This window comes from Macaca fascicularis, chromosome 11, assembly GCF_037993035.2.
Source record: "Macaca fascicularis isolate 582-1 chromosome 11, T2T-MFA8v1.1".
NCBI classification, from domain to species: Eukaryota; Metazoa; Chordata; class Mammalia; order Primates; family Cercopithecidae; genus Macaca; species Macaca fascicularis.
The window spans coordinates 10,705,912-10,767,193 of record NC_088385.1 but is presented as its reverse complement, the minus strand read 5'-3'; the positions used below and the strand labels follow the sequence as shown (position 1 = coordinate 10,767,193).

At 41.0% G+C, this 61,282-nt stretch overlaps 2 protein-coding genes and 1 long non-coding RNA gene across 9 annotated transcripts; 2 read left to right on the top strand and 1 right to left on the bottom strand.

Annotated features, from left to right (window-relative positions):
- Window positions 1–17,005: 17,005 nt before the first annotated feature.
- On the bottom strand, window positions 17,006–31,097 carry OLR1 (oxidized low density lipoprotein receptor 1). 5 transcript variants are annotated; one of them, XM_015430372.4, is made up of 6 exons: window positions 30,967–31,097; window positions 28,027–28,128; window positions 25,687–25,932; window positions 19,500–19,639; window positions 19,061–19,229; window positions 17,006–18,703 (listed from the first exon to the last, which is right to left on the bottom strand). In XM_015430372.4, the coding sequence occupies exons 1-5, from the start codon at window positions 31,040–31,042 to the stop codon at window positions 19,071–19,073; spliced, it is 723 nt and encodes a 240-aa protein (XP_015285858.3). In that variant the 5' UTR covers window positions 31,043–31,097; the 3' UTR covers window positions 17,006–18,703; window positions 19,061–19,070. The 5 variants fall into 5 exon arrangements, with proteins under 5 accessions (XP_015285858.3, XP_015285857.3, XP_073862341.1 ...); XM_015430371.3 differs by having other exon boundaries at window positions 19,061–19,176; XM_074006240.1 differs by lacking the exon at window positions 30,967–31,097 and adding an exon at window positions 30,509–30,631 and having other exon boundaries at window positions 19,061–19,176.
- On the top strand, window positions 29,418–34,684 carry LOC102117458 (uncharacterized). The gene is made up of 2 exons (XR_010579271.2): window positions 29,418–29,818; window positions 34,458–34,684. It is a non-coding gene; the product is annotated as an uncharacterized lncRNA (long non-coding RNA).
- Window positions 34,685–37,908: 3,224 nt separating this feature from the next.
- Window positions 37,909–50,457, top strand: TMEM52B (transmembrane protein 52B). 3 transcript variants are annotated; one of them, XM_015430373.4, is made up of 5 exons: window positions 37,909–38,508; window positions 41,501–41,544; window positions 44,282–44,320; window positions 45,369–45,538; window positions 48,428–50,457. In XM_015430373.4, exons 1-5 carry the CDS (start codon window positions 38,410–38,412, stop codon window positions 48,649–48,651), a joined length of 576 nt encoding a protein of 191 aa, XP_015285859.3. In that variant the 5' UTR covers window positions 37,909–38,409; the 3' UTR covers window positions 48,652–50,457. The 3 variants fall into 3 exon arrangements, with proteins under 3 accessions (XP_015285859.3, XP_005596073.4, XP_073862340.1); XM_005596016.5 differs by lacking the exon at window positions 41,501–41,544; XM_074006239.1 differs by lacking the exon at window positions 45,369–45,538.
- Window positions 50,458–61,282: the final 10,825 nt, after the last annotated feature.

Below are 61,282 nucleotides of genomic sequence, written 5' to 3'. Positions count from 1 at the left end.
TGTAATCCCAGCTACTCAGGAGGCTGAGACGGGAGAATTGCTTGAACCCAGGAGATGGTGGTTGCAGTGAGCCAAGATCATGCCACTGCACTCCAGCCTGGATGGCTGAGTGAGACTCTGTCTCAAAAAAAAAAAAAAAAAAAAAAATCCAACTAAACAAAAAAACCTTAAACAATAAATTCAGGAAAGTTTACGCATTCTGCTAAACCAGTATAGCCTAAAGTTGACTGTATGAAATACTCTAAGGTAATTGGATATTTGAAATTATATTCACTTATATACCTTCTAGTCCCATACCAACTCAAGTTTTCTTTCAGAGTCCCAGTGAACCTCAGCAAAATCTCCACAATTAAAAAACAAACAAACAAACAAAAAAAAAAAAACAAAAAAAAACCCTGCAGAAATGCTGGACGCTACTTTTTATGGTTAGTAAAAGAAGCGCCAAGTCAGGATCTGTTCCACGGCATGCTATTTTAACAACAACAGCAACAAAGAATCCAAAGTAATGTTCACCAGTGCAATTAAACCTAATTAACAGGTCCTTTAGATCATTTCTTAGATTATGCTCTAAGAACTTAAGAATCGACAATCAAAACCAGAAATATTTATAGGGCCTTTAGAAGATAAAAAAAAAATTAAATATATGAATAGCTAACATTTCTTGGACTCTTAACCAAATTCTAGGCACATTGCGAAGGACTTTATAAACATCATTCCATTAAATCCTCAAATATCTCTGAGGTAGCTATTAGCAGTATTCTTCTTTTAACTGAGAACTTTGAGGCATTAAGAGGGTACATAACTTGCCTTAGACAACAGAAATGTTCAGTAATTAACTGGGATTTGAACTCAGTTCAACTTCAGAGCCCTTGTGCTAAACTATCATATTTATTTCTCGTTAAAGAAATACATGCACGAACAACAGTTTATTTACATCAGGAGTCAGTAAATATCTTCTGAAAAGGGAGCGAGGGAACTGTTTTAGATTTTGTCTTTCAGTCTTTGCCGCATATATTTGTAATAACCCTTTTAAAATGTAAAAATTAGTCTTAGATCACAGCATGCACGTAACAGGCTTCAGGCCCAGAGCTGAAGTGTTAGCTCTGATTTAAATGATACAGTTGGGATCAGCAGTATATGAACTAATAGAAAGAGTTATCCCCAGGATAGATCAGATCATGGCAATTGCCTCTGAATCTAAGGTTTAAGAAAATAATGCACCAGTGTCTATAAAGATTGAAGACAGAAATAGTAAGGGCGAATGGACAATGACTCACAGGCACTGTCAGCTTGGCTAAAGAAGATAGCCCTGTCATCAACTTTAAAATAGAAACTACCAGACACAAAGTCAAGAATCCATCTTTCAGTCTTGAACTACAATGTTTTCCCCAGGGATACTCTCAGTTCAACATATCTTTGTTCAGTGATATCAGTAGCTCTAACAGAAAGAGAAACTTAAGTACCTAATTACAAAACACTTATCTTGAACTCTTTCTTATAGCCAAATAGAGTAACAAGGACTCAGTTCACCCTCCAAATTAAAACAAACCAAAGGATATACATATATAAAGCAACAGTTTTTAAAACACTGGCTATCAAGTAATCAAGGACAGTGATTCCCGAGAGATGGAAAACAAGCAAGGTGAGCTCTATAGTTGCCCCAGCTTACCATGTTTAGAATGTTTCAGGCCACACACACGGAAGGGGAACTGAGGATGAGGCTGGTAAATTCCATGGATTAAAGAAATGTGAAGTTGAATGTCAGAGAAGAAAAAGGTAAACAGAGTTCAGAGGATAGCACAAGAGAACAGTAGGCTGCATCAAGAAAGAACCTCAGAGATCTACAGAGGATCTTGCTTGAGGACTCAGCAGAGTCCAGATCAAAGCACAAGTATGAGGAGCTACCAGAGGGTCCAAGAAAAGAAACATCCAAAGTGATTAGAGGAAGCACTTCCCAGTGGTGCTTCCCACACACACAGCAAGGAACAGTGCCCTTTCCCAACATTAAGGCTGGAAAAGATCATAGTTCAGTGAGGCTTTGAGTAGGATACTCAGAAAATCTTGCCTTCACAGTGGGAAATAATTAAGCCCCAGAATGACAAATTCTTTAATATTGCCCATCATAAAAGCAATAACAGAAACATCACACTGTTTCTGTGAAACTTAAACATATCTCACAATAAAACTCAAAGGAACACAAACCTATCTAGTATTGACCAAGGTAAAATGAACAATGTCTGGCTTTTAATCAAAGATCAGCAGACATGCAAAGAGTTAGAAAAATATGACCCATAATGGAGAGAATAATAATCAAAACGAGCTCAGTGGTTAGAATTAGAAGATGCAGACATTAAGATAATTAACATGTTCAGAACACATTTATGTATTTTAAAAGTTACATAGAGATGTAGAAGACTAAAAAAAAAAAAAAAACCAAAGTGCACTTTTAGAAATGTAAATTACAAAAGATAAAATTAAAAATACACTGTAAAGTATGGATGGCAGATTGGACACCCAGAAGGAAAGATTAGTGAACCTGGAGATATAACAAGAGACACTATTAAAAATGAAGCCCTGAGAGAATATAATTTTAAAAGGAAAGGAAAGAAAGGGAAGAAGAAAGAAAAGTAAAATAAAAGAAGAAGGCAAGCAAGAAAGAAGGAAAAGAGGCCAGGCGTGGTGGCTCACGCCTGTAATCCCAGCACTTTGGGAGGCCAAGGCGGGCAGATCACAAGGTCAGGAGATTGAGACCATCTTGGCTATCAAGGTGAAACTCATCTCTACTAAAAAACACAAAAATTTAGCCGGGCGTGGTGGCGGGGCCTGTAGTCCCAGGAGGCGCAGCTTGCAGTGAGCGGAGATCGCAGCACTGCACTCCAGCCTGGGCGACAGAGTGGGACTCCGTCTCAAAAAAAAAAAAAAAAAAAGAAAGAAAGAAAGAGAAGGGGGAGAAAGAACAGAAAGGAATAGAAAGGAAAGAAGGCGGCTGAGGAAGGGAAGGGGAAAGCAAGAGAGGGGAGGGGAGGGGAGGGGAGGGAAAGGGCAGAGCAGAGAATTAGGTTACTGGGGGATAATTTTAGCACCTAATACATGTGTATTAAATCCCTTAATAGCGTGTGGGAGTCGGGTAGAGGTTGGAGCAGAAAGAATATTTGAAAAAATAATGCTTAAAATTTTCAAAGCTAATGAAAAATATTAAACAATAGATTCAAAAGCTAAAGAACACTGAATACAAGAAATAAACAAAAACAATTCACCAAGGCACTTCATAATAAAAAATGCATCAACTCTGTGACAAAACGAAAATAAAACATCTAACTAAAGCATAGATAATTATGTATAGAGAAAGAAAGAATGATAGAATATTTGTCATAAAAAATAATGTAAGTAAGAAGACTGTGGAGCAACATTTTTGAAGTATACAAAAAAATCTGTCAGCCTAGGATTCTATACCCAGTGAAAACAGCATTTAAAAGTACAGATGAAATAATAATGTTTTCAGACATCTTAAATCAGAACTAATCACAAACAGACTTTCAGCACAGAAGACATTTTAAAAATTCTGCAGGAGGCTGGGCGCGGTGGCTCATGCCTGTAATCCCAGCACTTTGGGAGGCCGAGGCGGGCAGATCACAAGGTCAGGAGATCGAGACCATCCTGGCTAAAACGGTGAAACCCCGACTCTACTAAAAACACAAAAAAGTAGCGGGGCGTGGTGGCAGGCACCTGTAGTCCCAGCTACTCGGGAGGCTGAGGCAGGAGAATGGCGTGAACCCGGGAGGCGGAGCTTGTAGTGAGCAGAGATGGCACCACTGCACTCCAGCTTGGGCGACAGAGACTCAGTCTCAAAAAAAAAAAAATTCTTCAGGAAAAATGACAATGTCAAATGATGATAAAGCAGGACTAGAAAAACAAATGATTATCTTTGGAAATAGTAACTACATAGGTAAATACATATGATTTTGTTCTTATTATTTAAATGCCTTTAAACAATTTACTACTTAAAAATAATAAAAAGAGTTTTGGTGTTTATAACACACATAAAAATAAATTATATAACAACATTAGCATGAAGACTGGAAGAAGAGAAATAGAAGTCTACCAATGTGAGATTCTTATCCTAAACATAAAGTTGTATGATACCACTTTAATGTAGAGTGCAGTAAGTTTGATATTTTATAAATCATAATGCAACGAAAAATAAAACAGAGTAATAGGTAGTAAGCCAACAGGGGATAAATAGGATAGTAAACAAAATTCAATTAATCTAAAAGAATGCGGAGGAAAAAAAAAACAGGAAAAAGATCAAAGGAGAGTTGAGACAAATTGAAAACAAATATCAAGATGACAGACTTAAGTATAATTATATCAAAATTGCATTAAATGTAAATGTTTTACACACCCAAAAGAAATTGTTAAATGATGAAAATAACAAGCCCAAATGTATGTCAGCTAAAAGAAATATACTCTGTTTAAAGACAAAAAAATAGGTTAAAAGTAAAAGGATAAAAAAAATCATGCCAATATTAATCAAAGAAAAGCAGGAGTTGCTGTACTAATTTCAGACTAATAAATTTCAGAACAAACATTACTAACAGGAATAAAAAAGATTACTTGATTAGAGGTCAATTCATCAAGAGAGAATGAAAATCCATAGTATTTATGCCTTGATTATCAGAGCTTTAAAATATACAAAGCAAAAACTGATAGAACTACAGGAGAAGCAGACAAAATCATAATTATCATCAAAGGTTAGATACTCCTTTTTCAATCATTGATATGATAATAAACAAAAAATATCAGCAAGGATATAACAGACTTGAACCAGACCGGGGGTGGTGACTCACGTCTGTCATCCGAGCACTTTGGGAGGCGAGTCGGGTGGATCACCAGAGGTCTGGAGTTCATGGCCAGCTTGGCCAACTTGACGAAACCAAGAATACAAAAATTAGAGGGGTGTGGTGTTGCATGCCTGTACTGTAATCCCAGCTACTGGGGAGGCTGAGGCAGGAGAATCACTTGAACCCAGGAGGCGGAGGTTGCAGTGAACCAAGATCGTGCCATTGCACTCCAGCCTAGGGGACAAAAGCAAAACTCTGTCTCAAAAAACTATACACACACACATATACACACACACACACACACATATATATATACATATATATATACACACACACACATATATGTAGCCAGGCATGGTGGCACACGCCTGTAATCCCAGCTTCGCAGGAGGCTGAGACAGGAGAATCGCTTGAACCCGGGAGGTGGAGGTTGCACCCCGGCCACTGTACTCCAGCCTGGCCGACAGACACCAAGACTCTTTCTCAAAAAAAAAAAAAAAAAGTAAAGAAAAGAAAAAAGACTTGGATCAAATTATTGTCTGCATTTATTTGATGTACATTTTAACAACATTCCATCCAACAACAACAGATTACATATTCTCCGTTAATGTACATGGAAAATTTGCCAAGATAGATCATATTTTTGGCCATAAAATGTCTCAATAAATTTAAGGATTTAAGTCATAAAAATATGTTTCTTCTCACATGGAAACTAATAGTATAATGATTTCTGGAAAATTGCCAAGTATTTGGAAATTAACACATTCTAAATAATCAATGAATCAAAGAGGAAATTTGAAGGGAAATTATAAAGTGTTTTGAAATGGATAAATATGAAAAATCACCATATCAGAATTTGTTGTATACCACCAAAGCAATATTTAAAGGAAAGTTTAAAGCACTGCATGACTATATGAAAAAGAAGAAATGCCTCAAATCAATGAACTCAGCTTCCATATTAAGAAACAAGAAAAAGAAGAGGAAATTAAAACCCAACTAAGTAGAAAAAAGAAACAATAGCAATCAAAGTAGAAATTAATGAAATAGGAAACAAAAATGTATAGACAAAGTCAATGAAACAAAGAGCTTTTTAAAAAAGCAATTTCAACTTTTATTCTAGATTCAGTGGGTACCTGTGCAGGTTTGTTACATGGGTAAATTTCATGATGCTAAGGTTTGGAGTTCAGAGGATCCTGTCACCTAGGAAGTGAGCACAGTACCCAATAGGTAGTTTTTCAGCTGATGTTTCCCTTCCTCCCTCCTTCCCCCTTCTAGTAGTCCCCAGTATCTATTGTTCTCATTATTATGTCCATGCATACTCAACGCTTAGCTCCCACTTATAAGTGAATACATGCAGTATTTGGTTCACTGTTCCTATGATAATTCACTTGGGATAATGGCCACCAACTGCCTCCATGTTGTTACAAATGACATGATTTCATTCTTTTTTATGGCTGTGTAGTATTCCATTGTGTATATGTACCACATTTTCCTTATACAATCCACTGTCAATGGACACCTAGGTTGATTCCATGTCTTTGCTATTGTGAATAGTGGTGTGATGAGCATATGAGTGCATGTGCTTTTTGGTAGAATGATTTATTTTCCTTTGGATATATACCCAGTAATGAGATTGCTGGATTGAATCATAGTTCTAAGTTCTTTCAGAAATCTCCAAACTGCTTTTTATAGTGGCTGAACTAATTTACATTCCCACCAACAGGGTATAAGCATTCTCTTTTCTCTGCAGCCTTGCCACCATCTGTTGTTTTATGACTATTTAATAATACCCATTCTGACTGTTGAGAGATGGTGTCTCATTGTGGTTTTAATTTGCATTTCTCTAATGATTAGTGATGATGATCATTTTTTCATATGTTTAAAGGCCGCTTTGTATGCCCTCTTTCATGAAGTGTCTGTTCATGTCCTTTGCTTCTTTTTAATGGGATTATTTGTTTCTTGCTTGCTGATTTTTTTTAACTTTTTTTTTTTTTTTTTTTTTGAAATGGAGTTTCGCTCTTGTTGCCCAGGCTGGAGTGCAATGGTGTATAATCTCGGCTCACTGCAGTCTCTACCTCCCAGGTTCAAGTGATTCTCCTGCCTCAGTCTCCTGAGTACTTGGGACTACAGGCACGTACCGCCACACCTGGCTAATTTTTGCATTTTTAGTAGAGATGGGGTGTCACCATGTTAGCCAGGTTGGTCTCGAACTCCTGACCTCAGGTGATCCATCCACCTTGGCCTCCCAAAGTGACGGGATTATAGGTGTGAGCCACCAAGCCCAGACTAAATTTCTTATAGATTCTGGATTATTACACCTTTGTCAGATGCATACTTTACTAACATTTTCTCCTATTCTGTAGATTGTCTAATTTCTCTGTTGATAGTTTCTTTTGCTATGCAAACCTTTTTAGTTTAATTAGGTACTAGTGTTGATTTTTGTTTTTGTTGCCATTGGTTTTAAGGATTTAGCCATAAATTATTTGCCATAGCTGATGTTGAGTAGGGTATTTTCTCGATTTATTTCTAGAATTTTATAGTTTGAGATCTTAAATCTTTAATCCATCTTGAATCAATTTTTATGTATGATGAAAGGTAGGGTTTCACCAGTTTCAGTCTTCTGCATATGGCTAGCCAGTATATTCCAGCAGCTTTTATTGAACAGAGAGTCCTTTCCTATTGGTCGTCTTTGTCAACTTTGTCCAAGATCAGATAACTGTAGATGTGCAACTTTATTTCTGGGTTCTCTATTCTGTTCCCTCAGTCTGTGTGTCTGTTTTTGTACTACTATCATGCTCTTTGGGTTATTGTAGCCTTATAATATAGTTTGAAGTTGGGTGACATGATGCCTCCAGTTTTGTTCTTTTTGCTTTGGATTGTTTTGACTATTCAGGCTCTTTTTTGGTTCTACATGAATCTTAGGATTTTTTTTTCTAATTCTGTGAAAAATGATGGTTGTAATTTGATGGTGATAGCATTGAATCTGTACATTGCTTTGGGCAGTGTGCCATTTTAACAATGTTGATTCTTCCAATCCATGGGCGTGGCATGTTTTTCCATTTATTTGTGTTGTCTCTGATTTCTTCCAGCAGTGTTTTATAGTTCTCCTTGCAGAGATCTTTCACCTCCTTGTTTAGTTGTACTCCCAAGTTGTACTCCCAATAATCATTTTATTTGTGGTTATTGTAAGCGCGATTATGTTCTTAATTTGGCCATCAGCTAGAATGTTACTGGTGTTTAGAAATGCTACTAATTTGTGTACACTGATTTTGTATCCTGAAACTTTGCTAACATCATTTATCAGTTTTAGGAGCATGTTGGTGAAGTCTTTAGAGTTTTCTAGGTATAGAATCATGATGTCAGTGAAGGGAGATAGTCTGACTTCTTTTCCTATTTGGATACCTTTTATGTCTTTCTCTTGCCTGATTGCTCTGGCTAGGATTTTTGGTACTACGCTGAATAGGAGTGGTGAAAGTGGACATCCTTGTCTTGTTCCAGTTTTCAAGGGAAATTTTTCCAGCTTTCGCCCATTCAATATAATGTTGTCTGTGGGTTTGTCATAGACGACGCTTATTATTTTGAGGTTATCTTTCTTTAATGTCTAGTTTTTTGAGGTTTTTCTTCTTTAACCATAAGAAGAGGTTGGATTTTATTGAAAGGTTTTTCCATGTCTATTGAGATGATCATATGATTTTTATTTTAAATTCTGTTTATGTGGTGAGTCACATATATTGATTTGCATATGTCAAACCAACCTTGAATCCTAGATATAGCCTACTTCATTGTGGTTAATTAACTTTTTTTTGGTATTATTAATTTTTATTCTTTTTAGAGACCTGTCTCGCTATGTTGCCCAGGCTGGTCTCGAGCTCCTGAGCTCAAGCAACACTCCTGCTTCAGACTCCCAGAGTGCTGGAATTACAGGCATGAGCCACTGCACCCAACTGATTGTGGTGAATTAACTTTTTGATGTGCCACTGGATTTGGTTTGCTGGTGTTTTGCTGAGAATTTTTGCATCTACGTTTATTGAGGATGTTGGCCTCAAGTTTTCTTTTTTTGTTGTGTCCAAATCTTCATAGAATGAGTTAGGGAGGAGCCCCTTCCTCAATTTTTTTGTAATAATTTCAGTAGAATTGGTACGACTTCTTCTTTGTCCATCTGCTATAATTCAGCTGTGAAGCCATCTGGTTCAGGAGTGTTATTGGTTGGTAGATTTTTTATTATTGTTTCAATTTTTGAATTTGTTAGTGGTCTGTTCAGGTTTTTGCTTTCTTTCTGGTTCAATCTTAGAAGGTACATGTTTCCAGGAATGTATCCATTTCCTCTAGATTTTTAATTTGCATGGAGGTTTTCATAATGGTCTCTTAGGATCCTTTGTATTTCTGAGGAATTGGTTGTAATGTCATCTTTGTAATTTCTGATTGTGCTTATTCAGATCTTCTCTTTTTTTTTTTTTATCAACCTACCTTATGGCCTATCAATCATGATTATTCGTTCAAAGACCAGCTCTTGGTTTCATTGATCTTTCATACGGTGTTTTGCAACTCAATTTCATTCAGTTCCTCTTTGATTATATTTTATTTTTTATTTTATTTAATTTTTTGAGACAGAGTCCCACTGTGTCACCCAGGCAAGAGTGCAGTGGCACGATCTCAGCTTACTGCGAACTCCACCTCCTGGGTTCAAGAGATTCTAATGCCTCAGCCTCCCAAGTAGCTGGGATTACAGGCACACATCACCAAACCAGAATAATTTTTTTTTTTTTTTTTTTGAGACAGAATCTAGTTCTGTTGCCCAGGCTGGAGTGCAGTGGCATGATCTCGGCTCACCGCAATCTCTACCTCCTGGGTTCAAGTGATTCTCCTGCCTCAGCCTCTTGTGTAGCTGGGACCACAGGCACACGCCACCACACTCAGCTAATTTTTGTATTTTTTAGTAGAGACAGGATTTCACCATGTTGGCTAGGCTGGTTGTAAACTCCTGACCTGAAGTGATCTGCCCACCTCGACCTCCCAAAGTACCGTGATTGCAGGCGTAAGCCAGTGCGCCTGGCCTAGAGTTAGTATTGATATGTGACATTGATCCTGTCATCATGTTCTTAGCTGATGACTTTGTAGTTTCTATTGCATAGTTGCTTTATATTGTTGGTGGGCTATGTGGTTAAATGTATTTTTGTGATAGCAGGTATCATTCTTTCATTTCCATCTTTAGCACTCCTATAAAGACGTCTTGTAAGGCTAGTCTAGTGGTAACAAATTTCCTTAACATTTACTTGTCTGAGAATTTTATTTCCCCTTCACCTGTCAAGCTTAGTTTATCAGGACATAAATTTTTTGGTTGGAATTCCTTTTCTTTAAGAGCACTGAAAATAGGCCCCAATCTCTCCTGGCTTGTAAGGTTTTTGCTTAGAGGTCTGCTACTAGCCTGATGGTTCTCCTTTCATAAGTGACCTGACCCTTCTCTCTAGATGCATTTACATTTTTTCTTTTGCATTGACCTTGATGAATCTGATAACTATGTGCCTTGGGAATGCCTGTTGCGTCTAGTATCTCATGGGGGTTATCTGCACTTCTTTTTTTTGAGATGGAGTTTCACTCTTGTTGCCTGGGCTGGAGTGCAATGGCGGGATCTTGGCTCACTGCAACCTCTGCTTCCCAGGTTCAAGCAATTCTCCTGCCTCAGCCTCCCAAGTAGCTGGGATTACAGGCATGCACCACCACGCCCAGCTAATTTTTGTATTTTTAGTAGAGACAGGGTTTGCCATGTTGGCCAGGCTGGTCTTGAGCTCCTAACCTCAAGTGATCCTCCCGCCTTGGCCTCCAAGGTGCTGGGATTCAGGCATGAGCCACCATGCCAGGCCCTGTGTTTCTTAAATGTTTGTGTTAACATCTCTAGTGAGAGTGGAGAAATTGTCATGGATCATATCCTCAAATACATTTTCCAGATAGCTTACTCTCTCTCCTCTCTTAAGAATACCAATGAGTTATAGGTTTGGTCTCTTTATATAATTCCATATTTCTATTGTCCATTTTTAAAAAATTCTTCTTTATTTTTGTCTAACTGAGTTAATTCAAAGAACCAGTCTTTGAATTTCTTCACAGCTTAGTCTATTCTGCTATTAATGCTTCCAAATGTATTATGAAATTCTTGTAGTAAATTTGTTAATTCCAGAAGTTCAGTATGGTTCTTTCTTAAAACGTTGGGTTTTTTTTTTTTCAGGCTGGGGGTAGTGGTTCACGCCTGTAATTCCAGCACTTTGGAAGGCCAAGGCAGGTAGATCTCTTGAGGTCAGGAGTTCAAGACCAGCCTGGCCAACATGGCAAAACCCTGTCTCTACCAAAAAATAGAAACAATTAACCAGGCATGGTGGCGTTCGCCTGTAATCCTAGCTACTTGAGAGGCTGAGGCAGGAGAATCTCTTTAACCCGGAAGGTGTAGGTCGCAGTGAGCTGAGATTGTGCCACTGTACTCCAGCCTGAGTGACAGAGCAAGACTCCAGCTCCCCCCCCCCAAAAAAAAAAAAAGTTGTTTTTTTTTTTTTTTTTTTTTTTATCTTTCAGCTCTTGGATCATTTTACTGGATTCCTCGGATTGGGTTTCAACAGCCTCCTGAGTCTCAGTGAGCTTCCTTACCACCCCGATTCTAATTTCTGTGTCTGTCATTTCACTTTGGTTAAGAGCCATTGCTAGGAGCTAATGTGCTCATTTGGAGGTAAGGGGACACTCTTACTTTTTAATTGGTAAAATTCTTTCTCATCTGAGAGGGCTGGTGTTCCTTTAACTGTGGTTTAAGTTGAATCTAGTCCTTTACTTCATTTATGAGTGCTGTCAGAGGGCCAAGGCTCTGTACAAAATCTTTGTGGCTGGATTCTTGCCCTGGGTTTCCCAGGCCAATATTTAATATATTGCCAGAATATTTTTGGTGTAATTTGGGCTATCATCCAGCAGATGGCGCATAAAGTAACGGCCAGCGTTGCGGGTCTTTTTTACGTTTCAGCGAGTTCGCAGCAATGTCCCGTGGTGTGGCCCAGCAAGGGGAGCTGACCCCACCAGGTCAGCTCTTAAGCCTTGGGAGAGTCCCCTCCAGTCACTATCGTCATGCCTGCATTTCCTTTTTTAGGTTGTCCGGGCTGGGCAGCTCCCTCAGGCAGAGACCCATGGCTGGCAGACCTTTCTTCCGCGCCTGTCCCTAACCTGGGCATGTCACTCCCTCGGTTTTCTGAGACTCGGGACTCCTCGCCCGCTGGAGTGCAGGCCATGAATCTGGGTTCTGCACTGCGGAGCTGCAGGCCGCAGCCCAGGGCTTTGGCCGCTGCCAGCACATCCGCCATCCTGCACCCCAGGTTCGAGCACGGGCTGCGACGGGGGATTAGAAGTGCTCCCAAGCGGCTGGGAAAGAACTCCGTCAGGCAGTCGGCCTGCAAAGCACCCAGGATGAGCAGTGGAGGCTGCACCGTTCACACGCTCCTAGAGCGGCCAGGCAGAGAACTTGAGAGGGGCTGGAGGGCAGGAGGTCCTGGGGAACAGAAGTGCCCCAGTCCCAAGGGAAAGTTGACCCTGATTTTCTCTTTGCACAGCAGTCAGTGGGGTTAGAGTTATTCGGTATTCGGAAGAAGACCGGTAGCCTTGGGGGATGGGTGCGTATGGCCATGTTCCACTGGAACTGCCCCCAACGCAAAACAAACAACAAAAAACCGGGCTCTATGCAGGCTGGAGTTCTGCCTCTGCCTGCTTGTAGGGCATATCTCCAGGCCAGTTCAAATGTTTACGGGGAGTTGTAGGATCTCCTGTGACTGGGATCCTAGAGGTCCACAGCGAGAGTGGGCTGCCTTGCCAAGGGTTGTTCAGGGCCAGGAACTGGTCCTGGTGTTCCAGAACCTGAACAGGGTTCCCAGTCTCCCTTTCTGTCAGCGGGAGTGGTGCTTCCTGGCTGCGTCTATTTGGCCATCTTGTCTCTGTTGACCAAATAGCTTTTTTGAGAAGAAAAATGAAACTGATAAATCTCTAGCATTAGTTGAAAACAAAAAACATACAATTAACACTGTCAGGAAGGAAGTGGCAATACTAAAGATTCTACAGCTATTAAAATAATTTTTTAAAAATGGTAACCCAATAAATTAAACAACTTAGATGAAGCTCATAAATTCCTTGAAAGTAATCACCAAAGCTCATCGAAGAAGGAATCCTTCGAACAGCTCAACATCTAAAGAAACTGAATCTGGCCAGGCGCAGTGGCTCGCGCCTGTAATCCCGGCACTTCGGGAGGCTGAGGTGGGCGGATCACAAGGTCAGGAGTTCGAGACCAGCCTGGCCAGCATGGTGAAACCCCGTCTTTACTAAAATACAAAAATTAGACGGCCATGGTGGCTCACGCCTGTAATCCCAGCTAGTCCGGGGGCTGAGGCAGGAAAATCGCTTGAACTCAGGAGGCGGAGGTTGCAGTGAACTGAGATGGTGCCACTGCACTGCAGCCTGGGCAACAAAGCAAATCTTGGTCTCGAAAAAAAAAAGAAAAAAAGAAACTGAATCTGTAGTTAAAAACCTTACAACACAGAAAACCGTATGCCTAGATGACTTCAGGGGTAAATTGTATCAAACATTTAATGAAGAAATAGAACTAACTGTAAACCAAATCTTCCAGAAAAATTGACATTGAGAAATACCTGATATTCAAACAAGGCAAAGCCATAAAAAGAAAAGAAAACTACGTTTAAAAATACTAGCCACAGCTGGGCACGGTGGCTCACACCTGTAATCCCAGCACTTTGGGGGCCTCAGCGGGCAGATCACCTGAGGTCAGGAGTTCGAGACCAGCCTGGCCAACATGGTGAAACCCCATCTCTACTAAAAATGCAAAAATGTGCTGGGTATAGTGGCAGGCACCTGTAATCCCAGCTACTCGGGAGGCAGAGGTAGGAGAATCGTCTGAACCTGGGAGGCAGAAGTTGCAATGAGCCAAGATTGTGCCATTGCACTCCAGCCTGGGCGACAGAGCAAGACTCCACCTCAAAAAAAAAAAAAAAAAAAAAAAAAAAAAAAAAATTACTGGCCAGGCAAAGTGGGTCACACTTGTAATCCCAGCACTTTGAGAGGCTGAGGCAGGAGGATCACTTGAACCCAGGATTTCAAGGCCAGGCAGGGCAACATAGGAAGAGCCTGTCTTTCTCTCTCTGATTCAAATAATTAACTGGGGATGATGGTGCATGCCTGTGGTCACTGTTGTCCCAGCTACTTTGGAGGCTGAGGCAGGAGGATCACTTCAGCCTGGGAGGTCAAAGCTTCAGTGACCTGTGGTCATGCCACTGCAGTCCAGCCTGGGCAACAGAGTAAGACTCTATCTCTAAAAGACCAAAACAAAACGAACCAAACCAAAAAACCCATAAATATAGTTGCAAACATTCTAAGCCAAATTTTAAAAGAAATAACCAATAATATAATGCACATAACAGATATAATCCATTAATATAATGCAATCCTAAATTGTTTTAATCTTATATAATGAATGAGTGTAATTCACATTAAAAGACTAGAAATTTTTAACAAAAAAAACAAAAGACTAGAAATGTTTTTAATAAAAATGTATATATAATCCTCTCAATAGATGTAGAAAAATATTAGATAAAATTAACACCTATTCCTGATCAATCCTCTAAGAATGCGAGGAATAAAAGGGAACTTCCTAAAACTGATTAAGGACGTCTATGAAACATACAGTTTACACCATACTTAGTGGTGTAATACTGAATGATCTCTTCTCAGGATCAAGTTCCAAATAAGGATATGGTTCTCACTACTTTTATTTCGCATTGAACGGGAGGTTCAAGCAAGGAAAAGAAATAAAAGCATTGGAAGGGAAAAATAAAAGTGCTTCGGCTGGCACACAGCATGACTATTTACATAGAAAATCTGATGAAGTCTACAAAAAAAGTTACCAGAAGAAAGAAATAAGTTTATCAAGGTTTCGGAATATAAGGTTAATATATAAAAGTCTATTATATTTCTCCATACTAGCAATAAACATTTGGAAATTAAAATTACCAATGATAATTTCCATGTACAGTAGCATTGAAACTATGAAATATATATGGTAAACTAATAAAATATGTAAAAATATCTGTATGAGAAAACTGCAAAACATTGCTCGGAGAAATTTTAAAATACCTAAATAAATGGAGGGACATACTTTATTCAAGAGTCAGAAAAATCAGTATTTTTAAGGTTTCAATTCAGCCCAAATTGACTTGTAGATTCAATGTAATCACAATCAGAATTCCAAAAGAGTTTTTGTAGAAATTAATGAGCCAATTCAAAAATCAATACAGAAAAGATAGTGACATAGTTCAGCCAAAGTAACTTTGAAAAAGAAAATTAAATTTGAAGAACTGTCACTGCATGATTTTAAGATTTATTATAGGCCGGGCGCGGTGGCTCAAGCCTGTAATCCCAGCACTTTGGGAGGCCAAGACAGGCGGAACACGAGATCAGGAGATCGACACCATCCTGACTAACACGGTGAAACCCTGTCTCTACTAAAAAATACGAAAAATTAGCCGGGCGTGGTGGTGGGCGCCTGTAGTCCCAGCTACTTGTGAGGCTGAGGCAGGAGAATGGCGTGAACCCGGGAGGCGGAGCTTGCAGTGAGCCGAGATCACACCACTGCACTCCAGCCTGGGTGACAGAGCGAGACTCAGTCTCAAAAAAAAAAAAAAAAAAAGATTTATTATAAAACTACAGTGTTCAAAATAATGTGGTGGTGGTGTAAAAATACACAAATATAAAAATACAACAATCAATGGACTTAAATAGAGAGTTTAGAAATAATCCCACGCATATACAGACAACTGATTGGTGAGAAAGTGCAAAAGCAATTCAGTAAAGAAAAATAGTCTTTTCAACAAACGTAACTCACAATTAACCCCAAAGAAATCATAGACCTCAGTGTAAAACCTGAAACTATAAAATGTCTAGAAAAAAAAACACAGGAGAAAATTTTTGTGACCTTGAGTTGGGCAATGAGTTCTTACAAATGGCAGCAGAAATATAAAAATGGACTTCATTAAAATAAAAAAAAACTTCTGTTTTATGAGTATATGGTTCAAAGAATGAAAAGACAGGTTGGGCAGTGGCTCACGCCTGTAATCCTAGCACTTTGGGAGGCCAAGGCGGGCAAATCACTTGAGGTCAGGAGTTCAAAACCAGCCTGGCCAACATGGTGAAACCCCATCTCTACTAAAAATACAAAAAAATTAGCCAGGCATGGTGGCGGGCACCTGTAATCCCAGCTATTTGGGAGGCTGAGGCAGGAGACTCACTTGAACCTGGGAGGCTGAGGATGCAGTGAGCTGGGATCGTGCCACTCCAGCCTGAGCAACAGTGAGACTCCATCTCAAAAAAAAAAAAAAAGAAAAGAAAAGACAGGAAAAACATTTCAAGATGCATGTCTGATAAAAAGGTTTTTATCCCGAATATATAGAGTTCTCAAACTCAACAGTAAGAAAAATGAACTAAGTAAAAATTCTCAAAAGATTTGTAGAATTACTTTACCGAAGTTACCTAATACAGATGGTAAATAAATATATAAAAATTTGCCTGGGGCGGTGGCTCACACCTGTAATCCCAGCACTTTGAGAGGCTGAGGTAGGCAGATCACTTGAGGTCAGGAGTTTGAAACCAGCATGGCCAACATGGTGAAACTCCGTCTCTGCTAAAAATACAAAAATTAGCTGGGAGTGATAGTGGGCACCTGTAATCCCAGCTACTTGGGAGGCTGAGGCAGGAGAACTGCTTGAACCCAGGAGGCGGAGGTTGCAATGAGCTGAGATTGCGCCACTGCCAACTCCAGCCTGGGCAACAAGATCGAAACTCTGTCTCAAAAACAAACAAACAAACAGAAATTTGTAGGATATACAAATTAAAACTATGCGGATATACCATTAAATATCTGTTGGAATCATTAAAACTATAAGACGAACCATATCAAATTCTAGCATGGATGAAGTGGAACTGGAGCACTCATACACTGCTGGTAGGAATGTAAAATGGTACAACTTTGGAAAACAGTTTGGCAGTTTCCTAAATAGTTAATCATACACCTACTGTGTGATCCAAACATTATACTCCTAAGTATTTACCCAAGGCAAAAGAAATCCTATGTTCATACAGACTTGTACACAAATGTTCACAGCAGCTTTATTTGTAATATCCCAAAACTAAAACAACCCAAATGTCCTCAACAAGTAAATGGGTAAACGAATTGTGGTATATCCATACAAGGGAATATTCAACAAATATTTAAAAGAATGAATTCATACGAGCAGCAAGATGGAGACATATGAATCTCAAAATAATTATGCAAAGTGAAAGAAGCCAGACAAAAAAAAGCATACTATATGATTCCATTCACATAAAACTCTACAAAATGCAGAATGAAAGCCCATTGGTGGTTTTCTGGGGAGGAGTCAGTGGGAGGGTCATTGTGACACTTTGAGGGATGACGGATATGTTAACTGTGGTATGCATGTTCTCCACAAGGTGTGAAACTTATCAAATTGTACACTTTAAATATGTTCAGTTTATTTTACGTTAATTATATCTGAATAAAGCTTTTGACAAAAGCAAACATCTCGTACCTTCGTAAGGCTGATACAGCTCTTAAAAAAAAAAAAGATTCCTGCTAGATTATGTGCACCAAAATAAAAAGGTTTCCTTTAAAGTAGAATAGGCTGTGAAGAGTGGGTGTAAAGGAAATAGAAGCCTAAAAATAGAAGATCTATTTCTAATTCTATCTGTTTCTATTCAGCAATATTGGCATACCTGGCTCAGTTTGTTCTAGATTGAGTGTCTTCATTTTTTTTGTCTTACATGCTTCGGAATTACAGCATAGCAAAACAGAGTTGAGAAGAGGTCATCTACAAAAGGTGTGTTCTTTAGTGAAAGAAATTCTATTCTTACCTCTGGGCCACACATCCTATGATTCTAACAAGAACTGTTGTGAAGGGTTAAAGCTGTTAGTCTGTTCTCTGGTAGAAAAAAAGAGGAAGAAATAATAACTGATTCAGGAAGTGGTAATAGGTTGTGGATTAGCTCACAGAAAACACCACTCATTTACTAAGTACTTTCTTGGACTCCCCACTTGTCCCAAAATATGTGTGTGTGTGTGTGTGTGTCTGTCTGTCTGTCTGTAAATGGTAAGAGTCTGGAGATGGACCACAGTTTAAAAACCAAGGAGTGATATCTTTTACAGTTAGGAACATGAGTTTCTTCATTTCGGGATGGCTTCTGTCCTTCTTTGTTTCTTCATGTGCACTTTTTCCCAGATGTGTTTCCCCTTTTTGGTCTCTGCCTGCGCTTGAGTAAGTTCTCCATGTTCTGTCTTTTATGCAATTTTAGGAGGGTGAGGGGAAGGTGATAATGAGGTAAAAAAGACTCAGTGCAGAGGATTTTCAAGCTTCAAGAGGAGTCAAATTTTAAGATAAAAAGGGGGAAATGGACGTCAGGCTGGCAGGGAAGCTTGGGACAAGCTAGGTCAAATAATACAGATAGCTAGAATCAAACATGTTGACATAAAGGTGCCGGGCACCTGTAGCCCCACTTTCTGCGAAGGAGCCAGCTAAATGACAGTTCTCTGGGCTCTCATGCTTTGCACCCAAATGACAAAGAATAGCTTAAATTCCAGGATAAAACTCAAAGTCTTTTTTCTTTTCTTCCAGAGCCTTCAAATTCACTGTGCTCTTAGGTTTGCCTTCTTCTGACATATACTGAAGGCAGCTAAAATGCAGTTTTCCGCATAAACAGCTCCTCGCTGTATGTATGCACAGGTACCTGAAGGGTATGTCTGGGAAACAGCACCTCGGATTCTAAATCTGCAGGCAGGAAAACAAAACAAAACAAAACAAAAAAAAAAAAAAAAGAACAACAACAACAAAAAACTTAGGTTTACTGCCACCTTGTTTCAGAAACTTAGCTTTTGAAACTTTTTATCTTAAAGCCTCCAATCAGTAATAAACGTGGGAAGGAAAACTCAAGAAAAGGTCTGAATGGTTAATGAGTAAATCTTTTTGGGAAAGAGGTAAGGAAGGAGACTTTGAGAAATTTCCCCCAAGCTTCTCTCTGGCAACAAGAGAACATTGGTGGAATGCAGGCAGTGACTTCACTAGCAGGTTCAGCAAAGAATAGGTAACTGACAAGAAGAGAGGCATCAAGAAGAATGGGAAACTTACAAGTGGGGCATCAAAGGAGAACCGTCCTCCCAGAGCCATGGATAGCTGGGGTTTCTCCGAGACAGCCCCATCCAGAATGGGAAACTGGAATAGGAAATTGCTTGCTGGATGAAGTCCTGTGGGGAGTAATGGTTCTGAGTTTGTGGAATCCACGTGGTGGTTTTAGAATCTGAAAGTCAGTTAGTGTTAGATCCACAAAACTAAAGAACCAAAAGAGATTTCTGACATCCCCTTGATTGTTTTATGCAAACAGTTACCGAAGCCTAGAGATACTACAGAGCCTGTCAGTCCAAGGTCATGCACAAAATTGGTGATCAGATTAAGCTAAAAAAACAGACATTTTGGCTCTCAAACAAGAATTCCTGCAGTGACAGTCTAAACCAGATTCATTTCCCTGTCAACCAATACTTCAGCCCAACAAACATCCATAAACACTCACCAGATCAGCTGTACTATTAATTTTCAGCAACTTGGCATCCAAAGACAAGCACTTCTCTTGGCTCTTTTCCCAGTTAAATGAGCCCGTGGAAAATAGGTAACAGTTTTCTTCATGCCAGATCCAGTCTTGCGGACAAGGAGCTGGGAAGAGTAGTATATCTACTCAGTCAGTTATGTTTGTGTAAAAGCAGTTCTGCAGTTCTTAAATCAATTATCCCCTTAGTCCTCTCAGGTGCATACTATTTATTTTTGTTTTTGTTTTTGTTTTGTATATTTAGTAGAGATGGGGTTTCACCACGTAGGCCAGGCCTCCCAAAGTACTGGAATTACAGTCGTGAGACACCACGCCCTGTCCACACTACTTCTTAAGTAAAATTTTACCCATGTTCTTCAAATACCTAAATAGCCCCAGAGTCCTTATTTCTCCATTTTTTGAAAAAAAAAAAAAGAAAAGAAAGAAAGAAAGCGTACTGATTTTAGCAACCTAAATGTACTTCCCATTTAGCATTTTCACTTCCCCTGATGAAAAGCAAGTTAGGCTAGCATATAATTTTAGAAACTGTGTTTGAAACAAAGCAAGTGAGGGTTGGGGAAATAGATATTTAATAGCCATTCTGCTGTTTTTAAAAAGTAATGCTATGGATTTTAAAACTTCATATCTTTGAATAATGAATTTAGGCTTAAATACTATGTGCCTTGCTTTTAGGCATGTGTGCTCTAATACAGTAGCCATATGTGATTTTTGAGTACTAGAAATATAGCTAGTTTGCATTTCTTAAAAAAATATATATTTTAATTGAAACAGGGTCTTGCTATGTTGCCCAGGCTGGTCTTGAACTCCTGGCCTCAAGCAATCCTCCTGCCTCAGTTTCCCAAAATCTGCAATTACAGGCATGACCCACCACACCCGGCTAGTTTGCATTAAGATGTACTATAAGTGTAAAACACACAAATGATTTTGAAAACTTAGTTTGGAAAAAAAAAAAGAATGTAAAATAGCCCATTAAAATTTTTATACTGATTAGTATTGAAATAATATTTCAAATATCTTGGGTTAAACAAAATGTGTTTCTAAAATTAATTTTATCTGCTTCTTTTTCATTTTTATGTGGCTACTAGAAATTGTAATGATAGATATGTAGCACATACTATATTTCTTTTGTACAGAGTTGTTGCATAGTATATTAATATAAAAGTGATTTAAATTTAATCAATTTAAATAAGATTTTAGAAAATAAGGAGATTTTCAGTAGCAAAATTCACAGGGAGTCCACCAAACCAAAAACAGAACTTAGACAATAGGTAAAATATACCAATGTCTACATGTTTATGGATGCTTTCAGGAACCCCCAAATCATCACTATCATCACCATCATCATCATCATCATCTCTTCCATCTCCTCAAGGGGAAACAAAGTACTCTGGTCTACACTACAACCAAAAGGTGAAAAATTAAAATCTTTGAGAAAGGCAGCATTTTAATTTCATTCTCACTGTGGCATAAAACCACTAAATAAGAGTAGGCTTTATCAGAGAGGAGGAAGTAGGAGGAACTGAAAAACCAAAGAAAAAAGTGAATGAGAAAGAGCATACAAAACACTAAGTTGGTTTTTCACCAAACTGATGCTTATAAAAAGAAAAAGAGACCAAGTTGAAAGCAGTCAATGCAAGCTTCTTACTTCTTAGTTTGCCTAATCCCATCATATTATGTAAATATAAAAATATGTACATTTTTGGCTGGGGGTGGTGGCTCATGCCTATAATCCCACCATTTTGGGAGGCTGAGATGGGTGGATCGCTTGAGGCCAGGAGTTCCAGACTAGCCTGTGCAACATGGTGAAACCCCATTTCTACAAAAAACACAAAAATTCACCGGGCATGGTGGTGTGCGCCTGTCGTCTCAGCTACTCGGGAGACTGAGGTGGAAGGATCACTTGAACCTAGGAAGCAGAGGTTGCAGCGAGCTGAGATCATGCCACTGCACTCTAACCTGGGTGACAGAGCAAGACTGTCTCAAAAAAATATATTTAGATATATATATAAGTTTTTGTGGACTAAAAACCCAGTCTGGGCAAGTTTTCCAAGTTATGACAAAGTAAGAAGGACACGTCACAAAATGTAGTATTTAAACTAACTGCGTGTATGTGTGTGTGTGCACAAAAATAAACATAGTAAGTGATGTTTGTATTTGTTCTATAATTTAACAAGCACAAATATCGCTCAATATGTGCCAGAAACTATTGGAAGTACTGTACAGATATTAATTCATTTAATCCTCATAGTATCTCTTTGAGATAGGTTCCAGTCATTTTCTTCATTTGACACACAGAGGAGAATCTGGACCCAGACAATGTAACGCTAGAGTCTGGGTGTTTCACCACTTCTAACATACTACCTTTCAAACTTCTAAGTTAAAACCATTTGAGGAAATGTTTCTCAGTGACATTCTTGAGACATTCTGATACAGAATCTTGAGGTAAATCTGTAATCTGCCACTTTTAACAATCTATTTACATACAGTAAAGTTTGAGAATCACCACACATTCCATTGCTAAATGTAGTCTATTCCTGCAAAGGCCCTGCATCTCACTAGCTTGTTGGCCTAAAGCAAACATGTAATAACCTCTCAGTATCTCTCCTCCCTCATATATACATTGAAGACCACAGACTTTTTAGTAAAAAAGATAAAACTTGCCTCAAACTGGAAAAACCTGGCTTTTTTTTTTCTTAATGTGGGATTTTAGTATTACTTTTTAAAGACTTCTCAAAGCTCTTTGATGGGCCGGGCGCGGTGGCTCACACCTGTAATCCCAGCACTTTGGGAGGCTGAGGTGGGTGGATCACGAGGTCAGGGGTTCGAGACCAGCCTGACCAACATGGTGAAACCCCATCTCTACTAAAAATACAAAAATTAGCTTGGCGTGGTGGCGGGCGCCTGTAATCCCAGCTACTCAGGAGGCTGAGGCAGGAGAATTGCTTGAACCCAGGAGGCGGAGGTTGCAGTGAGCCGAGATCGCGCCACTGCACTCCAGCCTGGGCAACAAGAGCGAGACTCCATCTAAAAAAAAAAAAAAAGCCTTTTTGATGAAAGGCAGAAGTTTATTTGGTATCTCTACTAACTAGCCTTTATCTGACACTGTCAAGGAATGGAACACGTTACTTGCTATATCTGCCAGCATCAGACGTATCACTTATTGTTTTTCATTAGTTGTTCATCCAGGGCATCTCTGGGAGATAGTTCTGATGGTCCTGTTATAGGTTTAATCTCATACAACTGATAAAGACAAAATTCTCCTAGGCCTTGCCTGTTATATAAATCATTGGTTAGTATGTGGTTATGTCCACTTTTATAAACATTCCTATCCTTAATAGATAAACCTTCTCCCTTTAAGCCTTCTTGAAGGTGGTAATATTCATTTCCTTGCAAGCTCCAACTTTAAAGAGATTAAATATGTTTGACACTTGCTAAAAATTAGTTTGTCTAAAAATTTCTGTTAATTTTGAAAACGTAAATGACCTCTAAATAGTGAAGGGATTAATAAACTGCAAAACATTACACAAAATTACTTTTTATTATCATTTCACTTTATCCGGGTCTCAATGTTTCACCTATCAAGGAAAAGCTTAGGTACCTGTGAACTGTTATTATATACTCTTTATTCAAAGAAATTATGTGGTTGAGATTAAGAAGTAAATTGTGCAAACAAGAAGCTAGAGAGATCTCTGTTTATTAGAGGAAGTTGTTTACTAATCCTGACAGCAGGGTACTAATTTATGCACCTCCAAGGAAATAAAGTACCTCTGAATGACTCTATCTCACACCTTTTCACTCTCCCTATGAAAACCATATGTCTGGTTTAATGACATACTGCGCAGAAAGACCAAATAACACAGTAGCTTCTGTAACAATATCAGAGTTCACATCATAGTCTTCTTATAGATGCTACTATTTCTGCCTGCCTCTGGATTCTGAGTCCCTTTAGACAACTAAAATTAACTCATTTTTTTTTATATAAATAGACTGCTTGGACTCCTCAGATTTTCGTCTAATCTGAAGTATCTGCGTAAGGCTTGCAAGCCAGTCTGCCTCCATTGGCTCTATTGAAATTGATGGGCCCGGCACAGTGGCTTACACCTGTAATCCCAGCACTTTGGGAGGCCGAGGCAGGCGGATCACCTGAGGTCAGGAGTTCAAAACCAGCCTGGCCAACATGGTGAAATACCATCTGTACTAAAAGTACAAAAATCAGCCAAGGGTGGTTGCGGGTGCCTGTAATCCCAACTACTTGGGAAGCTGAGACAGGAGAATCACTTGAACCCAGGAGGTGGAGGTTGCAGTGAGCCGAGATTGTGCCACCGCCCTCCAGCCTGGGGGACAGAGCGAGATTCCCTCTAAAAAAAGAGAAAAAAAAAGGCCAGGCATGGTGATGGGTGCCGGTAATCCCAGCTGCTTAGGAGTCTGAGACACGAGAATTGCTTGAACCCCTGGAGGCAGAGGTGTCAGTGAGCTGAGATCAGACCACTGCACTCCAGCCTGGGCGACAGAACAAGACTCCATCTTCAAAAACTGAAATAAAATAAAATAAGTTGATGTAGTACACTTTAAGAAATAATGCCATAGAATGAGCTAATGTCGAGTTTGGGGTAGACAGTTACAAGGACAAAAAGACCCCAAAGAAAAAGAAACACAATGACTAACACGCATTGGAATGGAAAGAGATAAGGATCTATGGAAAGGGGTCGGGGTGGCAGAATTCTTCAAGAAAAATCTCGGCCGGGCACGGTGGCTCAAGCCTGTAATCCCAGCACTTTGGGAGGCCGAGACAGGCGGATCGCAAGGTCAGGAGATCGAGACCATCCTGGCTAACATGGTGAAACCCCGTCTCTACTAAAAAATACCAAAAAATAGCCGGGTGAGGTGGCGGGCGCCTGTAGTCCCAGCTACTCGGGAGGCTGAGGCAGGAGAATGGCGTAAACCCGGGAGGTGGAGCTTGCAGTGAGCTGAGATCCGGCCACTGCACTACAGCCTGGGCGACAGAGCGAGACTCCGTCTCAAAAAAAAAAAAAAAGAAAAGAAAAAAAAAAAAGAAAAATCTCAAAACTGCTACTCAGGAGGCTGAGGCAAGAGAATCGCTTGAACCTGGGAGGTGGAGGTTGCATTGAGCTGAGATCACACCACTGCATTCCAGCCTGGGTGTGACGAAGCAAGCCTGTCTCAAAAAATAAAAAAATAAAAAAATAAAAAAGAAAGACAAATCTCAAAACCAAAATTTTAAAAAGAAGAGGCTCTTATAAAGAAGGAAAACTTAAATCCACCAAAAGCTATGCTTAATTAAATCAGATTTCTCAAGGATTTCACAGAGCATAGGGTTGTTATGATAAAAATATTTAGAACTTCTTGCCAGACACAGTGGCTCACACCCATAATCCCAGCACTTTGGGAGGCTGAGGCAGGCGGATGACTTGAGGCCAGGAGTTAGAGACCAGCCTGTTCAATATGGTAAAACCCTGTCTCTACTAAAAGTACAAAAATTAGTTGGGCGTGGTGGTTCATGTTTGTAATCCCAGCACTTCAGGAGGCTGAGGCAGGAGAATCGCTTGAACCCAAGATACAGAGGCTTCAGTGAGCTGAGATCATACCACTGCTTTCCAGCCTGAATGACAGAGCAAGACCCCATTTAAAATAAAATAATAAAATAAAATTTAAAAAATCAAAAATTGACCGAGTGCAGTGGCTCATACCTGTAATCCTAGCATTTTGGGAGGCTGAGGTGGGTGAATCACCTGAGGTCGGGAGTTCGAGACCAGCCTAGCCAACATGGTGAAACCCCGTCTCTACTAAAAATACAAAAATTAGCTGGGCGTGGTAGCGGGCCCCTGTAGTCCCAACTCTTGGGAGGCTGAGGCAGGAGAATCGCTTGAACCCAGGGGGTGGAGGTTGCAGTGAGCAGAGATTGCACCATTGCACTCCAGCCTGGCCAAAAGAGCAAAACTCCATCTAAAAGAAAAAGAAAGAAAGAAAAAAGAAAAAGAAAAAGAAATTGAGAACTTCTTATATAGAACATTACGAATGAATAATGATACGCATAACAATAGACCAATTTTGAGCCCAGAATTGTTTCCAAAAAATAGTTACGATTGGACAGAAAGCTTCCACTATGTCTCCTCACCCACTCTTCTCCCAATACCTGAACAATTTGCTACTCTCTTCAGTGTTTCTTGGAGATTCAGATTCTGGTGGTGAAGTTCCATTTGCTCTTTGGATTTCTCATTCAGCTTCCAAGCAAGGGTTTCTATCATTTCCTTGAGTTCGTTTTGTGATTCCTGTGAAGCTTCTTCTGCTTGTTGCCGGGCTGAGATCTGTCCCTCCAGTTTATTTTTCTGGTGAGTTAGGTTTGTTTGCTGTTGCTTTAGGAGGTTAGACACCTGGGACACTGAATCACAGTTGCGTTAAGACTCTAGTTCTAGTCCAGATAAAAATCCCTCCAGGGACTTTTTGAGGAAATCAAAACAGAATTAAATCTATTTTGACAATAAATAAGCTGCTGAAAAATGACCCAAATTTACTCAGAAATTACAGATTGGGAGGTTCTTGAATATTCCTGCAGTATTTTGTTTAATGTCAGGAACATTGCAACCACTTGTAATTTTTTTAAAAATTACCAAGATGTTGGCGAGGCACGGTGGCTCAGGTCTGTAATCCCAGCACTTAGGGAAGTCAAGGCAGGCAGATCATGAGGTCGAGAGATCGAGACCATCCTGGCCAACGTGGTAAAACCCCATCTCTACTAAAAATACCAAAGAAATTAGCTGGGGGTGGTGGCACGCGCCGGTAGTCCCAGCTACTCAGGAGGCTGAGGCAGGGGAATCACAGTGCCGCTGTACTCCACCCTGGTGACAGAGGGAGACTCTGTCTTAAAAAAAAAAAACCCAAGATTTTTTTTTATTGAGTTACAAATTAAAAGCAATCACAAGATAACCAGTACAGCGTTAGAATAAATGAAATAAGGAAAACCTAAAATAGACACCCACCAGACTCAGCGACTATTAGTAGGAATTGTCATTAGTGATTTACTCTATTTATGTCTTAATTCCTCTGCTATATCTCCTCCCATTCTGTCTAGTCTTCCAGACTTCCTAATTTTAAGAACTGTGACATACACCCCTTTTTTGAGACAGCCACACACACTGTGTCACAAGAGTCCCCAAAGCATTTTTTCTTTTCTTTTTTTTCCCCCTTGGCCACAGTACATTTTAGGAAGGGTGAAGATAAAGTGAAGGTTGTGAAATCAAGCAGGCAATAACATGTTAAGGGTCAAATGTCTCAGTTCCTGGATTTTGATGGTGCAATACAAAGTAGACCGCTTGGTTTGAAGGCAGCTTTGATCCTGTTATAAGGTGATCAAAGGCTCAGAAGATTTTTCTGACCACCACCACTGAGTCAAGGGCACTTCTCCTAGTCACTAGGAAAGGACCTAAGTATTCACAAATTTAAAATAAAATAGTTTGTGAACTTGAACAGCAGTTAAGAAGCAAATAGCACTTCAATGGCCATAATAACCTGGATCCTGGGTAGCCTAAACAACTCAGATCTACAACCTAAATTCACAGGCAGGTCAGGTGAATGTTGGGCACCATTTTCTTTCCTTCTTGGCCACTCCGGACCTTCTTTTCACTTCTTTTTTTTCCTCAATATCTTCTCTTTTCTAAATGCTCTTATTATAAATGTGAAACATTTTTTATTTTAAATGTTTTATTTATTAAGATTGTGTTTCTGGTTCTTAACATTAAAATGGTATTTAATTATCTCTATCAAAACTCCGCAAGCTAAATAAAATTTATTTTACTTTTGGGCCTCTCAGATGATCTCGGAGATTAGTAACTTTAAGTTATTATCTTATCCATCATTCTAGAATTTAAATAGGCTCTATCCATGAGGTTGTTTTTTTGCTGTTGTTTGTTTGTTTGTTTGTTTTGAAATGGAGTCTCGCTCTGTTGCCCAGGCTGGAGTACAATGGTGTGATCTCAGCTCACTGCAATTTCCACCTCCCCAGTTCAAGCGATTCTCCTGCTTCAGCCTCCTAAGTAGCTGGGATTACAGGCATGTGCCACCACACCCAGCTAATTTTTGTATTTTTAGTAGAGATGGGGTTTTGCCATGTTGGCCAGGCTGGTCTTGAACTCCTGACCTCTGGTGATCTACCCATCTTGGCCTCCCAAAGTGCTGGGATTACAGCCGTGAGCCATTGTACCTGGCCTTTCCATGAAGTTATGAAAACAAAACAAAACAAAACAAACAAACAAAAAAATGCCTGCCAGTTGTAATTTTTATTTCATGGCTCTATCCATTTGAAGGTGAACAATATACCCATTTATTTTCATGGTCACTCTAAAAACATTTTGCCTAAAATGAATCTATATCAAGGCTGTTTGTAGTTGTTATGAAAGGAACTTATAAACCATATTTATTAACCTCATTTCCAACACCCCGACCCCAATAAACATCAGTTCCATATTTTAGCACTTACGTTGCATGCCCAGCACCATAATGGTCACTACTAATCCCAGGCAGAGGACTGCCAGAGTCACAGCAACCAGGCACCACCATGGAGAATAAAGAAACTGAAGGCCTAGAGTGACAGAGGATAGAATCAGAAAGACAAAAAAGAGGGAACAAGTAAGTGAACCATTCTCTGGAACCTGTCTGTACTTGGTGATTTACTGTTTATGTTTTAGTAAATAGACATAAATAGTTTGCATTCCATACCACTAGTCCTCCAAATGGCTCTGCAAATAATTCATCATACACATTTAGGAATGGAAAATAGGGAGAGTTAAGGAATTTAAGTGATTTATCCATGGTCACACAGCCAATAAATTCAGAGCCAGGATTCAATACTAGATATTTGAATCTAAATATATGATTCTAAAGCTTATACTTTATCTACTTTCCCCACAATTACACCTCAAGAAACTCACAGTCCAGCTTGGCTGAATCAACTTCATCCACAGTGCAGAGAGCCTGACGTGTACACATGTGCGCACACACACACACAGTGTGTTTTGTAAGTAACATAAACAAATGTCAGACATAAAGCAAACAAGCTTTCTTCAGTTAATCAACTGAGATTACCTCAAATAACTTTATGAATAATTTTATGCTATTTAATTATGAGTCCAGCAAAATTACAACTTGGAACTGGGGTTATTAATCAAAGAAAAGTAGGGATGAAACCTTGATATTAATTTAGCTTATATTAACAGCATATCCTACACTCACACCAAGTGTAGACTTGATTTTACAAGAGAAATATTCACCATTTTGAAAAAAACATATCACATAGCTCACAGGTGTATGAATATCCAATTATGTGTTCCACCACTAAAAAAAAAAAACAACACAGATATTACTGGTTTTGTAGGAACACATCCCATACAATGTATTTGGTTTCCTCACCTTGTGAGATAAACAAATAAGGTACTTATATCGTTATCCTCTGTATGCAAATAAGGAGACTGAAAGGTTTATTGACTTGCTTAAGAACACAAATGCTAAAACCCAAAAATAAGTCTTTAGTCTAATTGTCAGTAGCTATGTGACTTGAAATATTATAATAATATAATTTCCAGTGTGAATGTATAATGATCCAAGTCAAGCAGTAGTCAGACATATTCAAAGTTCTCATATGTCAAAGGTACTGTGTTAAACTCCACAAATGATAAAAAGAAGATAGAAACTTGACAGGGATAAATATGGTTCATCCTCTGATTCAATACTTATTGGCTTCTAGAGTGTGTGTGGCAAGCTAGCAGAGAAGCTGTAGCTTGTCTGTGTCTTTTGCAAATAATTGCCTAGTTCTAGCCTCAGGGGCAAATACCTCTATGTAAATCTTTCAACCAGTCTTTCAACTCTCTGGTCACTGTTCATTCCACACTGTAGGGCATCAGATACTTTTATCACTTTCTTTTTTTGGGGGGGCGGGTGGAGCCCTGCTGTGTTGCCCAGGCTGGAGTGCCATGGCATGATCTCGGCTCACTGCAACCTCCGCCTCCCGGGTTCAAGCGATTCTCCTGCTTCAGCCTCCTGAGTAGCTGGGATTGCAGTTGTGCACCACCACGCCAGGTTAATTTTTGTATTTTTAGTAGAGACGAGGTTTCACCATGCTGGTCTCGAACTCCTGACTTCATGACCGGCCACCTCAGCCTCCCAAAGTGTTGGGATTATAGGCGTGAGCCACTGTGCCTGGCCTCATCACTCTTAAATAATGAAAAACTGAATTTTTAGAGGAAAAAGAAAATCACAGGACCCTGTGAAGGAAGGTACGTGTTCCCTTTTTCTATAGATTCCCTTTTGCCCTGTGTCCTTGGTAGGCAGAGATCATTAATCCAACTGCTGCCCCTACTAGTGATTTTCTAATCAGAAACCAATCCGATTATTTGAAGAAGGTACCTGATCTAACCAAGATTCTGAAAGAAGAATCATTCTCATGATTATTGTAAATTCAGGCCCTCGATATTTACTACACAAATAATGAGTGAGTAAAGAAACAAATGACTATTGTTCACTTCTGGTTTTACCTATAAATGCCAGAACTATTTTTATAGCAATTTAGTTCGTTAGCTCAAATGTTAAATCACTCCATGCTCACACTTATGTTCTCTATTGAGAGAAATTTCTGTTTTGTTTTTGGAAATATAATTTGGAATTTCTTTATTCAAATTTCTGACAATACGTTTCTGTCTTTCTCTCCTTATATTCTGTTCATTTCCCTCAGAATGGATATAGAATAAAAGGCAATTTACCCAGATTGTCTGTGGAACTGGGATTATGAATTAATTTATACCTATGCAATTTAATTTACTGTATGTGTCAAACAGAACTTATAGTTTTTCAAAGCAGTAGTACACACCAAAATGTAACTTAATGCTAAACTACACTGAATATCATTTACTTTGCCTGCATAATTCCTGAGGTACTTCAGGTTTTTGTAGTGCCTGAAGGACACTTACAGAAATTATCATTATATACACCAGATAAATTTGGTTCCCGAGCCCTCCGATGTATTGACTTCTGGATAAATGGGAGTTTGTGGTACAGTCCTAGCTCTACCACTTATTAGCTCCATAAAACTCATGTTGTCAGTCCTCCTGATGCCCAGTTAGCGCTCTGTAAAAGGGAGATAGTAATAGTGACAATCTCAAAATGTTGTGAAGATTCCGAGAAATAATACACTTAAAGTGAATAGCATATAGAACAACCTGTAGTAAATACTCAGTATAAATTGTTATAAATAAGTTGTCATCATCATCATCATTACAGCCTTCTTGTTTCTCTTTTAAGTAAATGATATTAATTCTCTTTTCCCATACTTGGGTGTTTAGCTTTCTAATCCCATATTTCGGTGAATTTACATTTTGGGGCTAACACTGGGATTCTTTCCCTGTACACATTTTCCCATCCCTAGTACCTTTAGCTTTTTTTCCATTTGACTTCTCATCAGGCTGGTCCTTCACAGTCTGGATCTTTAGGTCATCAAAAGTCATTTCCAAATTCAAGCTAAGAATGAGAGAGTGAAGCAGTCACGAACTTCAACAAACTAAAAATATGTGAGCTTCTGCTGAAGTATTTAAATAGCTACTGTTATCTAATAGAAGAATGACTCAATCATTGGTAGGAGGAAGGAGAGGCTTTGCTTCATATTGGGAAGTTCGCTGACGCAAATTCTTGAGTTATGTGTATTGCAGGTGGAGAAAGTGGCGATTCTGAAGGTGTTTCAGGATATTTCGCTAAGCAATTTATGAAAGGGAGAACTATTTTTCATGAGCATTAGAGGAGAAATATTGTACCCACTCTTCAGATACAGAAACTGAAATTCAAAGAGAGTAAGTCCCACCACATTTGTGAAAAATGTGTTAGAATTTTGGGCCAAAATATTTGATTGCAATGTTTGTTTGCTAATTTCACTTAGCAGACTGTTTCTATATGGTGTCTTTTAGAAATCACATATATTCTCTTTTAATTTTCACTGTTTTATTTGGCGATAGATCTGAGAATTTTGGGGCGAATCACATATGGTTCCCATTTCCAGCAATGGTGTCCTGGGTAATTTTAGAATTTATCTGGGGCTACTATTTCATATAGTGCCAGTGTAACATAGCAGCAGAGAGCGCTTTGAAACCAGAAAGAGCTAGTTTCAGTACTTTCCTTTAGTCTGCAGTCCTGGAAAATCTTAATACTTTGAATATATGTCTTTGTCTGGAAATTAGGGATAATGTCTACCTGATAACGATGCTATAGGAATTCAAATGACATGCTGGGTAAGAATGATAAGCTTTTTCACACTACATTTGTGAAAAATGTCACATTGCTATAGGAATTCAAATGACGAGCTGGGTAAAAATGACAAACTTTGTACTTGGAGCATAATAAGAACCCAATAGATAATAGTTATTTGTATAGTACTAATAGTCAGCACAGTTGAATTACCCATCAAATAATATATTTCAGTAAAATCCGTGATTGACTTATGTCACAAAGACTCTCACATGAGAGACCCGTAAGTATGTCTGTATGTATTTACTGATAGAATACTTAATCTATTTTCCCTTGACAACCTCCTAACCGGATATATATCTATTGGAGATGTCTTCTGAAGTATTTATAAGCAAAATGATATGATATCCAGCATTTACTTTAAATTGCTCCAGGAAAAAAAAAAAAAAGTGAAAAGAAAAGGATAGACAAAGGAAGAATGGAAATAAAATAAATAAATAAAACATATAAGAAACTGTTAGGAAAAATTACCAATATTGACAGCCTAATGAGGATTCCATTTCCCTCCTCCTCCCTGTTTCCTGTATTCCTTTTATTATGTGCAGAGTATTTGAGAACAAATTGAAAACGTTGGCCAGGCACAGTGGCTCATGCCTGTAATCCCAGCACTTTAAGAGGCCGAGGAGGGTGGATCACTTGAGGTCAGGATTTTGAGACCAGCCTGGCCAACATGGTAAAACCGTGTCACCACTAAAAATACAAAAGTTAGCTGGGCCTGGTTGCAAGCCTGTAATCCCAGCTACTTGGGAGGTGGAGGTTGCAGTGAGCTGAGACTGTGCCACTGTACTCCAGCCTGGGCAACAGAGCGAGACTCCATTAAAAAAAAAAAGAATTAAAAAACACTGAAACGATATCACACTGAAAAGGGCATATTATCATTTCTCTACTGACTCAGTTATTTTGGATGCCATGAATATTATAGAACATAAAGTGTTTACCATTTTAACCATTTTTAGGTGTACTGTTCAGTGGCATTAAGTACATTTACATTGTTGTGCAGCCATCACCACCATCCATCTCCAGAACTTTCCATCTTCCCCAATTGTAACTCTGTACCCAACAAGCAATAACTCCTGTGACGGTGAATTGAATTTTATGTGTCTTTTTTTCTTTTTGAGATGGAGTTTCGCCCTTGTTACCCAGGCTGGATTGCAAAGGCGTGATCTCGGCTCACTGCAACCTCCGCCTCCTGGGTTCAAGCAATTCTCCTGCCTCAGCCTCCTGAGTAGCTGGGATTACAGGCATCCGCCACCACTCCCGGCTAATTGTTTCGTGTTTTCAGTAGAGATAGTATTTCAACATGTTGGCCAGGCTGGTCTTGAACTCCTGTCCTGAAGTGATCCGCCCGCCTCAGTCTCCCAAAGTGCTGGGATTACAAGCATGAGCCACCATGTTGCCCTTATGTGTCTTCTTGACTGGGCCATGGGGTTCCCAGACAGGATGCTTTTAAATAAGGTTAACATATTAATCAGCAGAGGAAAGCAGATTTCACTGCATAATGTGGGTGGGCCTCATCCAAAAGTTGAAGGCCTAAACGACAAAATAACTTCTAACCTTCCCCCAAATAAGAAAGAATTCTCCAGCCGTCTATGGACTGGTACTAAGCCATCAACTCTCCCAGTTCTCACTTGCCAGCCAAGTCTGGCAGCCCACACTCCAGATTTTAACTTACCAGACTCTATAATCATAAAAGTCAATTCCTTATAATAAATCTATTTCTACGTATGTACACATCCTATTGATCCTCTTTCTCTGCACAGACCTAATACAAATCCCAATTCCTTTCTCCTTTCTTGGAAACCACCATTCCATTTTTTTGTTTCTGTAAATTGGTTTATTTTAGGCACCTCCTACTGGTGGAATCATACAATATTTGTCCTTCTGTATCTAACTTATTTTATTTAGCACTGTGTCTTCAATTATCAATGTGGTAGCATGTGCCAGAATTTTGTTCATTTTTAAGTCTGTATAATATTCCTTTGTATATATAAACCACATTCTACATTTTATTTATCCATTGATGGATGTTTGGGTTTATCCTCTTTTTAAAGATCAGTGGGATAGTTTCTACAGTCCTTGTGTGGCAGATAACTGGACAGATTTGAAATTTTTTTTTTTTTTTGAGACAGAGTCTCCTTCTGTCGCCCAGGCTGGAGTGCAGTGGCGCGATCTTGGCTCACTGCAAGCTCCTCCTCCCGGATTCACGCCATTCTCCTGCCTCAGCCTCCCGAGTAGCTGGGACTACAGGCGCCCGCCACCATGCCCGGCCAATTTTGTTTTGTATTTTTCAGTAGAGACAGGGTTTCACAGTGTTGGCCAGGATGGCCTCGATCTCCTGACCTTGTGATCCGCCCACCTCGGCCTCCAAAGTGCTGAGATTACAGGCTTGAGCCACCGCGCCCGGCCAGATTTGAAAAATTTTAGGGGGCTCTCATTATCCCTGCCTCCTGGTGTTCATGATCTTGTGTAATCCTTCGCCTTGAGTGTGAGTGAGACCTATGACTTGGAGTGTAGCAGAAGTGCGGGAATGTGTGTGATCATCTACATAAGCTTATGTAAGGTATAGTGACTATTATGCTAAAGTCACTCTCCCTCTCCTATTTCCATCTTTATGTCTCTGTCTAGATTTTTAAAAGCAAGCTTAAATGGATCCTGCAGCCATGGAGAAATAAATTCTCCCTGAGAGAGCTTACAAGTGAATCTTCCCAGGGTCACCTGGGAATGCCTGATGAGAGCACAGCCCAGCAGCCACCATGATTGCAGCCTTGTGAGACATCAAGCAGAGGACCCAACTAAGTTGTGCCCACACTTCTGACGCACAGATACTTTGAAATAATAAAAGTATGTTGTTTTACCTTGCGGCTCACATAATTTGTGGTGATGTGTTACACAGCATATAAACCTAAAACATTCTACGATAAACTGAATCCTTCCATCTTGTTTAACTTTTTTAACTCTAATCTTTTTACTGATTTCAGTGCCTTTGAGGCTGTCGCTCAGTCCCTGTGCTGTGATCATGGCTCATTAGATGGAAACACTTCCCAAGGGGTCTCCCAAGGGTTGCAAAGATGAAACAACTTCTGCTGTATTATTTATTTTTGAAGTCAGGGCTGCGGCCCTGCCCACTGACTTAGAGTTTGAGGTTGATGCCTCACAGTAATAATAGTCCTGGCCTCTATTTTATTGAGGCACAGAGAGGAAAGAAATCCATAGTTGGCCACCTGACTTACGCAAAGTCAAAAGGAGAATGATCAACGGAACCAGAGTAAGCAATTTTTTTGGCTACACTTGTTACACCAGTTGTATAACTATTCCCTGAGGCATAGGTGTAAAAGTCTATGTACATGCACCGTCTGCTGGTTCCACTCCAAGTCCTTAACTACCTGGTTATAAGCTAATGATTCACAAGCTTAATGGAACTGCACAAGATCGTATAGGATTGTAATGAGACCATTTCCCTCTACCCCAGCTACCTGCCCTTCTGTACCTGTCCAATGTGTGCTTTGTTCAGTCTTGTTGCCTGAATTCTCTTTCTTCTTTCATCATTCCCTATATGGAGGCTTGGTTAGGGATCGGATTCAGAGTTAAAGCTGCCCCAAGGCATAGTCTCATTCATTAGAATAAAAACAAACTTTTGTTTTTCCAGGGACTAATCTGGTGAGAAAAAAAAAAAAAAAAGAAAACGGTAATAATAATTCTAAGAAAGGAAAGTCACAAGGTCATTAACAGAACCCATTTTGTTCAAACCTGTTTGGAAGCTGGAGGGCAAAAAGATGATGGCAATCATGTGTTAGAAAAGTGCAATACGAGCAGGGAGTCATGTTAACCAGGAAACCTGTTTAGGCAGGTGAAGGCTGGCATGGTTGGGAGAAGAAGTGGCCAGGCTAGCAAGGAAAAATACCCAAGAATTAGAATCTCAGGAAACTAAAATGTGGTCTGGAGAGGGAATGGTATAGAAATATACAAGAGAAGCATAAAGGACAGTAATTATGCAGAATCTTGAAAGTAAAGGTCATTGGTAAAATTCAGTGAAAATCAAAATAATCTTAGTGAACACAAAAAATATCAGTTAGGACTATTATATTAATTTTACACACATTAACTTATTTAATCTGTATAAGCCTATCAAATAAATATTACTGTTATTATCCCCGTTTTATATAAAATGAAAGTGAACCAACAGAGATCTAATAACCTGCTCCAAGATCACACAGCTCCTAAGTGACAAAACCAAGTATTTAAACCCAGGTATCCTGGCTAGGCTTTAGGCCTTGGTGCTCTACTGTCTTTCTGCCAAGAAAAAGAGAAGGAAAAGGTTCATGATACGTTCCCCATGTACATGGCACTCATGATAGAAACATCCTATTCAAAATGCTTTCCTGTCTTTTATTTTCATTTGCTCTAGGAAATAACATCTAAAGCAGGTCAAGTGGGTATTCCGCTCCTGTTGTATGAATGGGAACACTAAGGACTGGGGAAATCACATAACAATTTAGTGGAAGGCCACCTAAAGCTCCGCTCTCCTTGTCCTATAAAATACCGTCCACCTTTGCCAAGTCTTCAACTGAAATCTGGAAACTACTCTTCATCCTAACCCCAGTTGCCTAATTTAAAAAAGTAAAAAACAAAAGACTGTCAGTGCTCATTTTGTTTTGAAACTGACAGATTTTAAATCACCAGGATTGTACCAGGCCATTCTCTCATTATTTGTTTTCCTTAGCTGACAACAAAAACAGGTTATATCCTCCATTCTCATATCCCATCATCAAGCTGTGTGTGAGGACCCTTAGAGTATGATCACCCACTCAAGAGTCTCCCTTCCACAATCACTCAGTAGAATTAGATTTACTGAGCGAGAAAGGCCCTGAAAGGAGGTTTTATTCAATTCTTATGAGAGTGAGATAGATATATCACTGTAAACTGACATCTACTTTTCTTATCCCAGCCTGGCCAACATGGTAAAACTTTGTCTCTATTAAAAATAGAAAAGTTAGCTGGGTGTTGTGGTGGGTGTCTGTAATCCCAGCTACTCAGGAGGCTGAGGCAGGAGAACTGCTTGAACCCAGGAGGCAGAGGTTGCAGTGAGCCGAGATCACACCACTGCACTCCAGCTTGGCGACAGAGAGACTCTGTCTCCAATAATAATAATAATAATATTTTTATTAAATATTTGGTATTAAGTAAAGGATCACCTACTTAAGTATAAATCATTCATACAGCATTCGTTTGTTACTTTTATTATTTTGATTTTTTGAGTCAGATTCTCGCTCTGTCGCCCAGGCTGGAGTATAGTGGTGTGATCTCCATGCACTGCAACCTCTGCCTTCCGGGTTCAAGCGACCTCCTGCCTTAACCTCCCAAGTAGCTGGGATTACAGGTGCCTGCCATGACACACAGCTAATTTTTGTATGTTTAGTAGAGACAGCGTTTCATCATGCTGTCCAGGCTGATCTCAAACTGCTGGCCTGAAGTTATCAGCACCCCTTGGCCTCCCAAAGTGCTGGGATTACAGGCGTGAGCCATGGCACCCGGCCGCATTTGTTTCTGTAGATTTGTTTCATTATAACTATTCTGTGCTCTTGCGTGTGTGCTTGTTTTTATTCTGACCTTAGGTTTTATTTTCCTGAGTGGCAAGACTTATTTGTCAATCACATCACTACTTTACCAAGGAGATAGAGAGAGGGAGAGAGAGAGAGAAAGAAGGCACAAAGAAAAAGATAAGAAAGAAAGCAAGCTATACATTTGCTTTTTTAAAATTTGGTTTTAAATGACATTTTAAAAAATGTCTTTCTCAGTTATCCATTTCAATGGGAAGTGAAGTCAGGGTGGAGGAAGATGTCACTGATAACACATGAAAATTCTAATCTTCCAACTTGATTTCTCATCTTCGAGTCTGTTTTCTCCAAAGATGAGATGGCTTTCCTGTTCATTTCCTGTTCATTTGGCAACCTCTCAGTCTTACCCCAGCGGTTAGGGATAAATGACCCAGAACCAGGAGAGTTGATTATCAACATAGTGAAGGGGAGGGTTTCAAAGAGCAAGAAAGGGTTGTTAATCACATGGAGAGAGAAGAAAGGAGAGTAGCAGGGTGACTTTCACCCTGCAACAGTCACTCCAGAGTACTCTGGTGAAGGATCAAGAATATAACCAGTTTTCTGATGAAGAAAAGAATATATTTGATCACCAGTAATCTGCCTTTGACCATCCTCTACGCCAAGTTTTTCATCACTGTCTAGAAAAATACTTCAGAGGACACATATGTCCTCTTTGCATGTCTCCTTTTTGGGAGCAGTAGGAGAAAGAAACTTAAAGATGTAGAAAGAATTAATAGTATAACGGAAAGAAAGAAGGCAAAAGGAAGTAAATGTGGAGGCCAGAGAAATAGTAATAAGAATAAAGAAGAAAACCAGGAAAAAACAGGAGGGAAAGGCCATAGAAAATAATAACCAGAGAGAGACAGAGGAGGAGACAGAGAGAAAGAGAGAGAGAAAAGCTGATAAATTCCTGAGAAAAGTTTCTCTCCTTAAGAATTCTAGGTCAAGAAGTCAAATATGGCACAGAGCATTGAAAGGAGGCAATGGATGCCCAGTGCAAGATTCTGAAGAAACAGGAATTCAGCCCGATGGGAGTCCGAATTCATGTCGCGACGGCCTCTGCCCTGGTGCATTGCATCCTGGTGAGTTCAGTGGTGAAAAAGCAGAGAGACAATATTTTTCCCCAGATTAATCAACTCAGAAGAATCTGAGACGAAATGAACTGCGGGGTGGGGAGACATATACAGAACCCAGGGAGTCGTAGGGAAATGAATACACTACAGAGTTTCCTTAGTATTACGAGATTGCATAGATACATGTGTGACTGACGGCAACGACAATGAAAAGGGGGACAGAAATTAGAGTGAGCATGGAAACACGCAGGATTGCCGTGGCACTTTAAAAGTGTCACTGAAGTATATTTCTCTCTTTTAGCATCTTATCACCCATCCCTCAAAATTCCAAACAGATTATGAAAACTAGGTATGTGATTCCCCTAAATGGAATTTCCCATCCAGGAATTTCTAACCCTCTTCTAGCAGTTTAGGTGTGTCTAGTCTAGAAATAAGAGAGGGAGGGCTCTTTTAAAATATTTTGGGCCTACAATGAATGAGAAGTCTCTGAGTAATCCATTAGTGGAGAAAAGGGTCACTGGACTGAGGGATTCTAAGCAATCGTCATGGGGAAGTGTATAGAGCTATGCCATCTAGCAAGAAGGAGAGCAAATGAAGAAAACTGGATAGTTTCAGATTCCAGTATGGCCCCTGTACAAAGTGGGCTGAGGGTTTTTTGTTTGTTTTTTTTTTTTTTTTTTTTGCTAATAGACCAGCTAAAGTGGTATCTGAAAATCCGTTTTTTCTTATATTTTCTTTTTGCTTCCTCTTCACTTCCTTTGCCTTCTCTTTCCTTCATTTTTCCTCTCTTTTCTCTTTGCAACAAGCCTGAAAAGTGGCATTTTCTCTGCTGAGCACTTTAGGCTTCTCTTACTTTTAGTGAAGAAAGTGAAAGAAAGTACCATGGTTGGGTGGAAGAAACACACGCTTTGTCATCCTCAGTGGCCATTTCTTTCAAATGAAAACACAAGCAGGGGTTTCTCAAATGTTATCTGCAAAGCCTGGCTATTCATCCTTTTACAAATCCTTTTCAACTGATAGGTTTTGAGTATGTGTGTCTCCTTACCCCTTCACTGCCCACCATAAACTTCCAATAGTTACAAATCTCTGTTTCTTTTCTAAGGGACTTTGTGGTTGCTTTCCTGAAATATCAGAGCACTCAAGTTATTAGAAGACAGAAGCAGCTTCTAGAATTAAATTAATGGTGGTGGTGGTGGTGGTGGTGGTGGTGGTGGTGGTGGTGGTGGTGGTGTTAAACGGAGTTTTGCTCTTGTTCCCCAGGCTAGAGTGCAATAGCACCATCTTGGCTCACTGCAACCTCCGCCTCCAGGGTCCAAGTGATTTTCTTGCCTCAGCCTCCCAAGTAGCTGAGATTACAGGCATGCACCACCATGCCTGGCTCATTTTGTATTTTTTTAGTACAGACAGGGTTTCACCATGTTGGTCAGGCTGATCTCAAACTCCTGACCTCAAGTGATCCACCCACCTCGGCCTTCTGAAGTGGCGGGATTATAGGTGTGAGCCACTGCACCCAGCCTTGAATGGGTTTTTGAAAGAGGAAGTCAACTAAAAAAATCAGGTAGAAGAAAGAGTGGACAATTTTGTTTTTTTGTTTTTGTTTTTTGTTTTCTGTAGAAGGAGTAGAAGGGACTTGATAGCAATATTGAGGAATTGTTAGAGCAAACTTGTCCCCAGTGTTATTGATTCTTTCAACACATATCTATGATAGGGTTTGATTTGAGTTCTGTCTACATCAATAGGTGTGTACATTTGGTCACATTTCTTTCTTGCTTTTTTTTTTTTTCCCAAGACGGAGTCTTGCTCTCCCAGGCTGGAGTGCAGTGGCATGATCTTGGCTCACTGCAACCTCCACTTGCCAGGTTTAAGCAATTCTCCTGCCTCATCCTCCAGAGTAGCTGGGATTACAGGTGCACACCACCACACCTGGCTAATTTTTGTATTTTTAGTAGAGACGGGATTTCACCATGTTGGCCAGACTGGTCTCGAACTCCTGACCTTGTGATCCGCCCACTTTGGCCTCCCAAAGTGCTGGGATTATAGGCGTGAGCCACCATGCCTGGCCTGGTCACATTACTTAAAACCCTGTGCCTTAGTCCCTTAACCTTTCAAGATAAGGTTAAATATACCCACCAAGAGAGTTATTGTGATTAAATGCTATGAAATATTAAGAGTTCATGGCCGGTCATGGTGGCTCATGCCTGTAATCCCAGCAGCACTTTGGGAGGCAGAGGCGGGTGGATCACTTGAGGTCAGGCGTTCGAGACTAGCATGGCCAACATGGTGAAACCCCATCTCTACCAAAAATACAAAAATTAACCAGGCGTGGTGGCACGTGCCTGTAGTCCCAGCTACTCGGGAGGCTGAGGCAGGAGAATTGCTTGAACCCGGGAGGTGGAGGTTGCAGTGAGCCAAGATCATGCCACTGCACTCCAGCCTGGGTGACAGAGCAAGACTCAAAAAACAAACAAACAACAACAACAAACAAACAAACAAACAAACAAAATAACAGAGTTGTTAGCAGTCTGGTATCTAGTAGCTATTCAATAAAGAAGACCATCTGTCCCACTGGTCCCCTTGCTTTTCCCCTTCTTCCTTTGTATAGTCATTGTCACACTAAGAGGATAAAAATGAGCAGTGGTGTAGAATTCAACTGGGCAGGAGTTAGGAGGACAATAGCAATATCCCAAGGGACAGAGAGATCAGGAATTTTCTACTGCAGACAATTTAATGTAAATGGCTACCTCTCATTCACAAAGGGTGATGCTCACCCACCACCAAAACAACAGACAAGATATTCGTTCTTCACGGTTCCCTTACCTCAAGTACAAAAGCCAGCAAGTATGGGAGAGATGAAAATGGCAGTCCTAAACAGACTGCCCCTAAGACTGTGACTTTCTTACTGGTTGATCTAACACAGCACAACCATGAGAGATGATTGGTAGGCAGCTGAACACAGCAGACAAGACAATTTCCCTGTATAAGACAATTTCTCTTTCTACAGCTTTCTGGGACGAGATGCGAGGAAAACTGTGGTAATCCTGAACAGTAAGTATAGAGTTCAAGCTGGGAGGAAGGAGCAACAGACAAAAACATCACTACCCTAAAGACAGTCAAGATGTCATTAGACATCTATGACTTCCTTTTATTTATTTTTACTTACGTAATAGATCTCATAGATGAGTTATCACAAAATAAAGACATGTGTTTGTATCATCTTAAAGCGCTCAAAAATAACACTGCTGACAGCATGTTTTTACCCCAAGCCTATCTTCCCATCAAAGCAGCACGATTAATCTCAACTTATACAGTCATAGAGACTTGCAAAAGGCTTCCTTAGCCCTGCTTCTCAGTGACTCACCAGGACAGACTGGGTTTGGTATCTAGTCACTGGCGTACATATTTGGGTGATTTCCAAAGTAACATTATCACTTTAAATTTGAAAGTATTTTCTAGTTTTTAGGGCATGTTAACATTTATTGCAGACTTCATTTAGCTATCACTTTGATGTAGTTGTCAACTAATCCAAACTTGCCACACTTAGGTCTTATGTAGACACAGAGGATGTGAAGATAAATATGCAAGAGTCATTCCACTTAAAGAAACTACAAAATAAAAATTTTAAAAAGTAGGGGCACTTTGAATAAAAACTTGTTTAGGATGAAGAAAAATACATATTTAGCCATGGGAAGAGTTTCCCGATAGCCAGGTCTGTTAAACCCAGGGAAATGGTGATGGCCTTGATTACCTTCACATGCACATTGTGTGTTGACTACTTGATAACTGCTTTTTGAGGTTTTACACCTCTGCCACCATAGGAAGAGTCCTTTCCTATAAACCAGAATCTAATTAGAACCAGAGGAATTTTCAACAAGTAAGAAATGTGGGAAAACTAAGAGGAGTCATTGTTCAGTGAAAAAACCAAAAAAAAACTATATTTTCTATAAATGTGTGACCAGAGAATAAAAATAGATTCACTAGATTTCAGTAGATTCATGTATCAGAAAGAATTATTAAATAACAAAATTTACTACTCTTCAAACATACACAGATACTTTGCCTCACCTCATTCTCCAGTTTCTGACCTTATCTTCTACTCCTTCTCCCATAAAATCCGTATTTTTTTTTCATTCTTACAGAGAAAATTTACAGTTGCCATAGTGAACACAGAACATTTATTTAGCTCTCATCATGGTAAAGTTGGCTTCTACTTTTTTCCCTCTTCCTGTTTGGTCTCAGTGGATATATATATTAGTTTTGATCTTGGATGTGAAAAATTAGGGTACTCTTTACGGTGGGTGTGATACTGTGAAATATATATTTGATTTTGTCCCCATCTCCTAGCATACAATTTCTAAAATCCCCAAAGTAAGTAGTATCATTTTGCATGCTAATGAGTTGACTGGTGGCTGGCAGCCCCTAGGTAGATTCAGGGTGGGGCTGGTCATTGGAAGGACCAAGGCAGAATGCTTAAAGCCACATCCCTCAACATCCAAGGAAAATAGAGGGGCTGAAGTTGATCATCAATGGCCAATGATTTAATCAATCATGCCTACATAATGAAGCTTTCATAAAAATCCCAAAGGATGGATTTGAAGAGTTTCTGTACAGCTGAACAGGTGGTGGTTTCTGAAGGGTGGTGCACTCGGAAGACATGCAAGCTCTGTGTCCCTTCCCACATGCTTTGTTCTATGCATCTCTTCATCCGCATCCTCGGTAATATTCTTTGTGATAAACTGTAGATGTAAGTGAGTGTTTCCCTGAGTTCTGTGAGCTGCTCTAACAAATTAATGCAACCCCAAGAGGGAGTCAGGGAACCCCCAATTTGTAACCAGTAGGTCAGAAGCACAGGCAAAACAACTTGTGATTGGCATCAGAATTCTGGGGAGCAGTCTAGGGGACTGAGCCCTTACCCTATGGGATCGGATCCTATCTCCAGGCAGGTAGTGTTGGAATTGAATTGAATTAGAGGACACTCAGCTGTTGTCTGTTGCTGGAAGATTGCTTGCTTGGTGTGTAGGGAAATCCCCACCCACACATCTGGTGTCAGAGGGCTGGGAGAGTATAGCAGGAAGAAACTCAGTTTTTTTTCCCCTACATTCTCAGTGGGAGTGTTGCAACAGCTTGCAAAAGATAAATTACAAATGTGATTGTATGACTTTCATACTCATAACTGAAATTTTCTTTATGTTTACATTTTATTAACCTCAAATTTACACGAGTCCTAACTTTTACATCCATTTTCAAAGTTACTCTTTGTAAACTTGCATTCCAAGTTCTTTCTTGGTATTTTTTCTTTTTTTTCTTTTTGAGATGGAGTCACCACGGCTGGCTAATTTTTGTATTTTTAGTAGAGACGGGGTTTCACTGTGTTGGCCAGGCTGGTCTCCAACTCCTGACCTTGTGATCTGCCCGCCTCGGCCTCGCAAAGTGCTGGGATTACAAGCATGAGGCACCGAGCCTGGCCCTTTCTTGGTAATTTTTATCATAAATGTTTACAACAGGCACATACATGTTTTCTATGAACACTTCTAATAACCACTAGTTTGTTTTATAATGATTTACAAAATGACTTGGACAGTGCCATCTATAGTATAAAGTACTATTTAAAGCATATAATTTGGCAAAAGATTCAACTAGCTACATTGAATTTAGAAAACATAACCCATAGTGCTTTTATTATAACAAGGTATCACATCACATTGTAACTCATATTTCTGAGTCTGGAGTTATAACAGGGATTGACTATATTTTTAATATACAAAACTTTATTCTTTCTTTATAGTTGCCTGACCACAGACTGGGTACATCTCTGGTATATATGGTAAGTTTCACTTATAATACCGAGAAAGACACTGTATTTCTCAGGGTCATTAAAAATGACAGCCTGCCTACTTACTTAGCATCTCATGGAGTAAGATTTCATTACTTCATCACTACCTATGTGACAATATGTCAGGATTTCCTTTTTCAATACCATCTCCTCCACAAACATCAAACCATTATTGTGTGCTTCCCTCAGAGTCTGTTCTAGAAATATCTCCACAAAGGAGATTACTTTAGTGAATTAAAAAGCAGAGCCTGGCCGGGTGCAGTGGCTCACACCTGTAATCCCGACACTTCGGGAGGCCGAGGCAGGCAGACCACTTTGAGGCCAGGAGTTTGAGACCAGCCTGAGCAATATAAAGAAACCCCATCTCTATTAAAAATACAAAAAAAGCTGGGCGCGGTGGCTCATGCCTGTAATCCCAGCACTTTGGGAGGCCGAGGGAGTGGATCACCTGAGGTCAGGAGTTTGAGACCCGCCTGACCAACCTGGAGAAACCCCGTCTCTACTAAAAATACAAAATTAGCCAGGCGTGGTGGCACATGCCTGTAATCCCAGCTACTCAGGAGGCTAAGGCAGGAGAATCGCTTGAATCCAGGAGGAATACGTTGCGGTGAACTGAGATCGCACCATTACACACCAGCCTGGGCAATGAGAGCGAAACTCTGTCTCAAAAAAAAAAAAATTAGTCGAGTGTTGTGGCATGTGCCTATAGTACTGGCTACTCAGGAGGCTGAGATCATGCCACTTCACTCCAGCCTGGGCAGCAGAGCAAGACTCTGTCTCAGAAAAGAATAAGAAAGCAGCCCCCTCAAATTACCTTAAATGTCTTATTATTTGTTCTAATGGATTGACTTACTCCAGCTGACAAAATAAGGTTATCTATAAAGCAAAAGCCTTGAAATTAAAATTATAAATTAAAATGTTTATAATTATTCTATAAAATATTTAAACAAGAATCCAAACTCAGACATTAAAGACTGGTTACAGCAGAGCTGGGAAAAAAGCCAGATCCCAGTCTTACTTGCCCCACGGGCTTTTGCAGGTTGCTGGTGGGAATTGGTGCGCTGCTTCTGCTGTGCGGCCTGTCTTCCCTGTGCTTCCGCTGCTGCTGTCTGAGCCGCCGGCAAAATGGGGAAGATGGGGGCCCACCGCCCTATGAAGTGACTGTCATTGCTTTCGATCACGACAGCACTCTCCAGAGCACTATCACATGTGAGTACATTGACCTTTTAACCTGGGAGAAGGACCCCATTTAAATGAATAACGAAAAGAGTGCAAAGGCGTAGAACCACTGATCGAGTAATATTAAAGATTCCACGACTCACAATTCCCAGAAGCCTGATGCTGCAGTGACCTGGGCTGTCATTGAAGCTGTGTTCTCAAGGGTCTGTCTGGATGACGATAAAGAAGGAAGTGAAATATTGGAGGCTGTTGGAAGTATTGAATAGGAAGAATTAGCCAGTTTATAACTAGTTACTTTGCTAAAAACTATTTTGAACTCCAAACAGATGCCTTTTTCAAAATGTCTTGGATTTTGTGAAATCTACTTTTTCTATTTTCTATACTATTTTATATTTTTAAAGAAATTAATGGCATGTACTTTCAGCTCTTTATTCTTCAAGTCTTGATACACTAAATTTTAGCCTTAACATTTTCTCAGTGATTACAAGACACTTTCCCTTTCTTCTGCGGTTCCATTCTTTCCATTACATTTTTTTTTTTTTTTTTTTTTTTTTTTTTTGAGACGGAGTCTCGTTCTGTTACCCAGACCAGAGTGCACTGGCGCAATCTCAGGCTCACTGCAACCTCCGCCTTCCGGGTTCAAGCACTTCTCTCCCTTAGCCTCCAGAGTAGCTGAGATTACAGGCGCCCACCACTACGCCTGGCTAATTTTTGTATTTTTAGTAGACACGGGATTTCACCATCTTGGCCAGGCTGGTCTCAAAACTCCTGACCTTGTGAGCCACCCGTCTCCGCCTCACAAAGTGCTGGGATTACAGGCGTGAGTCACCACGCCCGGCCAAAATTGATTACTTTCTTTTTTTGAGATGGAGTCCCCCTCTGTTGCCCAGGCTGGAGTGCCGTGATGGGATTTCAGCTCACTGCAAACTCCGCCTCCCAGGTTCAAGAGATTCTCATGCCTCAGCCTCCTGAGTAGCTGGAATTACAAGCAACCACCACCACACCAGGCTAATTTTTTTTTATTTTTATTTATTTATTTATTTTTATTCTTGGTGTAAACAATTTACCATGTTGATCAGGCTGGTCTCAAACTCCTGACCTCATGATCCACCTGCCTCTGTCTCCCAAAATGCTGGGATTACAAGCATGAGCCACTGTGCCTGGACTATGTTCTTTCCTAAAATTGAAGAGCCAGTACCAGTCAGAACACCAGCTGGCAAAATGTGGATATTTATTTTGAAAAGAGAATGGCTGGGCGCAGTGGCTCCTGCCTGTAATTCCAGCACTTTGCAAGGCTGAGGCGGGTGGCTTACTTGAAGTCAGGAGTTCGAGACCAACCTGGCCAACATGATGAAACCTCATCTCTACTAAAAATACAAAAACTAGCCGGGCGTGGTGGCACGCACCGGCAATCCCAGCTACTCGGGAAGCTGAGGCGTGACATTCGCTTGAACCCGGGAGGCAAAGGTTGAAGTGAGCCAAGATCATGCCACTGCACTCCAGCCTGGGTGAGTGACAGAGCAAGATCCTGTCTCAAAACAACAGCAACAACAACATCAAAAATAGAATGATATGATGTGTTGCTGTTCACCTTTCCTACCTCCCCTTTCTCACTGTCGTCTTAGGAAAAAAAGATAACCAACGCTGGGCACCATGGCTCAGGCCAAGGTGGGCAGATCGCCTGAGCTTAGGCGTTTGAGACCACCCTGGGCAACATGGTGAAACTCCGTCCCTATTAAAATACAAAATTTAGCAGGGCGTGGTGGCACGGGCTTGTAGTCCCAGCTACTCGGGAGGCTGAGGCACAAGAATCATTTGAGCCCAGGAGGTGGAGGTTTCAGTGAGCCCAGATGGCGTCATTTCACTCCAGCTTGGGCTACAGAGTGAGACACCATCTAAGAAAGAAAGAGGAAAAAAAAGGAAAGGAAGAAGAAAAAGAAAAATTAAAAAAATAGCTGAGCATTGTGGCTCATGCTTGTAATCCCAGAACTTTGGGAGACCGAGGCAGGTGAATCATTTGAGGCCAGGAGATCGAGACCAGACTGGCCAACATGGTGAAACCCCACCTCTAATAAAAATATAAAAATTAGCCAGGCATGTTGGCACATGCCTGTAATCCCAGTTACTCGGGAGACTGAGGAAGAAGAGAATCGTCTGAACCTGGGAGGCAGAGATTGCAGTGAGCTGAGATTGTGCCACTGCACTCCAAGCTGGGTGACAGAGTGAGACCCTGTCTTAAAAAAAAAAAAGAAAAGAGATGAGGTAAAAATAAATAATCCTAAGGAGTCTATAGTATCGGGGGCTGGGGGAAAGGGATCTAAGTCTGAAAGGGGAAAGGGCAGGGTTGAGATGCAGAAATATTCTTGGCCGGGCGCGGTGGCTCACTCCTATAATCCCAGCACTTTGGGAGGCCAAGGCGGGTGGATCACCTGAGGTCAGGAGTTCGAGACCATCCTGGCCAACATAGTGAAACCCCCTCTCCACTAAAAATACAAAAATTAGCTGGGTATGGTGGTGCGTGCCTGTAATCCCAGCTACTCGGGAGGCTGAGGGAGGAGAATCGCTTGAACCCAGGAGGCGGAGGTTGCAATGAGCCGAGATCCACCGTTGCACTCCAGCCTGGGCAACAAGAGCGAAACTCCGTCTAAAAAAAAAAAAAAAAAAAAAAGAGAGAGAGAGATGCAGAAACATTCTTTAGATTATTTGAGGATACCAGAGAAAACAGGTCCTTCTAGCAGAGCAGGAAGCCGGGTTGTAAACATGCTTCAAAGGATATTCATAAAATATGGGGCAAGGAGTGACAATGAGTTTGGATGCTTGTTAAAAATGAAGCGACAGTTAAGTGGGAAGTAAGTCTGTGCTGTCTGAGGGTGTCCCATTTCCCTTAGTTCCTTAGCTCTGTTCCTTCTTTCTTCACAGCTCTGCAGTCGGTGTTTGGCCCTGCAGCTCGGAGGATCCTGGCTGTGGCGCACTCCCACAGCTCCCTGGGCCAACTGCCCTCCTCTTTGGACACCCTCCCAGGGTATGAAGAAGCTCTTCATATGAGTCGCTTCACAGTAGCCAGGTGTGGGCAGAAAGCACCTGATCTACCCCCAGTGCCTGAAGAAAAGCAGCTGCCTCCGATAGAGAAGGAGTCAACTTGAATAGTTGACTCTTGGAACTGATGAGAGCTGCCATTTTATAAATTGGGGTGGAGGTATGTCCAGAGTCTGTGGGAAAATGGAACACATTCTTTTCTAACCCTCAGAAGTTTTAGGATGGCATCTAACACCATCATTCCAGGGAAAGATGGTTCTTACTCTTCATTCGCAGGCCTTTATATCTTCTGATACAGAATGCTCTAATTGGGAACTCTTAATTTTTTTATCCAATGGTCAAAATCTGCAAGTAATCTCTAGCCACGCTGATTACCACTAAACCGGGAAAACATGAAGGTGTCTTGAATTCCTTCAACTATTGAGTGCATATAAAATTCCTGTACCCACATGATACTGCCAGTTGCGTCTCTCTGTGTCAGCTAATCCATTGCGATAAAGTGGAAAAGAAAGACAACAGTGTTAGCACAGCCATCAACATTAATGCACTGAATGCATGCATCTTTCCTTCTGAGACAGCAATCAATTTTACATCAAATGACAATGATCATCTTAGACAGCACAACATACCCACCTGGATATCTAAAAGCTAGGGATGGGATTGCTGATACGGGCTAAAAGAACACAGTATAGTATTCAAGTGCCAAATATCAGTCTTTCTTTCCTCTGGTCCTGCCCCTCCGCAGTATGAAAAACCATACTCACAGAACCATACTGTGCAGTAACAGTTGGATTAATTCTTCAGTTCCTCTGCACTGTAAACACATACGTGTGCACACATGCATGTACACATGCCGTGTACACAGTGTACATACTGTGCAGTAACAGTTGGATTAATTCTTCAGTTCCTCTGCACTGCAGACACATACGTGTGCACACATGCATGTACACATGCACCCTGTTTTAACTCTAAAGGTTTAAATAGTGTTGCTTTGCTTCTTTCCTGTTTTGCCTGGACCACTTAAAGCCACAACACTCTGTAGTGACTCACGCTAGTCTCTAGTGGTGGCCCTCACTGCCACCTAGTGGAGCCATGGTAGAAAATACACTCTCCTTTAAGCCTATCGGCACATCTCTCCAGTTCTTGGAGCAAAAACTAAATGGTGAGCTAAGCCTGGATGGAATGCTTCCTAGGAACCATGCGGCAGTGTAGTGCTAATCTATCCACATATCATACCACCTCCCAAAGTATTATCGGAAAATCGAGGAAGTGATGCATATTTGGGGAAAAACTACTCACCTTAGATAAGTCACTGAAATCCTTTTTCTTTTCTTTTCTTTTTTTTTTTTTTTGAGATGGAGTTTTGCTCTTGTAGCTCAGGCTGGGATGCAATGGCATGATCTCGGCTCACTGCAACCTCCTCCACCTCTCGGATTCAAGCGATTCTTCTGCCTCAGCTTCCCGAGTAGCTGGGATTACAGGTGCTCGCCACCATGCCCAGTTAATTTTTGTATTTTTAGTGGAGAGGGGGTTTCACCATGTTGGCCAGACTGGTCTAGAACTCCTGACATCAGGTGATCCACCCCCGTTGGCCTCCCGAAGTGCTGGAATTACAGGCCTGACCCACCGCTCCTGGCCTGAAATCTTTAAAGCAGTTTTCTCACCTAGAAAACAGGGAATAATAACACCTCAGAAGGTTGTTGTGAAGATCAAAGAAGCTAAATGTATGCGGCATAATTTGTAAAGTGTTATGCATATGTATGCTATTCTTCCTACTGTCATCTAACCTTCCCTTGTCTACTATGATTTTTCCGAGAGCTATGTTCCCATTTTTGCCAGCCATGTTACTGTTGTCACACCTGAAGTGGCTTTATGTTTATCAATAAATACTTGTTGATTGAGGTAAACAACAACAGATATAAGTGATTCCTCTTAATATGTTCTGGGTAGAGGTAAGGAATACTTGAGAAATCTAACTGTTTATTAGCCAATTAATTAGCTCCAGTACTCAGAGAGGCAACACAGAGCCAGGGATTGGCTAATTAGTGCAGCTCCTTGTTAACTACATTCTTGGAACGCTCACTTAGCCCAGAGGGGAAAATGTTCTGAGTATAACCTGCTGTTGATCTGAAACTATCCTGAGTCATTTAACAAATTGGCTCTGGGAATTATTGAAATGCATGCATTGCTAATAGTGCCTGAAGTGACTTTGTTTTACTGCTGCCAGATGAGTCATTCAGTCCTCAAAGACACATTCCAGAAGACATTCTAGGCTCTTCTATTCAGGCACCAGGACACCACAGACTTGACAAAGGTAAAACGTTCATTGGCATTAGAAAATCTTGGGGAAATCTTGCCTATAAGGTCTTATTCTAAAGGAATCTCTCTGCCCCACAGCCACTTCCTAGCCCCTACCCCCTTATTTGAAATATAGAATCATTTCCAACCGTGACATGCTACTCTGTCCCCTGTCTCCATCTCATAGTGTGCCTTTTCCTAATCTGATTCACATGTGCTGCTCCTCAGTCACGTGGAGTCGCTCACTCCCGTAACCCTCCCATTTGGTCACGAGTTATTTGCACCCCTTTGGCCTCAATTATTTCTATACTGAATCTAATACATCTGTTAATCACTCCATCGCCATCATTATTGTTCTCAATTTTTTTAAAATCCTTTTTAACTTTCTTCACATCTACTGTTCAAACACTGGCTCGGCTGGGCATGGTGGCTCACGCCTGTAATCCCAGCACTTTGGGAGGCCGAGGTGGGTGGATCACTTGAAGTCAGGAGTTCCAGACTATCCTGGTGTAACCCCGTCTCTACTAAAAACACAAAAATTAGCCAGGTGTGGTGGCGCGGGCCTGCAGTCCCAGCTACTCAGGCGGCTGAGGCAGGAGAATCGCTTGAACCTGGGAGGTGGAGGTTGCAATGAGCCGAGATCATGCCACTGCACTCCAGCCTGGGCAATAAGAGCAAAACTCCGTCTCAAAAAACATAAAATAAATAAATAAATAAATAAATAAATAATCTTAGTTGTGCTTGCATTACAATCATTTAACAGGTTTTGTGTGTGTGTGCTGCAAATATGATTTAAGAAATTGTGTACCAGCTGGGGGCGCGGTGGCTCACGACTGTAATCCCAGCACTTTGGGAGGCCGAAGAGGGCAGATTACAGTGTCAGGAGTTCGAGACCAGCCTGACCAATATGGTGAAACCCTGTCTCTACTAAAAATACAAAAAGTAGTGGGCGTGGTGGCACATGCCTGTAATCCCAGCGACTCAGGAGACTGAGGCAGAAGAATCGCTTGAACCTGGGAGGCGAAGGTTGCAGTGAGCTGAGATTGTGCCACTGCACTCCAACCTGGGCAACAGAGCGAGACTTTGTCTCTTTAAAAAAAAAAAGAAAGAAAGAAATTATGTACCAATAATAGTGTAGAGCATACAGAACAAACAAACAGGTCCTCTGCCTTTCGGTCTTCACAGAGTTTACATCTTCACAAAGTTACATTTTCAGGAATATTAAGAAAAAGCAGACCGGGCGCGGTGGCTCAAGCCTGTAATCCCAGCACTTTGGGAGGCCGAGACGGGCGGATCACTAGGTCAGGAGATCGAGACCATCCTGGCTAACACGGTGAAACCCCGTCTCTACTAAAAAAATACAAAAAACTAGCCGGGCGAGGTGGCGGGCGCCTGTAGTCCCAGCTACTCAGGAGGCTGAGACAGGAGAATGGCCCGAACCCGGGAGGCGGAGCTTGCAGTGAGCTGAGATCCGGCCACTGCACTCCAGCCTGGGCGACAGAGCGAGACTCCGTCTCAAAAAAAAAAAAAAAAAAAAAGAAAAAGCAAGATAAAATAATAGCAGATTTATAAATACAAAGAGCTAAACAAAGACTGAGAGGGGACAACAAATAGGAGAGGGTAGAGGATACTTGGGAGAAGCAAAATAAGGGAAAAGCATCTTCGAAGATAGGAAAAGCATTTTCGAAGATAAGAAAAGCCTTGGTAAACCTGAGAAACTTAAAAAAAAAATAGAAAAAACAGTAGAGACTGGGTGCGGTGGCCCACGCCTATAATCTCATCACTTTGGGAGGCTGAGGAGCGTGGATTACTTGAGGTCAGGCATTCATGACCAGCCTGGCCAATATGGTAAAACCCCATATCTACTAAAAATACAAAAGTTAGCGGGGCGTGGTGGCTCGTGCCTGTAGTCCCAGCTACCCTGGAGGTGAGGCAGGAGAATTGCTTGAACTCAGGAGGCAGAGGTTGCAGTGAACCAAGATAGTGCCACTGCATTCCAGCCTGGGCAACTAAGCGAGACTCTGTCAACAACAACAACAACAAATGTATTGAGAAGCGGTGGAAGGATTTTTTTTTTTTTTTTTTTTTTTAGACAGAGTTTCCCTCCTGTCGCTCAGGCTGGAGTGCAGTGGCGCGATCTCTGCTCACTGCAACCTCTGCCTCCTGGGTTCAAGTGGTTCTCCTGCCTCAGCCTCCCAAGTAGCTGGAGCTACAGGCATGAGCACCACACCCGCCTAATTTTTGTATTTTTTGTAGAGACGGGGTTTCACTATGCTGGCCAGACTGGTCTCCAACTCCTGAACTCAGGTGATTCATCTGCCTCGACCTCCCAAACTGCTGGGATTACAGGCATGAGCCACCGCGCCTGGCCTTTGGAAGGATTTTAAATAAGTCACTTGATGCAATTTGAATTTTAAGACAATGACTCTCAGTGCTACAGGAGAATGGAGTGGAGTGGGAAAGTCAGAAGGTCAGAAGTCAAAGGTCAGATCAGGGAAAGTCTTCAGAGGTACTGAAGAATAGTGGATAAAAGATGATTGTGGATAGGATGAGTGTGGTGAGAATAAAGGGAGAGAGAGAGATAAGTGTAGGAATTTGAGAGAGATATTGGAGATAGGATCATCAGGACTTGCTGCTGAATTGGAGAGGAAAGTGTATTAAGGAAAGGAAGTGAAGAACGACTTCTAGATCATTTACCTGAGCTGATGCATGGAAAGTACAGGTATTTATTAGTATGGAGAAGACTGGAGAAAGACCAGATTCAAGAGAAAATGTAAACAATGCTTTCTAAAAGTGAGAAATAAGGCATTCACTGGTGAAATATGTACCAAGTTAATCTAAGACAAGTCCTACTTCACTAAACAGTAAAAGAAACTCAAACATGCTAATGGATTAAGTCAAAGTTTTCTTTGGAAATGAATGAGAAAAGCCTCAATTCGTGAAAAACAAAAGAAAAAGGAATTTTACATTAGTCATTTAGCTTTGTAATGTTTTTAAGATAATTCACGGGAGACTGCATGGAAACTGTTGGTTATGCCTCTCTGAGACTCTGGGGTTTGGACAGGAGGATATAAGTTTGGAAACTATCAAGTTAAAATATATATTCATATATATGGACATAAATGAGATCATCTCTCCCCATCCTCACCCTCTTGATTTTTTTTCCCTCTCACTCCTTTAATTTTTCTCTTTCCACCAATTTCTTCCCTTTAGCATACAGTAGTTTAGTATGAATTGTATACTATAAAGGGAGGGCAGTGCATGAAGTTGAAGTGGCACACTGCTCAGCCTTGCACCAAGCAATTCGGTAACTGAACTTGAAGACAATGATGGGTGACTTAACGTTTTATTTGCAGGAAAGCTCCATCATGTAAAGAAAGATACCCTGATGAAAGTTTGAGGTCTTAGCTGAAATGTGAGGAAGGCAGATCTTAATCCTGACTGGGAGAATATTGTAAAAAATCCTAGTTAAAAATGGGGAGCTTGCTGGGTGCAGTAGCTCATGCCTGTAATCCCAGCACTTTGGGATGCCGAGGCGGGCGGATCACCTGAGGTCAGGAGTTCGAGACCAGAGTGGCCAACATAGTGAAACCCTGTCTCTAGTAAAAATACAAAAATTAGCCAGGCATGGTGACACATGCCTGTAATCCCAGATACTCAGAAGGCTGAGGCAGGAGAATCCCTTGAATCCAGTAGATAGAGGTTGATGTGATCCGAGCTCACACCACTGCACTCCAGCCTGGGTGGCAGAGCAAGACTCTGTCTCAAAAAAAAAAAAAAAAAAAAAAAAAAAAGATGATGATGGGCATGAAAAGGAACATTGAGGTGGTGGTAAAATTATGTTTTTTTTTTTCCAACAGAATTCTAAGCTGTGCTCAATTGAAAAAACAAAAGTAACAAAGTGGTTAAAAACATGATTTTTAACACAATTGTTCTCTAGGTCTCTCCTATAATTTTAAGCAGAGGAAATGCACTGGCCCCTCTTTCTCAGTTCAAATAACATAAATATGCACAAACCCTCTGAGCCAGGCAGCTCCAATCTGCGGTCTTTTCAACTTACTGTCAAGGGTGATTACACTGGACAAAAAAACCACATCCTCTATCACTTTTTTTTTTTTTTTTTTTTTTCTGGAGACGGAGTCTCGCTCTGTCGCCCAGGCTGGAGTGCAGTGGCCGGATCTCGGCTCACTGCAAGCTCCGTCTCCCGGGTTCACGCCATTCTCCTGCCTCAGCCTTCCCGAGTAGCTGGGACTACAGGCGCCCGCCACCTCGCCCGGCTAGTTTTTTGTATTTTTTAGTAGAGACGGGGTTTCACCGTGTTAGCCAGGATGGTCTCGATCTCCTGACCTCGTGATCCGCCCGTCTCGGCCTCCCGAAGTGCTGGGATTACAGGCTTGAGCCACCGCGCCCGGCCTTTTTTTTTTTTTTGAGACAGAGTCTCGCCGTGTCACCCAGGCTGAAGTACAGTGGCATGATCTTCGCTCACTGCAGCCTCCGCCTACTGGGTTCAAGTGATTCTCCTGCCTCAACCTCCCAAGTAGCTGGGACTACAGGCGTGCACCACCACGCCCTGCTAATTTTTTTTTTTTTGTATTTTCAGTAGAGATGGGTTTTGTCATGTTGGCCAGGCTGCTATCAAACTCCTGGCCTCAAGCAATCCACCCGCCTCAGCCTCCCAAAGTGCTGGGATTAGAGGCATGAGCCACCATGCCCAGCCTTCCTATCACTTTTTACTTGTGAGGACTAAGCTCTGATTTTTTAATCTTACCCTAATTCCTATCTAAGGGGTCTGGGGAGTCATGCCCTACTAACCATAAATTCTCATCAGATGGATTTTATTTAACCCTGTATATCATGACTTACTTTCCCATCTGACTCTGGCATGACATGTGACAAAGAAGAAAGTCAAAATATTTTACCCCAAAACATGGTTCTTTGCCACATTTTGAAATGGCCCTGCAAAGCTGTTCTTTGTGGGGGGAATATTTGCATCCATAAAGAATCTCAGCTGGCTGCAGTGGCTCATGCTTGTAATCTCAGCACTTTGGGAGGCTGAGGCAGGCAGATCAACTGAGGTCAGGAGTTCGAGACCAGCCTGGCCTACATGGTTAAATCTGTCTCTACCAAAAATATAAAAATTAGCCCGGAGTGGTAGCATGCACCTGTAATCCCAGCTACTTGGGAGGCTGAGGCAGGAGAATTGCTTGAACCCAGGAGGCAGAGGTTACAGTGCACCGAGATTGTGCCATTGCACTCCAGCTTGGGCAAAAAGATAGAAATTCCGTCTCAAAAATCATCATCATCATCATCATCATCTCTATTAACATAGCTAGATCTTTTCTTCCTGGCCCTCCCAATCCTAAAGAGATTAACTAAGAGTCTGGCACCTTTTAAATATCTGAATAGGAAATCCTTCTTGTCATCTATTGTCTCTAAGGACAGCCACTATAAGACTTCAAAAGAACCTTGGTCTCTACAATCTTTTATTTTAACCTGAACACTTCCTTTCTATGGATCCCAGGTCTTTAGACAAACTCAACAAATTGTCAACCAGAAAAAATGTTTAAATGTAAAATGTTTAAATTTGCCTGGAAGCCCCCCACCCCCGCCCAGGCCTGGAAGCCTGCACCCCGCCCACTTTAAGTTGCCCCACCTTTCTGGACCAAACCAAGATATTACTTAAATGTATTTGATGGATGTCTCATGCCTCCCTAAAATCTATAAAACCAAGCTGCACTCCGACCACCTTGGGCACATGTTCTCAGGACCTCCTGAGGGCTGTGTCATGGGCCATGGTCACTCATATTTGTCTCAGCATAAACATCTTCAAATATTTTAGAGTTTGACTCTTTTCGTCAACTCTTGCTAAAACCAAAACTCTTGGAGTCAGGGCTGTGTCCAGTGTGTTGTCAATTTCTGAAAGAAGGTGTTGATACGTGCATAGCAGGAGGAAGTGACCCTGACAACACAAAACTCCTAATCTGTGCGGGAAACCTGAAAGATGAACCTATATTAAATTTACACAAGGACAAACAAACTGTTCTTCAGTGGGGAGGCTGGGTCTGACACATTCTATGGCTGTGATGACTAGTTGTCAGTGGTTTACAGGCAAATACAACAGTATACAGTGCTTTGCAGTAGCCTGTTTTCCCTCCAAGTCTAGCTCAGGAACTGCAGCATCAGTTCTAATTGAGTTGGCCTTGTAGGTATGGCTATAAGATCTTTTTTTTTTTTTTTTTTTTTTTTTGAGACGGAGTCTCGCTCTGCCGCCCAGGCTGGAGTGCAGTGGCCGGATCTCAGCTCACTGCAAGCTCCGCCTCCCGGGTTCACGCCTTTCTCCTGCCTCAGCCTCCCGAGTAGCTGGGACTACAGGCGCCGCCACCTCGCCCGGCTAGTTTTTTGTATTTTTTAAAGTAGAGACGGGGTTTCACCGTGTCAGCCAGGATGGTCTCGATCTCCTGACCTCGTGATCCGCCCGTCTCGGCCTCCCAAAGTGCTGGGATTACAGGCTTGAGCCACCGCGCCCGGCCAAGATCTTTATTTTATTTATTTTTTATTTTTATTTTTTTGAGACAGAGTTTCGCTCTTGTTGCCTAGGCTGGAGTGCAATGGCGCAACATTGGTTCACTGCAACCTCTGCCTCCCAGGTTCAAGCGATTCTCTTGTCTCAGCCTCCCAAGTAGCTGGGATTACGGGCATGTGCCACCACGCCCGGCTAATTTTGTATTTTTAGTAGAGATGGGGTTTCTGCACGTTGGTCAGGCTGGTCTCAAACTCCCGACCTCAGGTAATCTGCCTGCCTCGGCCTCCCAAAGTGCTGGGATTATAGGAGTGAGCCACCGTGCCGGCCCAGCTTTGCGATCTTTATCAGTCTTTATCAGTTAATTAGCATTTACTTGCATTTACTTGCATATGAGAGTAAGGAAATAAAGCAGAAACAGGAATTGTTTAACAAATTTAAGTGGCAGGAGATTGAAATGGCGAACTCTGGGGAAGGTAGGTTTTGTTTTCTTTTCCTCGGGTAAAGTAGCTTGGCTGGAAGGTAACAAAGAGGTCAGGGCAGGATATCTGCCCTTGAGCAAGCCAACTGGGAAAATGATTTCAGTGATGATTTCAGTGATTTATGGATTGTCTAAGATACATGGAGAGTTCAACTGTGGAAAATATGTGACATGCTGTCACTGAGTAGTGGTGGCCAATGTCCTTCCACTGGCATCTCCACCTTGGTTAACCCAGAATTGTGCTATTTCCCGCCCCAGGGTGCCTCACAACTTTAGAAGTCTGGGAAGGGTACTATGAAAGTAAGCAAGCCAGGCGTGGTGGCTCACGCCTGTAATCCCAGCACTTTGGGAGGCTGAGGCGGGCGGATCACAAGGTCAGGAGATCGAGACCTTCCTGGCTAACACGGTGAGACCTCATCTCTACTAAAAAAAAATACAAAAATTAGCCGGGTGTGGTGGCGGGCACCTGTGGTCCCAGCTACTCGGGAGGCTGAGGCAGGAGAATGGCGTGGGCCCGGGAGGCAGAGCTTGCAGTGAGCCAAGATCGCGCCACTGCACTCCAGCCTGGGCGACAGAGCGAGACTCCGTCTCAAAAAAAAAAAGAAAGTAAGCAGTGTAGGGCCGGGCGTGGTGGCTCATGCCTGTAATCCCAGCACTTTGGGAGGCTGAGGCAGGAGGATCACAAGGTCAGGAGATCGAGACCATCCTGGCCAAGATGGTGAAACCCCATCTCTACTAAAAATACAAAAACTAGCTGGGCCTGGTAGCATGTGCCTTTAGTACCTGCTACTCGGGAGGCTGAGGCAGGAGAATCGCTTGAACCCGGGAGGCGGAGGTTGCAGTGAGCCGAGATCGCGCCACTGTACTCCAGCCTGGGCGACAAAACAAGACTCCGTCTCCAAAAAAAAAAAAGTAAACAGTGTTGAAATTTAAAGGATATTTGAATTTTAAACATTAATTACATGGTATAATGGCATTTTCTGTTTATAAGAAAAGATATAAAAAATTACAATGTGAATCATGGAGACTGGTGAAAATTCCAGGAGTGATGTGACAGGAATTAATCTGGAAGACAGGTTGGTTTCTTTTTATGGAAGGCATTAAATGTGAGCTTGAGCAGTTTGGACTTTATCCTGCAGTCGATGAAAGCCATCACAAGTTCTTGAAGAGGAAAAAGGGATAATGTAACTTTTAAGATGCTTTGGTTGTCACTAAAAAATGAAAAAGAGAAGTAAAATACAGGAGACAGGGTGACCATTACGGCTAAGGAGCTACCCTAAAGGCAATCTCTTTAATTTCTATGATAAAATCTTACTTATGGACAAAGTTATGAAATAAGGCAGACTCAGTTAACGCCTCTTCTCTCTCAGCCTCCGAGTACCAAACCTTAAATTGTTTTTTTTTTTTTTTTTTTTTTTTTTTTTTTTGAGACGGAGTCTTGCTCTGTAGCCCAGGCTGGAGTGCAGTGGCCAGATCTCAGCTCACTGCAAGCTCCGCCTCCCGGGTTTAGGCCATTCTCCTGCCTCAGCCTCCGGAGTAGCTGGGACTACAGGCGCCGCCACCTCGCCCGGCTAGTTTTTTGTATTTTTAGTAGAGACGGGGTTTCACGGTGTTAGCCAGGATGGTCTCGATCTCCTGACCTCGTGATCCGCCCGTCTCGGCCTCCCAAAGTGCTGGGATTACAGGCTTGAGCCACCGCGCCCGGCCCCAAACCTTAAATTGTTTCTGTTACCCTTTGGTTCTTGCTATTCCTGTTTGATAAATGATACCAGTGCTACAAGTATCTATACTTTTCTTTAATTCCGACTTTGTGTATCAAACTTGCCTATACAGGATCTCTTGTGTGCTCTTCTCTTACACTATAGTTAGGACCTGCTCTCCCCTCCAATATTAATACTAATTACCATAAATGATAAAGTTGAGTACTATCCTCTCTCTCCCAAAGAGTTGTAACTTCAAACTCAGTAAATACCTAAGTTGATAAATGCAAATCCAATTCAGTGAGAACAAAAGTTGATTAAGAGGATGGGTATGGTGGCTCACATCTGTAATCCTAGCACTTTGGGAGGCCAAGGCGGGTGGATCACCTGAGGTCAGGCGTTCAAGACCAGCCTGGCCAACATGGTGAAACTCCCATCTCTACTAAAAATATAAAATTAGCCAGGCGTGGAGGCGCTTGCCTGTAATTCCAGCTACTTGCTCGCCTGTAATCCCAGCTACTTGGGAGGCTGAGGCAGGAGAATCACTTGAATCTGGGAGGTGGAAGTTGCAATGAGCTGAGATTGCACCACTGCACTCCAGCCTGGGCAAAAAGAGCAAAAATGTATCTCAAAAAAAAAAAACAAAAAAAAAACTCCTGACCTCAGGTGATCTGCCTGCCTCAGCCTCCCAAAATGCTGGGATTACAGGCATGAGCCACTGTGCCTAGATTCTTTTATTTTTTAATTTATGTTTTATTTTTTAAAATTAAATCTATGTATCCTTACAGATTGAAAATTCAAACAGCCCCGCAAGGCTTGTGAAGAAAAATAGCACCTTCCCACCACACACATATTTTCTACTCCCTACTTTTTAGCTGGTATTTTTAGGCCTACAGTTCTTCAAATACTATACATATGTTGCTATTCTTGATTTTTATTTTTGGTTTGGAAACCATCTATTGACTTGCCATTATAAAAGATGAAAATGAGGCTCTTTTTTTACCACCACCTCCACCTTTGCTAGCATCACACATCTGAATATTTCTCACGCCCTCCTATCATCCAAATATGATGATATCTTAATTTTGATTAGATCAGTATAATTAGAAACAAGAAAGGGAGCATTAATGGTTAAGAGCCTGATACTGGGCTTTAAGGGTAAAAATTGTAGCTCTGCTCTTTACTCCCTGTCCAATCTTGCTGTAGTCACCTAATCTTTCTAGCTTCAATTTCCTCAACTGTAAAATGATGAAAAATGAGTACACCTACATTATATTATATGAGGACTATGGGAGTTGATATATATATTCATATATAATAACATATTTAAAACATGCACATTAATATACTAATATGTATTAATCACTTTCATTATCTTATAGATTATCTTTCATCTCTCATCATCTCTTTCTAAAAGGAAAATTATGCTTCCTTAATCCCACATCTTTTTCTTTCTTGGTTTATTTTCTCATTGTGGGGGTTCTTACTGAAAACAAGAACATTAAAAGTAAATTTTGGGGACTGGGCAAGGTGGCTCACGCCTGTAATCCTAACACTTTGGGAGGCAGAGGTGGGTGGATCACCTGAGGTCAGGAGTTTGAAACCAACCTGGCCAACATGGTGAAACCCCGTCTCTATTAAAAATACAAAAAAATTAGCCAGTGTGGTGGCACATGCCTGTAATTCCTGCTACTTGGGAGGCTGAGGCAGGAGAATTGCTTGAACTCAGGAGGTGGAGG

What these genes read in the sequence shown, in the direction of transcription:
- OLR1 (XM_015430371.3), bottom strand. Translation starts at nt 31,042, where the DNA reads ATGACTTTTGATGACCTAAAGATCCAGACTGTGAAGGACCAGCCTGAT. An exon ending in AAATGGAAAAAAAGCTAAAG is followed by an intron (nt 28,129 to 30,966) that starts GTACTAGGGATG and finishes CTGTCACTCTAG; the next exon opens with GCCTTCAGTTTCTTTATTCT. An exon ending in GAGAGTAGCAAATTGTTCAG is followed by an intron (nt 19,640 to 25,686) that starts GTATTGGGAGAA and finishes TACTCTTCCCAG; the next exon opens with CTCCTTGTCCGCAAGACTGG.
- TMEM52B (XM_015430373.4), top strand. Translation starts at nt 38,410, where the DNA reads ATGGATGCCCAGTGCAAGATTCTGAAGAAACAGGAATTCAGCCCGATG. An exon ending in CCCTGGTGCATTGCATCCTG is followed by an intron (nt 38,509 to 41,500) that starts GTGAGTTCAGTG and finishes CTCTTTCTACAG; the next exon opens with CTTTCTGGGACGAGATGCGA. An exon ending in AACTGTGGTAATCCTGAACA is followed by an intron (nt 41,545 to 44,281) that starts GTAAGTATAGAG and finishes CTTTCTTTATAG; the next exon opens with TTGCCTGACCACAGACTGGG.